The sequence below is a fragment of the Salvia miltiorrhiza genome, chromosome 1 (genome assembly GCF_028751815.1).
Source record: "Salvia miltiorrhiza cultivar Shanhuang (shh) chromosome 1, IMPLAD_Smil_shh, whole genome shotgun sequence".
In the NCBI taxonomy this organism is placed as follows: domain Eukaryota; kingdom Viridiplantae; phylum Streptophyta; class Magnoliopsida; order Lamiales; family Lamiaceae; genus Salvia; species Salvia miltiorrhiza.
In genome coordinates this window covers 9,626,187-9,698,275 of record NC_080387.1, presented here as the reverse complement: position 1 = coordinate 9,698,275, position 72,089 = coordinate 9,626,187, and the positions used below count along the sequence as shown (strand labels likewise).

The 72,089-nt window shown below is 39.7% G+C and overlaps 3 long non-coding RNA genes and 1 pseudogene across 3 annotated transcripts; 3 read left to right on the top strand and 1 right to left on the bottom strand.

Moving 5' to 3' along the window:
• Positions 1–39,213: 39,213 nt before the first annotated feature.
• On the bottom strand, positions 39,214–40,565 carry LOC131006547 (uncharacterized). Its single transcript, XR_009095578.1, has 4 exons — positions 40,464–40,565; positions 40,175–40,370; positions 39,996–40,077; positions 39,214–39,740 (listed from the first exon to the last, which is right to left on the bottom strand). It is a non-coding gene; the product is annotated as an uncharacterized LOC131006547 (long non-coding RNA).
• Positions 40,566–43,633: 3,068 nt separating this feature from the next.
• Positions 43,634–47,546, top strand: LOC131006549 (uncharacterized). The gene is made up of 4 exons (XR_009095580.1): positions 43,634–43,863; positions 45,816–45,879; positions 46,396–47,198; positions 47,274–47,546. It is a non-coding gene; the product is annotated as an uncharacterized LOC131006549 (long non-coding RNA).
• A 7,160-nt stretch (positions 47,547–54,706) lies between these two features.
• Positions 54,707–57,689, top strand: LOC131006551 (uncharacterized). Its single transcript, XR_009095581.1, has 3 exons — positions 54,707–54,930; positions 56,883–56,946; positions 57,463–57,689. It is a non-coding gene; the product is annotated as an uncharacterized LOC131006551 (long non-coding RNA).
• A 9,428-nt stretch (positions 57,690–67,117) lies between these two features.
• On the top strand, positions 67,118–69,073 carry LOC131006542 (60S ribosomal protein L28-1-like; annotated as a pseudogene).
• Positions 69,074–72,089: the final 3,016 nt, after the last annotated feature.

The window sequence follows — 72,089 nt, the reverse complement described above, 5'->3', positions numbered from 1 at the left end:
TTTCCCTGTTTCGGTTTCTCCTCTCCCCCCGCCGGTCGTTCCCCTTCCTCTTCTTGCCCTTCCTGTCGCTAGGTTTAACCAGGTACCTCTTCTTGCCCTTCCTGTCGCTAGGTTTAACCAGGTACCTCTTCTCTCCCTCCTTTAGTTTTGCGATATTTTACTTTTTTACTTTTTTTTTCTTTTAGCGGTTTCTTCATCCCCCTTTCTTCCCCTTTCTCGCCCCGTGCTGTTTTCTTGTTCGCAACTTTGCATTATCCATGGCCGCTTTGTCTGCACTCCCCCAATCCACTCTGTCTGCCCGGTCCATGAAGATGATAAGGGATGCCCTTCGTATCGATGTTGGTGATTCAGATTACAAGATCCGGATCCAGAATCTCGCTAACCCTGATTCCGATATGCCTAATACTTTCCGAGGCATTAATCCTGATGTTATTCCAATCTAGGTCGATCAAGTTGATGCTGGACTGCGCATCCCTTCTTCCCCTTTTTTAATTGAACTATGTAATTTGTATGGCATTCCCTTTTTTCAACTTTCTCCTTCTTCTATTCGTCGAGCCCATGTGCTACACATAGTCTGCGCCGCTAACAATTATCCTTACAGCGCTGCCTTATTCCATAAGACCCATGTTCTGAAACGAACAGGGTCCCATTATAACTTCACCTCCAAGGCTAGGGGTTATATGGCTTTTATGAAAAAAATGACCTCTTTAAACAAAGATTTTCAAGATAAATATTTCTTTGTCCAAACCCGAAATGGCACTTGGCCAGACATCATCGGCGCCGATGCCCAACTTCAATGGCATCAAACTAAACATCTCACCCCTTCTAGTTCTGCGCGTGTCACTGATATTGAACATATTCTTCTGACGCACTTGGCCGAAGCCCGGGTCAAGGAAGTTTTGGATGTGAAGGTGATGGTGACTAGACCCTCTGTCTTGGCCGGTGCGGGCTTATTCTCCCGCTATCCCCTGTCTCCCGAGGGTATTAAATGTGTTTTAACATTAATACTTGTCCCGTTTTGCTTTTACGTCCGCTCCTCTTTCTTGTGAATGTCTGATTTGTTCTTTGGATTATGTTTCTGATGTGTGTTCCATTTTGTTTGCTCTGTGTTAGGTATGGATACGTGGAAAACACCGTCGGTCGGTGTCATTGATAGTTTCAACTTCTCTCAGAGGGGTGCTGTTGAACCATCTCCAGCTGCGCAGACTGTAGGCAGCACCGCGCAAGCCATTGTCGCAGGGTCTTCCGGTTCTCGGCGCCCCCTAGTTAATCCCCTCCAGCTTCGTGATGAGGATACCGAAAATGTGGAAGAGGATGATCCTCCAGTTCTGAAGAAACGAAAAGGTGCTTCGACTAAGAAGCAATCTCAGCAGAAGAAAAAGAAAGCCACGACGCCTGCGGCGCAGCCGGAAACCGTCGTACTATATTCAGAGGATGCTACCTCCTCTGCTCAGATACCTGTTTCTCCTCACCGTCCCCGCGATGTTGGAGTGCCCTTTGGAATGGGGATCGCCCCTCGTGTCCTTGGAGATCTAACTGGTGAAGAGTGTCGGTCTCAAATGATCGCCCAGATTGCTCCGGCTGATCTTCAAGCTCGGGAGCCCTTGAGCCGCCAGCAAATGGCAGATGGCCTTGTGATGACAATTGAGACGGTGGGCTTATTTTTGTTTATTCTATTTTCGCTTTTTTTAGATGTGTGTTCCCTAAGTTTCTTTGTTATATCGTTTGCGCAGGCTAGGGTTGAATGTTTGGCCGTTGCTCGGAGTCTTCTCCGTGCAGAAGGCGAGGTCCAGGCCAAAGATAAGGAGTTCCTAGCAGCGCTGGCCCGATGTACTACTGCTGAGGAGGAAGCTCGCCGTTTGCGAGAGGAAAATGAGAAGCTGAAGGCTGAGAGGTTGTCAGTTGATACGGAGCTGGCTCGGGTTCAGGGAGAATTAGCGCGTGTGAAGCATGAGAAGGAAAAAGAGCTCGCAGTAGCCGCTCAGGATCATGCGGAGAAGTTGGCTGCCCTCAAGCAGGAGATCGTGGCGAAAGAGAACGTGGCTTTCCAGAATGGCATCAAGCAACACCGGCTGCGGTATTTTCTTTCCCCGGAGGGTCATGCGTTCTTGCGTATCATGTTGCAAGAGACCATCATCGCATTCACCTGTACCCCCGAATTGCTGACTGCTGCAGCCCCAGCGTTGCAATGGCTTGTCAAGGAGTCTACCCAGATTACTCTTAACTTGACCCAAGCTTCTCTTGAGCAGAGAGCCTTGTGCGAGAATGATGCGGTGCTGAACACCATCGATTCTAATGCTCTTGGAAAAATTTTGGGTATCCGTGCTGACTCGCCACCAACTCCTGAGTGGTGGTTCCCTGTTGTAGACAAGGCCATCAACTTGTTTGTGATGGGCCGCGGTGCTAACCCTCCGCCTACTCTGCCTGCTCGGCCCTTTATTAGGACGCCTTATATGGACGAGATCCGCTCTCGTATCCGATCAGTTCGGGGTAACTACCCGGGTGGTGGAGTGTTCTATGAGCCAGCTCCCGTGGTCGTGGCGGCGCCGACCTCTTCCGCACATGAATCTCCGCAGCCCGAACCTTCCGGTAGGGACAGCGGCGGCAACACGGATGAGGAGATACAGATGGAGAAACCCCCAACTCCGCCTTCCAAACCTTAGATGCTAGGACACTTCTGCTTCTGGACTTGAAAAACTTTGCATATTTGTACTGGGATTTTTAACTGACGAGAATTGGTGTAATTTGTTTGGCTCTCGTATGAATATTTCCTTTTTGGTATCTTCTTCTTCTTTGTAGCTATTCTTTATTTCGCGTTTTGTTTTTGTAAATGTCGTGTGTTACTCATAAATTCTCTGTTGCTATTGTGCAATGATATTTCTCGAATCGGATTACTCTCCGAATGATAGCTAGGGCCGTAATCTCGATTGATGCTCTACACCCCCATGCTCATCAAAATGTTCGGACTCGTGGTTTAACCATGGAAATTTTGGCTGATTCTTTGGACAAAACGTTTGTCTGCGCTGACTCGGGACCTCGGTCTGCGCGGACTGGGGACCTGAACCATCGTCTTTCAAGCTTTGCAGTTAGTACCTCAATCGCTACCATTGGTATCCTCATAATGCCTTAGACTTTGCAATTCACACATTGTATCGTGCAGTTAATGTCTTAGACATCGCAATTTATGGCTTAGCTTATGCAATTAATGCCCTCTATGAACCAGCTCACATATGTCGCTTGTTATCTTTTCATCATTCATTCGCAAACGCTGGTCAACATTTATTTCACATTTTTCCCGTTGTTGCCCTAGGCAAATGTGTTGAGATTGGACTTGGTAAAACTATGGTTGCATTCTTTATTAATGCTTCATGTGTTGGAGCGTATTTGTGCCTTCTATTTTGATTAAGGAGGCCTCGACTGAGCAATCGCTTTATCGCGTCAATCGGCGCCAACTTGAGGTTATCATCTGCGTCTCTTAGATCGTTATAATTCTTTGTTTTCGCAATTTATGCCCTTATTCTGCGATCAATGCTTTTGTGGTCGTGTCCTATATTCTTGCTTGTGATCAATCGCCTTGAATCTTAGGGGTGATGTTTTGAGTGAAATCGGCAGCAGCGGCACAGATGAGCTCTTGCCAATAATGACTTCCTCGTGCGATCCATGCTTGGAACTTGTATGATTAGTGCCCTCGTCGTGTAATTTATGCCGTGAATTTGTGCAATTAATGCCTCGAATTTTGCAATTTAATGCCTTGAATTTGTGCAATTAATGCCCTCGTCGTGCAGTTTATGCCTTGAATTGTGCAATTAATGCCTCGAATTTTGCAATTTAATGCCTTGAATTTGTGCAATTAATGCCCTCGTCGTGCAGTTTATGCCTTGAATTGTGCAATTTATGCCTTGAATTTGTGCAATTAATGCCCTCGTCGTGCAGTTTATGCCTTGAATTGTGCAATTTATGCCTTGAATTTGTGCAATTAATGCCCTCGTTGTGCAATTTATGCCTTGAATTGTGCCTGCGCCGTCTTCTTAACCTGTGTTGTAAATTATGTTGAAGAAAACATAAGAGGCGAATTTCCCCTAAAACCATAGATCTTTATTGATGACGACCATGGCCCCAGACCTCATTAAAACCCCTGTGGGGAAAAAGAGTATCTGGTCTACATAATGATGGGACATGAATGAGATTCACACATAGAATTTCTTGAGGTGGTTGATGTTCCACGGCCTCACGAGAGCTCTCCCCTCTTGATCAGACAAATGATAGGCTCCGCCTCTTAAGACTTCGGTGATGATATATGGTCCTTCCCAGTTAGCTTCGAACTTCCCGGTAGCTCTCAGAGCATCCGCGCGCTTGAGTACTAGATCGCCTTTCTGGAATCGGCGCTGCTTGACCTTCTTATCATACCCCGCTTTAATAATGATTTTGTACTTGGCAGCCTTGACTTGGGCTTCTTCTCGCTTTAGATCTATGAGGTCAAGCTCAAGCCTGCGCAGTTCTTCATTCTGTGCCGGATCATATGTACAAATTCGATGTGATTCTAACCTTACCTCTGCTGGAATGACCGCATTTGAACCATAGACCAAAGTGAACGGGGCTTCTCCTATGGCTGTTTTGGGACTGGTACGCAGCGCCCACAGGACCGTGTCCAATTCCTCTGCCCATCGCCCTCTGCTTCTTTCCAATCTTTTCTTGATCCCTTCACAGATAGTGCGGTTAGCCAGCTCGACTTGACCATTGGCTTGGGGATGGGCTACTAAGACGAATCTTTGCTCGATGTCCATCCTTGAACAAAAATCCTCGATTCTTTGACTAGTGAACTGTGCTCCATTATCTGATATTAGAACTCTGGGCACCCCGTATCTGCAACAGATGTTTTTCCAGATGAACTTTTCGACGGTGGCCTCATCCACCCTTGTTATAGCCTCTGCCTCCATCCATTTCGAGAAATAGTCTACTGCCACTATCAAGAAACATTTTCCTCCCGGTGCCGTTGGCAGTTTACCCACGATATCAATTCCCCATTTGTCGAAAGGATATGCCGAGTACATCACCCCCATTTCTTCCCCTGGGACGTTAATTCTTGGTGCATGTTTTTGGCAAGATTCACACTTCTTTACATAAGCTTTGGTATCCCTGTCGATGCCAGGCCAGTAAAAACCTGCTCTGATGATTTTTCTGGTCAGGTCTTTGTATCCTGCGTGGTTTCCGCAGCATCCCTGATGGATTTCCTTTAGAGCGAATTCTGCCTCCTCCGATGATATACATTTAAGGAACGGGTTTGTGAAAGATCTCTTATAAAGCTGGTTACTGATCAAACAAAAATTCTCATATCTAGCGTATTTTGCTGTGTCTCCCTCCATTCTTTCTCCTGTACGTAAGAAATGAATAATTGGGGCTCGCCAATCATCCCCCACTTCGACTGCGCAGACTTGAATCTCTGGGCTCTTCTTTGGCTCAAATAAGAGCGTGATTTCGTCATTCCATGATTGTTCAACGGCGCTGGCCATTCTTGCTAGTAAATCAGCCCTTCGATTTTCCTCTCGGGGTACTTGTACTATTTCCAATTCTTCAAATTTTTCCTTGAGTTGTTGCATCTGATCATAATAAGCTCTCATTCTGTCATCGCGAACCTCACATTCACCTCTCAGCTGCTGGGCTACTAGTTGTGAATCAGTCTTGATTATTGCTGTGTCGGCTCTAAGCTCTCTCAAAATATGGGCGGCCCTTATCACTGCCTCATATTCTGTCTCATTATTCGACAACTTGTCCTCGAACTTGATTGCAAACTGGTAGGCTCCATCCTCCGGTGATTCAATGTATATTCCGACTCCGCACCCTTCCTTAGTGACGGAGCCGTCGACCTGCGCCGTCCATGGTCCTCTCAACGGCCATCTCGTGGTCTCTTGAATGAAGTCAGCCAGGGCCTGTGCTTTGATGGTTTTGTGAGGTTCGAACGTCACGTCATATTCGCCCAGTTCAATGGCCCATTTTACCATTCTTCCTGCGAGGTCTGGCCTCCCCAGAATTTGTTGAAAAGGCAGTGCTGTTCTGACGATAACTTTATGTGATAAAAAATATGGGCGCAACTTTCTTGCCGTGATCATGATAGCGTAAGCTGTCTTCTCCGCTGCGGTATATCTGATCTTTGCTCCTTGGATGATTTTGCTCACAAAGTAGACTGGCTTCTGCATGCCCCCTTCCTCCCGCACTAGCACAGCGCTCAGAGATTCTACCCCCACCGAAGTGTATAGATATAGTGGCTCCCCCGGTATCGGCTTGGTCAGGACGGGTAATCCTTTGAGATATTCCTTGAGGTCCTCGAAGGCTTGCTGGCACTCGTTACTCCACTCGAATCGACTTCCCTTTCTCAAAATTTTGAAGAAAGGCAGACTTCTTTCTGCCGACCTTGATATGAACCGACTTAGTGCAGTTATTCGTCCGTTTAGTGTTTGTATTTCTTTGATGTTCCGCGGCGCCGTCATGTCGATAATAGCTCGAACCTTGTCTGCATTCACTTCTATCCCTTCAGGTGTAACCTTGTATCCCAGGAATTTTCCCGACTGAACCCCGAAAGTACATTTGGCCGGATTGAGCATGAGTTTGTGTCTTCGTATTACCGAGAAAATTTCCTCCAAGTCATCCGCATGAGTGCGTGCTTCAGCGCTGCGTACCAGCATGTCATCTACATAGACCGACACATTCTCTTTCAATTGGTCTTTGAAGATTTTGTCCATCATCTTCTGGTATGTAGCCCCCGCATTTTTTAGTCCGAACGGCATACTCACATATGCGAAGATCCCTGCGCAGACTGCGAATGCTGTTTTAATAACATCCTTCCTGTACATCTTAACTTGATGATACCCTTGGTAAGCGTCCATCATCGATAAGAGTTCACACCCTGACGTTGCGTCCACTAATTGATCAATCCGTGGCAATGGGTAACAATCCTTTGGACAGGCTGCATTGAGGTGTCGCAGCCCGATTCCCGACATTAGTGATAGTGGGGTACGAGTATCGATACGACTATTTTTAAAAGAATAAAAGATAAGAAGAATAGGTCGAACATCAAGCAGAAGCTCGCATCAAAAGGTGTTAAGGAAATCATCATAAAGGAACCCAAGGGTAAAATCGTCAACGGCGTTATAACTTTTTATTTATCAGGAATTTCACGAACAAAAACAAAACGGGTATCGCTCATTTTTCGTAAGGAAGCATAATATGCAGAGTATTGCAGCAAAAGGCGAATCGATTATATGTATGAAGACATATAACCGTGAGTACATTGCTTAAATTCAAAAGAAAATCAAAGTATATATATATATATATATATATCAATCATCAAGACTTTATCGTCAAAATGGAAATGCGATAAAGTAAATACATCCTCTAACAATTCCCCACCAGCACCAGTCCAATCTCGCTCCTCGCTTAGTCTGCACATTTAGAAATACATGCAGGGCGTGAGTACATAATACTCAGTGGGCAAACGCCGAAAAAAAGAAAGGCGCTCTTAGAGCTATATGTTTGAAGCTTGCCACATCTCAGCAATACACAGAAATAAGTTAGCATAAATGAATCTGTGCATGCAGTTTTCATAATCAACATCATAATTAAGTGTCTGCAGACAAAGAAATCGACATGTATGTACCGCATCTACAACTCATCATCATAATTAAGGTACTGAGAAGTAGGTCTCCTTCTCAAGCACCGTGACCGGCCGACCCGAAGACGGCTCACAGTCACCTCTGTGTACACAACCCCGCTTGTAGCAAGATCCGAATTCGTCTCATCTCATCAGTAGAGGGTAACATATAAGCTCAACATCAAAAATTGGCAAGTCAAACAGTTCTCAAATATCATTTATCTCAAATCATTTGATAAGCTCATAACATCATTAAATCATTTTAGAAAGCTCATACGATATACGTATACTCAAAATATTGCCCACCTGAAGACCTTACTCAAAATCTCCCGTCAAAGCGGAGTTACTTACTTCCTTGCTCTGCTCGTGTCTTCAGGGATCATCATCATCATCGAGGGTTCATGTCATAAAATGAATCTCGATTAGAAACTCAATTTCTAAATCCAATCTCATCTTAATTATAACTCCTCACTCAACGTCTATTTACCCATTAAAACTCAATCCCTAGGTATACTTGGCTTCTAAGGATTCACACGTCCTATTATCGACTTAACTCTCAACTTGGCTCAAACTCATAGCAATCAAGCACATAAACAAGTATAAACACTTAAGCATATGAAAAACACACATAGACAAGTCAAAAACAAACTTCACTCTGCACTGACTCAACTTTAAAACCTCACCAGACTCTGTACCGAACTCCCCTGGAGTCGTAATTTATATCAAAAGAAACATCTTTGAGTCTAGTTTCATTTAAAAAAAAGTAGAGTCGAAAACGCCAAGTGGTTTGGGAGATATAACTGTTTTACTACAGTCTACCATATTCGGCAGTTTTGAGCAATCGGAAACTTTGATTTTTGAAAAATAGTAAATGTTGTCAAACTGGGCTCACATTTGGTGTATATCTAGCTAACCCAATAAGGTTAATACCATAAACATTTGGGAGGCTAGATCACACAGGAAGACACTGAAAATAATGACTCTTTCCCCTGTTCTCTGAAATTGTCTGTAGAAATGTGCAGTTTAAGTTTTTCATTTTATAAAAATAGTAAAAGAAGTCCAAATGACTTGAAATTTTACAGGGGTGCTAAAGACTCATGTGGGGACTTGGTATAAAATTGTCAAAGCTTTTCGACATCGACAAACCGTCGATCACAGTAAGTCAGTAGGCCCACGAAATCACCAAAATCTCATCTCAAACTCTTAAATGCTCAACTCAACATTCCTTCAAAGAAAACTTATCAAGACTCATTTTAAACACTTATAGCATTCCAAAAACATTCAAGTATAACATAATACTCATCATACTCAATTTAACTCTCCTCTTTTACATCTTAACTCAAATCTCAAAGAAAACGTCTCAACGAACGCATCAATACAATTCTCTTTTCATTCTCATGCTCAAAATCACTCCATCATTCATTAATGACCTCATACCTCATATAACTCATTTTACACATATAAATCTCCCTTTTTATCATGGATACTAAACTCTAATGACAACTCATATATCAACGCAAACTCTTAACAAAAGCATGACAAGCGTTCACATAATGATCATCAATCAATTAGACCTCATTTTATCATTCATTGACTTCTCAAAATATGAAAACTCAAAAACTCATTCAAACTAAACTAAGTCCAAATTTTACTTAGCTTACAATAGACTTAATCAAACATATTAAAACACTAATATCATGCTCAAAAACATATACCTTACGACAAATCACTTAATAGGCACATAGACAAGAAAGTCCTAATTTTTATTAAATTAAACTCTTTGAAATTTTATAAACACACATGGATCTTTAATCTCATCATATATCTATCAATTTTAATCATTTAAACTCACATATACTCCATCAATTTACAAATTAGAGCATAGATACACATATCCCTAATTTTTAGTAAACTAACTCATATCAAAATCATCAATTGACATCATATACTCAATTTACTCCATCAATCATCATCATATACATCTCATGGACTCATCTACATCATCAATTCATCATTTAAATCATCAACTCGAAAGATCCCAATTTTGGGTAAACTAAACTACATCAAACTTTCACATCTCTAAGCACATACTTCACAACACCCATCAATCATCAACAAACATCATATAAAACTCATTTTTCACCCCAAATCAAGAAAAGAAAAAGAAATTTTTTTGAAGGGTATGAGACCCATATTTTCGAAAATTTAGAAAAAAAATGAAGGGGGTGATTTTCTTGCTTCAAACTCTCAAGAATACTCACATACAATCTCATACAAGTTTAATCCATGAATATGGAGATCACTTACCCAAGTTTACACCAAATATCAAACTTTCTCTCTCTAGTCTTGAAGCCAATCTTCAAGGATTCTCTTGAATTCAAGTTGATAGGATGTGTTTATGTGGGATTTTGTTGGTGATTTATGTGTTTGGCATATTTTGGTGAAGCTTCGAAGGTCTCTCCAATGGTTGACAATGGAGGAAATATGAGAGAGAAGGGAGAGAGAGAGAGCTCAAAAATGGGTGGAGGGAGAGAGAGAATTATCTTGCAAGATTTGTGAGGATTTTGCTAATCTTGTAAAGATTTGTGAATCTTTAAAGGAGATTTTGATATCTTAGGGAATATTTGGCAATTAATGCATGATCTCTCTCACTCTAATCTCTACACTCTCAATAATACACTCTCAATCTCTACACTTAGCAATTTGAGGCATTTAATCATATGGTAGGGAAATTAAAATAAAGTGTGAGAAGGGTGATTAAATAATAATCACAATAACTATGGAAATATTACTCATTAATAAAATACCATAGCATAATTATTCATGTGATCAAATAAAATAATTATAGCACTAATATTAGTGGACTCACTCAATTATAATATTCCTCTTCGTAGGAAAAATAATTTAAAAATATTATGCTAGGAAAAGTTTCCATAAACCGGCATCATTCGATTTCTCGGTAAAAATAAACCGCACTTGCTTTGGAAACTTAATCAAAATTCCAAATGCTAAGGTCTCAAATAAAAAAATAAAAAAAAATCATAATAACTTGGTCATAATGACACACGTCACAGAAATCACATAATCAATCAGTCACGTAATTTCACATAACATCACATCAAAGCAGTCGGCAAATACAAACAACTAGACGTCTCTCAGACCGACTTTAATTATCAAGGTTTCTCACTCTTTCTTCCTCGACTCTATTTCCAACTCATTATTCCTATTTTCTTAATAGGACAGTCAAACTTTAATAATTCGGTATCTGGTAACTCTATTCCCGGTAGTTGGAAATAAAATAAAATCTCAGCTCAGTTCAATCAGCATCTCTATCTCAACTCATTTCTCAAATCTCATCACTCTAATTCCATCATCGGTTTATTCACTCGTATCTCTATTTAAAAGACAATCTGTCTTGTCTGCTCATAAAAAAAAAGTTTCGTATTTCGACATCTCAGTACTCTCATTAGTGTTAAGACACTATTTCTCAACATAGGGAAAAGTACGGGGTGTTACATGTGGTCCCGGTAGTCCACACACATCCTCCAAGTCTTAGACTTCTTTTCTACCATAACAGCGTTTGACACCCACTCCGGGTATTGCACTTCTACGATATGCCCAGCCTCTAACAACGCCTGTATCTGTTCTCGAATAGCAGCGTCTTTCTCAGTACCGAAGTGTCTCGTCTTTTGCTTTACTGGCTTGATCGTGGGGTCCACGTTCAACCGGTGCTCGGCTAGCTCTTTATCAATTCCTTTCAAATTCGCCGTAGTGAACGCGAATACGTCAGCGTTTCTGCGCAGGCAAGCTATTACCTTTCTTTGTAGCTCTGGTTCCATATGTGCCCCAATTTTGGTAGTAAATCCCTCCTTATCCGTGAAAAGCTCAATGACCATGCACGTATCATTGGTGGTGACGAGGGGTATCTTATCATTTCCCCCTTGCAGCTCTGCGATCTCTCTCCGCTCAGGCTCTGAAGCCGTGATCACTCCAGTTTTCCCCTTCTTGCTTGTCTCTGTTCTGTGTACTGACCTCTCCCATTTTTGTCCTGAGTATTGAGTTAATACTTGTACGTGGTATTTCTTCGACACAGCCTGGTCCCCCCACACTTCTCCAATATTGCCTCTTTCCAAGGGGAACTTCATTTTCAAGTAAAGAGTAGAGATGATTGCTTTAAAAGAGTTCAGCGCCGGTCTCCCAAAGATCATGTTGTAAGAGGGTTTCGGTGCGTCGATGACCAAGAACTTGACCATTCGGGTCTTTTTTCCCCATGGTTGCCCTATCGTCATTGACAATTCAATTATTCACACCGGTAGGACCGATTCCCCTGAAAACCCATAAAGAGGAGCCACAGCGGGCTCTAGCTTAGCCTCCAGACTCATTGCCTGCCAGCACTCTAGATATAAGATGTTGACGGCGCTGCCTGAATCGACAAAGATGCGGTGTACCAATACGTTGGCCACGTTGGCGGAAAATACCAAGGCGTCGTCATTGATCACTATTTTTATAGCAACAAATTACCGCAACTAAACGGTGCAATTGTAGTACGCAAATAGCAAGCAGAGTATCGTATCCACAGAGACTGTAAAACGAAATTACTCTATCTACTTCCTAAACAGACTCTAACAGTATGCAAGTGAAACAAATTTGAAGGTGATTTACGAACTAAGATTAACTGAATAAAAACTAAAGAGCATATAAAACTATGATAATTAACTCAAATATAAGGAAAGCTCTGACCCTAGGGATGTACTTTCACTAATCAACTACATGTATTCAACCTATTGATTCAATTACCAATTTTAATCCAACCCTGATGAAAGATCACTATATTATTCACAAGCGTCTCTAACGACCACCTATGAACGTAGATTAATTAATCCCTTTTTGCATTCAAGACTCCAAGGAATAAATTAACTCCAAATAGCACATAAAGAATAGCTTCCTATAGCTTCACCTATCGCATTCAAGACTCAAGGCTAACACTATATCATGCATTCCTGAATCGGCTGAACAATTATCGCATTCAAGACTCAAACTGAACAGCTAGACATGTAAATCATTGATCAGATAATTCACAAGAGAACAGGCACCAGGAATCATGAATCACAAGTTGGAAGGCAAATTGATATCAATAAATCAAAAACACATAATCAATCAGCTATGTACAAACCCTAGGTTCAGATAAAAAAAACTAGCCAGACATAATAAAATCAAACATAAACATAATTAAATTGAACGCAATTGTAAAAACAAATTGTATAAAAAAACCGAATTAAAACGATTGTAGCGGCTTGAATCTTCAATCTTGATCCAAGCCTTGAAAACTGGAAAGCTAAAAAGTTCTAAAGCTATAAAACTGAAATATGAATATTGGGAACTGAAAAACTAAAGCTGGGAACCCCAGATAGGTCAAAAGAGGACCTATTTATAGTCTTAGGGTGAAAAACCAAGTTCTAAACCGAAAATAACTTGAAAAATCGTAAAAACGCGGAAGTAAAATAAAACACGCCTAAAAACGGCGACCCGTTCGGCGGTCGCCGAACTGGTCGCCGAATTCAGGGCTTTTTCTTCATGAAAACGGCGACCGCCGTTTTTTCCACCATAGGCCAATTTTCAGTCAGGGTTTTCGGCGACCTGGCCGGCGATCGCCGTTCGGGTCGCCGAATTCACCCTTTAAAACTCCAAAATTTGGCGGTCAACTCCCTTTGACCGCCGAACTGCTCCTTTTCCGTCCCGACTCCAGAATCTTCGTCTTTTCTCGATTTTTGGGCTCGATTCTCTCAAAACTCTTCTCTTCAACATGTTCCTTACACTCCATGCTCCAATATCATTCAATTCTGCATCCAAACAGTCAAAACTACACCCAAACGTGAAATCACGAAATAATAGTCAATAAACTCTAAACGATTATGAAACGGGTGTAAAATCGACTTAAACTACAGAATATAAACCATAAAAACTATGCAAAATGAGTGTTTATCAACTCCCCCAAACTTAAGATGTTGGTCGTCCTCGAACAACGAGAAGAACAAAACAATAAACACGAATGGGTAAGATGATTGGATCATCGATGCCTCAGAAAAATAAAACCTTTCGAATTCCCTCAAATTCTCAACACATGAACACAATAATCACCAACAAGCATAATCAATGGCAAATTCAACCTCGACATTCCAACAATTGACTCTCAAGATAAAAGTGTTTCGCTCAACTCTCAATTGATGGAAAAAAGACGTGTATCACTCATCGAAACTCATGAAATGCAGATTACTTACCATATGCTTGCCAATTGTCTCAAAATCTCCATCGCTAAAAGTGTGTCCAGGGTAAGATCAAATAGGTCTTAAATTTGGGTTCTAATGTAGGGACATTGGATTAGGTAGGGAAATTTGGCTAAGTGACTCAAATTAAATTGCTCTCACCAACCTTATGACTTCACCATTCAAGCATGGAATAAATTCCAATGCTACAAACAACATCTCCATAATCATCACAAACCAAGGGATATAATCATCATAAATCAAACTAGACATTCTTTTATGCTCTCGTTTTTCTCATAACAACAAAGTCGACTATCCATGAATTTTTCAATTATCACTCGACTTTCTCAATCAACTTTCATCAAAATTTCCTTCTTTTTACAATCATTTTTTTTTCTTTTTCTTTTTCTAGAGCTTATAAGAATGACTAGAATCATGTTTCACCCTTATTTCAATCAACCCACAGTCAATATCACACGACGATCCCCATATACTCCATCACCCCCTATCATCCGGTTAATGAATCAAAGCTTAAAAAGGCTCAAACACGGCTCAAACACGGTTAACAAGGGAATAATATTTTCAGGACAGTGTTTGGGATATAACGTGGATTACGAAAAATGGCCTAAGATCATCTCAAACTCTTGAACACAACAAGCAACCTCGACCAAGACTCATGGCAAGTTCTAGAAGCACACTACATGCATGACAACACTCAAAAACAAAGAACAAACTGCAAATATGGGCAGTTAAGGCTCAATTCCTCACTAGCTTGTTCAACGTCAAAAGTCAAGGTAAAATAAACTCATCAATCACACATATCAATTCAAATCATGTCAACATGTCAAGAAAAATTGGGAATTACCTTCTTTTTCGCAGAAATCGTCATAAGCACCTTACCAATCAACTAAATGGAGCAACAAACATTCAAATAGCAAAGAAGCTATGGAATATGTCTGAGAGAATATATCAATTTAATTACATGCCCACGAATGAAAAACTAAGAAAAACTCCTCAAAACATCAAAATTAACACATGAATTCGGCGACCGCCGTTTTTCAGCCTCAAGTGTAAAAATCCATCCAGGGAATTCGGCGACCTGGCCGGCGATCGTCGTCTTGGTCGCCGAATTCAGAGCTGGGTCGCCGAATCCGGAGTTTGGTCGCCGTTTTTGATTTTCGACCCTTTTTTTTACTGCAAAAACGAAACACACTAGCACAAACATGAAAAACGAACATAAACTAACAAGATAAAAACTAACAAAAACGAGAGAAAAAACAACGACAAACGAAAAGCAATAAAAACAAGCAAGAACTAACAAAGCAATAAAAATTGGGTTACCTCCCAACAAGTGCTAAAATTAACGTCTATAGCTTGACGATACCTCCAATCATGGATCAATGAAATTGACCACTTCCACGTCGTGGTCCAACTCTGCTTTGAAGTACGGTTTGAGGCGATGTCCATTAACAGTGAAAGTGGACCCATTCGATGCAAGCAACTCATAAGTCCCATTCCAATTGCTCTTGTGAACCACATATGGACCTCTCCATCTAGACTGCAGCTTGCCAGGAAAAAGTCGAAGCTTGGAATCATACAAGAGTACCTCATGTCCCGGCTTGAATTCCTTTGTGCGAATGCTCAAATCATGAAACTTCTTCGCCCTTTCTTTGTAAATACGGGAACTCTCATACGCTTCATTCCTCCACTCATCCAACTCTGTCAACATATCTCGCCTTGTATGACCGGCCTCCTTGAATTCCAAATTGATTCTCCTCGTCGCCCAATATGCCTTGTGCTCTATCTCAACAGGTAAATGACAGGATTTGCCAAAAACAAGTTGATAAGGAGACATACCAATTGGAGTCTTGTAGGCGGTGCGATACGCCCAAAGAGCATCATCCAAGTGCTTTGCCCAATCTTTCTTGTTGGCGACGCTCTTCTCCAAAATCTGCTTGATTTCTCGATTTGCCAACTCTGCCTGCCCATTAGCTTGAGGATGATATGGAGTCGTCACCTTGTGCTTTACTCCATACTTCGCCAAAACGCTTGCTAGCAGCTTGTTGTTGAAGTGCGAACCCCCATCACTAAGCAACGCTCTCGGTGCTCCGAATCGAGTCAAAATATTCTTTTGCAAGAATTTAATGACTACTTTTGAATCATTGGTGACAGTCGGGATCGCCTCCACCCATCTAGACACATACTCCACCGCAAGCAATATATAGGAAAAACCACAAGAAGGAGGGAAAGGACCCATGAAGTCAATTCCCCACACATCAAATAGCTCCACCTCGACAATGATGTTTTGTGGCATCTCATCCCTCTTGGTAATGTTGCCCATGCGTTGACATCGATCACAAGACTTTACAAAAGCATGACAATCTGCAAAAATTGAAGGCCAATAGAAACCACTATGATTTACCTTCATGGCAGTGCGGTTGGCTGCAAAGTGACCTCCACTAGGTGAGCTATGGCACTCCTCAATGATCTTCGGCCATTCATGCTCCCTAACACATCGCCGAATAAAGCCATCGGCGCATCTCCAGTATAGGTAAGGATCCTCCCAATAATAGAACTTGACATCATGGAGGAACTTCTTCTTTTGATAGTGCGACAACCCCTCGGAAAGAGCTCCAATAACCAAGTAGTTGCTATAATCGGCATACCATGGATCTTTAAATAGCACCGCCCAAATCTGCTCATCGGGAAAAGACTCATTGATGGCCATGTTCGGATCATCCCCCTCAATCGGATTCTCCAATCGAGACAAGTGGTCAGCTACCACATTCTCACATCCCTTGCGATCTCGGATCTTCATATCAAACTCTTGCAGCAATAAGATCCAACGAATCAAGCGGGGCTTAGAGTCCTTCTTCGTAAACAAGTAGCGGATGGCGGCACGATCAGTGTAGACAATTGAATGAGTTCCAATCAAATAAGAACGGAACTTATCAAAGGCATACACCACAGCTAGCAGCTCCTTCTCCGTGGTAGTGTAGTTCATCTGCGCAGAATCCAAAGTTTTACTAGTGTAGTAAATTACCTTGAACAACTTATCTCTCTTTTGCCCCAACACAGCTCCCACGGCCCAATCGCTAGCATCGCACATCAACTCAAACGGGGCACTCCAATCCGGTGTGATCAAAACTGGCGTAGTGGTCAGTGCAGCTTTCAACTTCTCAAATGAGACGAGGCACTCATCGGTGAAGACAAACTTCACATCCTTCTCTAGCAAAGCACAAAGTGGCTTGGACAGCTTGGAGAAGTCTTTGATGAAGCGCCTATAAAATCCTGCATGCCCAAGAAAACTCCGCACCGATTTCACAGAAGTAGGAGGCGGCAACTTCTCTATAGCCACGATCTTCGCACGATCCACCTCCAAACCTTGGGCAGAAACCTTATGCCCCAAAACAATGCCTTCACGAACCATGAAGTGGCACTTTTCCCAATTTAGCACTAGTGTCGTCTCCTCACAACGCTGCAACACTTGAGCAAGATTGTCCAAACAATTATCAAAGGAGGAACCAAAAACAGAAAAGTCATCCATGAATACCTCCATAATGTTCTCAATCAACCCATGGAAAATCGCCATCATGCAGCGTTGAAAAGTGGCAGGAGCATTGCAGAGACCAAAAGATATCCTCCTAAAAGCAAAAACGCCATAGGGACAAGTAAAAGCGGTCTTATGCTGATCCTCCGGGGCTATCATAATTTGATTGTAGCCCGAGTACCCATCCAAGAAACAATAGTACTCATATCCTGCCAAGCGGTCAAGCATCTGATCAATAAATGGCAAAGGAAAGTGATCTTTCCGTGTGGCTGCATTCAAAGCTCGATAGTCAATGCACACGCGCCATCCTGTGACTAGCCTCGTAGCTATAAGCTCATCTCTCTCATCCTTAACCACAGTCATGCCTCCCTTCTTAGAGACAACTTGAGTGGGGCTCACCCACTCACTATCAGAGATGGCATATATGATTCCTGCATCCAACCACTTGAGCACCTCCTTTCTCACAACTTCTTGCATCGCCGGATTCAAACGTCGCTGCGGCTGCACCTTAGGCTTGTATTCCTGCTCTAATAAAATACGATGCATGCAAATAGAAGGACTAATTCCTTTGATGTCAGAAATAGACCATCCTATGGCAGACTTGTATTTCCTCAAAACTCGCATCAGCTTCTCCAACTCCAACGGAGATAAATAAGCAGACACAATTACAGGAAACGTTTCATTCTCACCCAAAAATTGGTACCTCAAGTGCTCAGGAAGCGGCTTCAGCTCAAGTTTGGGTGCAGCTGCAGCTGCAGCTGGCGCAGGAAAATCAGCTCCCTTTTCCGTGGAATTGCTTCCCCCATCAACAGGTTTGTGAATATCCATGTAAGGCACAGGATCGATGGGATGGCTTTCTACAGCCTCCAACTCTGCAATATAATCTAAAATCTCATCACACGCCTCATCAAGATCGGAATAAGGATATAAGGACTGTGTGATGCACTCCTCCAAAGGATCCTCTACAGCTGCAGGAAAGTCCACCAGAGTATCAATTAAATTGCAATCCTCAACTTGTGGCTCAGCTGGCTTCTTCATCGCATCGTAGATAGACAACGTCATCTTCTCATCATTGACATGGAAAGTCAGATCTCCCTCCTGAACATCTATCAACGCACGGCCCGTAGCTAGAAACGGACGCCCCAAGATCAATGGAGTATTCTTGTCCTCCGGCATGTCCAATACTACGAAATCTGCAGGAAAGATAAACTGCTCCACCTGCATTAGAACATCCTCCACAACTCCCTTGGGATAAGTAAGGGAACGATCTGCCATTTGCAAAGCAATAGATGTAGGCTTGATTTCTCCAATCTCCAACCGGTTGAAAATAGAGAGAGGCATCAAATTGATGCTTGCCCCTAAATCACACAGAACACGTGAGAAATTCTGCCCTCCAATCACACAAGCTATAGTAGAGCTGCCAGGATCCTTCTGCTTCAATGGTAGCTTTCTTTGTAGCACAGCACTGCATTCCTCGGAAAGATTAATCGTCTCATATTTCCCCAACTTCTTCTTGTTGGAGACTGCATCCTTGAGGAACTTGGCATATCCTGGCATATCTCTCAAAGCGTCAAGTAAAGGAATATTGATGTGAAGCTTTGAGAATACCTCCATAAACTTGGCTAACTTCTCATCCATCTTTGGCTTTGCCAGGCGACGCGGGAAAGGCACTACAGGCTTGTACTCTGGCCTGGGAAATGTAGGAGTAGGATTGGGCTCCTTCACAGCAGCAGAACTCGATGCCTTAGAAGTAGGCGGCGAATCGCAAACAATCGTCTCCAAATCATCCTCCTCAATGATCTCTACACCTTTTTCATTTCCATCCTGCAGCTCTGGATAATTCTGATACTGAGTCCCGCTCCTTAGATGAATCGCATTACACTGATTTTTAGGATTGATCTCAGTGTTGCTAGGAAACTTTCCTGGTGTGTGCTGCGCAGCTGCTTGGTTGGCAATTTGACCAACTTGAGTCTCCAAAATCTGCACTTGTTTGGACAGTGATGAAACATGATTTCCTATTTGACTCACTTGGTTCTCCATGTTGGTCTTCCACGCACCTACATTCGTTTCCAAACCACCTATCTTTCCCAACACCTGCTTCATCATGTCTTCCATCGAATCTTTCTTTTGCTCATTGATAACTCCTCCGCTAGACACAGAAAATCCAGGTGGAGGCTGCAAAGCATTGTTCGGATTGCCGTAAGAAAGGTTAGGATGCGGGCGTGCTCCTGGCTGGAATTGCTGATGACTCTGCTGAAATTGTTGATTTCTGCCATACATTCCTGGCTGTCCTCGCTGGAAATTTCCATAATTTCTGCCATTCACATAATTGACATCTTCCATAACTGACGGATCTATCACAGCTTGCTCAGGACGTCCAACATTCAACTCACCAAGTTTTGTAGTCAACTCTGCCAACTGTGTAGCCATTGCTGTCTGCTGTGTAGCCATCGCTGCTTGTTGAGTAACCATTGCTGCAATAGGATCAGAACTGGAAGCAGCTGCAATCTTCTTCAATTGTATTCGCTCAGATGGCCATTGGTAGCTTGTGGAAGCCATACTGTCAATAATGTTCCATGCGTCAGAACTACTTTTCTGGAGTAGAGAGCCACCTGCAGCTGTATCCATGTGCATCCTTGTACGCTCCCCGCAGGCATTGTAGAACATGATCACAAGCGTGCCCTCATCAAATCCATGGCCTGGGCACTTTCTGAGCTTCTCCTGATATCGCTCCCAGGTTTCCGCTAGCTTTTCTCCATCGTACTGTTGAAACTGCACAATGTCCATCTTCAACTTCAATGTAAGGCCAGGCGGATGGAACTTGCGTAGGAATGCATGAGCCAAATCTTCCCACACGATATTATTTCCCAGCTGTAGCGTATGATACCACGACTTCGCCTTATCCCGCAGTGAAAATGAAAAAAGACGAAGACGGATAATGTCATCAGGGACACCATTCATCTTCACCGTGCTACACAGCTCCAGGAAATGCGCCAGGTGCGCATTAGGGTCTTCAATCGCTTGTCCACCATATTGGCTCTGTTGGACCATCGTGATCAAACCCGTTTTCAGCTCAAAGTTGTTAACATTCACTCGTGGGGGCTCCTGGTACACATACTGTGGTATGAACGCTTCATTGATGGCTGGTTGTTTCTGAGCCTCTCTCGTCTCCTGTGCATCAAGCCGCTTCTTCAACTGCTTTTGCAGAGCTCGAATTTGGATTTGCTCTGGAGTAGCCATCGTTTCTGTCTCAACTTGATCGATCTGCTTCTTTAGATTGCGCAAGGTCTTGTTGATTTCAGGGTCAAACTCAAAGAGAGGATTCCTGTGAGATCTTGTGTTCATATGCAACCTACAGAAACACAACTTATAAAAGTTAGAAAAGAAAAATAAAAACAAAAAAAACTTGCAGTACTATAAAGTCCTATTGGAAATATTAAAGCAAAATCTAAACAGTCCCCGGCAACGGCACCAAAAAGTTGATCACTATTTTTATAGCAACAAATTACCGCAACTAAACGGTGCAATTGTAGTACGCAAATAGCAAGCAGAGTATCGTATCCACAGAGACTGTAAAACGAAATTACTCTATCTACTTCCTAAACAGACTCTAACAGTATGCAAGTGAAACAAATTTGAAGGTGATTTACGAACTAAGATTAACTAAATAAAAACTAAAGAGCATATAAAACTATGATAATTAACTCAAATATAAGGAAAGCTCTGACCCTAGGGATGTACTTTCACTAATCAACTACATGTATTCAACCTATTGATTCAATTACCAATTTTAATCCAACCCTGATGAAAGATCACTATATTATTCACAAGCGTCTCTAACGACCACCTATGAACGTAGATTAATTAATCCCTTTTCACATTCAAGACTCCAAGGAATAAATTAACTCCAAATAGCACATAAAGAATAGCTTCCTATAGCTTCACCTATCGCATTCAAGACTCAAGGCTAACACTATATCATGCATTCCTGAATCGGCTGAACAATTATCGCATTCAAGACTCAAACTGAACAGCTAGACATGTAAATCATTGATCAGATAATTCACAAGAGAACAGGCACCAGGAATCACGAATCACAAGTTGGAAGGCAAATTGATATCAATAAATCAAAAACACATAATCAATCAGCTATGTACAAACCCTAGGTTCAGATAAAAAAAACTAGCCAGACATAATAAAATCAAACATAAACATAATTAAATTGAACGCAATTGTAAAAACAAATTGTATAAAAAAACCGAATTAAAACGATTGTAGCGGCTTGAATCTTCAATCTTGATCCAAGCCTTGAAAACTGGAAAGCTAAAAAGTTCTAAAGCTATAAAACTGAAATATGAATATTGGGAACTGAAAAACTAAAGCTGGGAACTCCAGATAGGTCAAAAGAGGACCTATTTATAGTCTTAGGGTGAAAAACCAAGTTCTAAACCGAAAATAACTTGAAAAATCGTAAAAACGCGGAAGTAAAATAAAACACGCCTAAAAACGGCGACCCGTTCGGCGGTCGCCAAACTGGTCGCCGAATTCAGGGCTTTTTCTTCATGAAAACGGCGACCGCCGTTTTTTCCACCATAGGCCAATTTTCAGTCAGGGTTTTCGGCGACCTGGCCGGCGATCGCCGTTCGGGTCGCCGAATTCACCCTTTAAAACTCCAAAATTCGGCGGTCAACTCCCTTTGACCGCCGAACTGCTCCTTTTCCGTCCCGACTCCAGAATCTTCGTCTTTTCTCGATTTTTGGGCTCGATTCTCTCAAAACTCTTCTCTTCAACATGTTCCTTACACTCCATGCTCCAATATCATTCAATTCTGCATCCAAACAGTCAAAACTACACCCAAACGTGAAATCACGAAATAATAGTCAATAAACTCTAAACGATAATGAAACGGGTGTAAAATCGACTTAAACTACAGAATATAAACCATAAAAACTATGCAAAATGAGTGTTTATCAGTCATGAGGATAGAATAGAGACCTAGCATCCTTTGGTCCAAAAGATATTATCGGTTCATCGGGCGCGGTGTTGATTGTCATGACAGCTTTGTCATAGTATCCAGATCTGACCGTGCGGGCTAATTGCTTTTTGGCCCTGTTAGATGTTGGTATATTATTTTCTCCTGTAATCATGTGCACCTCTCTGTCGTACTGGGCGTGATTTGCGGGGTTGTGTCTATCCTGGCTATCTCGTCTATGATTTCTTTTTTCCCTTCTCTCCTCATGTCTGTGTCTTCTCTCCCTGTCATCATGGTCGCGGCGGGTGTCATTGTCGCAGCCCGCAGACCCGACACTAGTAATAGTGGGGTACGAGTATCGATACGACTATTTTTAAAGAATAAAAGATAAGAAGAACTAGGTGAACGTCCTGCGGAAGCTCACGTCAAAACATGCTAAGGAAAATCTTATAAAATTAGCCCAAGGGTAAAATCGTCAACATTGTCATAACTTTTTAATTATCAGGAATTTCACGAACAAAAACAAAACGCGTATAGTTCATTTTTCATAAGGAAGCATAATTTGCAGAGTATCGCAGCAAAAGGCGAACCGATTATATGTATGAAGACACATAACCGTGAGTGTATTGCTTGATCTCAAAAGAAACTAAGTAATTCAAACATCCAAACTCTGTTATTATAGAGGCAAAATAGTAATTTAATTTACATCATTTGAAACTCTCCCCCATCAGCACCAGTCCAATCTCACTCCCAGCTTAGCCTGCACATTTAGAAATATATGCAGGGCGTGAGTACATAATACTCAGTGGGCAAATGCCGAAAAACAAGAAAGATGCTCTTAGAGCTATAGGTTTGAAACTTGCCCCATCTCAGCAATACACAGGAATAAATTTAGCGTAAATTAACCTGTGTAAGCAGTTTTAATAATCATGATATCATAAAGAAACGACTGCAGTCAAAGATCTCAACATGTATGCACCACATCTACAACTCGTTATTATCAAAGGTACTGAGAAGTAGGCCTCCCTCTCAAGTACCGTGACCGGCCGACCCGAAGACGGCTCACAGTCACCTCCGTGCACAAAATCCCGCTTGTGGCAGGACCGAATTCGTCTCAGTAGAGGGTAACACACAAGTCATTATCAACAAAAATCGGCAAGTCAAACAGTTCTCAAATATCATTTATCTCAAAGCATTTGATAAATTCATAACATCATCAAAACAGTTTCGAAAGCTCGTATGATATATGTATACTCAAAATATTGCCCACCTGAAGTCCTTCGCTTATTCTGGAAAGAAATCAGGCAACTTACTTCTTCGTCTCGCTCGGGCCTTCATATGTCATCATCACATCGTCATCGTCATCGAAGGTTCATGTGATAAAACAAACCTTAGTCAGAAACTCAAATTCTAAATCCAAACTCTTCTTTACTCTAACTTCTCACTCAACGTCTATTTACCCGTTAAAACTCAATCCCTAGGTATACTCGGCTTCTAAGGATTCACACATCCAAATATCGACTTAACTCTCAACTCGGCTCAAACTTATAGCAAACAAGCACATAAACAAGTATAAACACTTAGGCATATTAAAAACACACATAGACAAGTCGAAAACAAGCTTTACTCTGCACTGACTCAACTTTAAAACCTCACCAGACTCTGTACAGACCTCTCCTGGGGTCGTAACTCATACCAAAAGAAACCTCTTCGAGTCTAGTTTCTTTTAAAAAAACGTAGGATCAAAAACTCCAAGTATTTTAGGAGATATGACTGTTTTACTACAGTCTACCATATTCGGCAGTTTTTAGCAACCGAAAAGTTTGATTTTTGAAAAATAGTAAACGTTGTCAAAACGGTCTGAAATTTTGTGGGTACTTAGCTAAGACACTCAGATCTCAACCATAAAAATTTGGGTTCCAGAATGCTAAGGAAAGCTACTGGAAACGATGACTCTATTGGCTACTCACCGAACAATTCGGCAGAATGTAGCAGTTTTTGTTTTACATTTTATAAAAATATCAAACGAAGTCCAAATGACTTGAAATTTTACCGGTGTGCTCAAAACTCTCAAATATACCTACCATAAAATTTTCAGGGCGTTTGGATATCAAGAACCCCTCGAAAACAGTAGGTCAGTGGGTCGTGAAAAACGACTCCGAAACATACACACAAGCAAACATGCTCAACTCAACATTTAAACAAAGCAAACACATCAAAACTCATTTTAAGCACTTGAAGCACTTAAAAACATTCAAAAACATCAAAATACTCGTAATACTCAATCTCGACTCTTTTCTTTCATCATCCACTCAAATCTCATAGAAAACACTTCAACGAACATATCTAACAAATTCCTTCTCAATTTCATGCTCGAAATTTTCTCAAATACTCAAATATGATCATTTACATCATATAACTCATTATTCTCATATTTACTCTCTTTTTATCATAAAAACTATATTTATTACATTTTTATGAAAATCCATGTATCAACATAAAACTCTTAGCAAAACATGGATAAAATTTCTCATAATGATCATAGAGCAGATAAACCTCATTTTATCAAACATCAAACTCACATCATATAAAACTCAAAAATCATACAAACTAAACTTAGTCAAAATTTTATTTAGCCTACAATAGACTTAATCAAAAATACAAAGACACTACAATCATGCTTAAAAACATATATTCCAAGCAAAAACACTTAAATAACACATAGACTAAAAAGTCCTAATTTTTACTAACTAACTCTTTGAAATTTTTACAAACACATACAAATCTTTAATCTACTCATAGATCTTTCATTTTTAACCACTTAATCTCACATCAAAACCATCAATTCACAAATAAGGGCATATATACACATAACCCTAAATTTTAACAAACTAACTTTCATCAAAAACTCCAATTGACATCATATACTTAAATTAATCCATCAATCATCATCATCTACACCTCATAGACTCATTTATATCATCAATTCATCATTTAACTCATTAACTCAAAAGTTACCATTTTTGGGGTAAACTAACTTCCATCAAAGATTTCACATCTCATGACACATATTTCACAACTTATATCAAACATCAATATACATCACATAACTCTCATTTTTCACCTCCAAACAAGAAAAGAAAAAGAAAAATTTTTGAAAGGGGTGAGGACCCTTTTTTTCGAAAATTTGGAAAAGAAAAGGGAAGGGTGATTTTCTTGCTCATCCTTCAAGAATACACTTACACAATCATCTTTCAAACAAGATTTTAAGGAAAACATGGTTACTTACCCAAGTTCTTACCAAAAATTCTCACTTTCTCACTCTACTTTGGAGCTTCTTCCTCAAGGATTTTCTTGATCAATTGAAGGTAGATAGTGTTTAGGGAAAGTTTTAGAGTGATGTGAGGTGTTTGGTAGTATTTTAGGAAGCTTCGAAGGTTTGCTCTAATGGAGGAAAATGGTGGAAGTGTGAGGTGAAGAAGATGAGTGTATGTATGTGTGTGTTGGGCGAAATTGTAGTGAGGGAGAGAGGGGTGATGGCCGAAAATTTAGTGAGGGAGAGAGAGGTTTGGCTCTTGCAAGATTGAGTTTGATCTTGCATATCTTATGCAATATTTGGTAATTAATGGTCTTCTCTCTCTAATCTTTTCTCTTCTCTCTCTAATCTTTTCTCTCTCTCTCTCTAATCTCTCTCTAATCTCTACACTCTCATCTCCACTCTCTCATCCTCTATACTCTCAATCCCTACTCTCTTAATTCCATACTTAGCAAAATTGAGACATATAACATATGGTATGGGAAATTAAAATAAAGTGTGAAGGGTGATTAAATAAAAATCACAAAACTATGGTAAAGTCACTCATTAATAAAATACCATAGTATAAATATTCATGTGACCAAAATAAGGATCGTAGCACTATTATTAGTGCACTCACTCAATTATAATATTCCTCTTCGTAGGAAAAATAATTTAAAAATATTATGCCCGGAAAAATTTTCATAAACCGGCATCATTCGATTTCTCGATAAAAATAACCCATACTTGCTTTGGAAACTCAATCAAAATTCCAAATGCTTAGGTCTCGAATAAAAATCATAATAACTCGGTCACAGTGACACACATCACGAAAATCACATAATCGATCAGTCACGTAATTTCACATAATGTCACATCAAAGCAGTCGGCAAACACAAACACACTAGACCTCTCTCGGACCGACTCTTTTCATCAAGGTTCTCACTCTTTCTTCCTCGACTCTAGGTCAGACTCATTATACCTATTCTCTTTAATAGGTCAATCAAATTCTGATAACTCAGTATCTGGTAAATTTATTCCCGGTAATCGGAAATAAAATAAAATCTCAACTCAATTCAATCAGCATCTCTATCTCAGCTCATTTCTCGAATCTCATCATTCTAACTCTATCCTCGGTTTAGTCACTCGTATCTCTGTTTAAAAGACAAACTGTCTTATCTAATCATAAAAAAAAAAGAAAGTCTCGCATCTCGACATCTCAGTTCTCTCAGTAGTGTTAAGACACTATCTCACATCATAGGAAAAGTACGGGGTGTTACATCCTACCCCCCTTAAAAAAAATTTCGTCCCGAAATTTGAGTTATTCACCTTCGGGAAAAAGCTCTGGATACTTCTCTTTCATCTTCTCTTCAAGTTCCCATGTTGATTCTTCTTGACCGTGATGTCTCCATTGGATTTTCACCAAAGGAATCGACTTGTTCCTCAATTGTTGGATCTTCCGGTCCAGAATAGCATCAGGTCTCTCTTCATAGCTCAAATCTGATTCCAGGGATACTTCTTCTTGATGGATGACGTGTTTCGAGACAAACACGTACCTGCTTAGTTAAGACTCATGGAAAAACGTTATAGACGTTCGCGAAGCTCGGAGGCATCGCTAGTTTATAGGCTACAGGGCCTACTTTCTCTAGTACATCATAAGGTCCTATATATCTCGGTTTGAACTTTCCTTTAATAAAAATGATACACTCCCCAAGATAGGGAGAACTTAAAGAAACATTGTCTCTAACGTCAAAAGAATCTATCAACGATTACTCAATTGTTGGGTTTCCTTCTCTCGTTTTTGCCAATCAATGCTATAATTCATGGCTATGTGGTCCCACTTCTATTGTGGAAGTCTCTAATAGGTGTAATTTGTATAAGGTTGCCAAAGTGGCGCCTTCACGTGTTAACACGTCAAACATCTTTCTACGAAAGATGCCATCTCTTGCTTCATTCCTTCCCACCAAAACTTTATTTTCGAGTCTTGGTACATCTTCGTACTTCCTGGATGTGCGGTATAAGGGGTGTCATGAGCTTCACTTATGATTTCATTCTTCAGCTCTTCTTTATCAGGCACACACAGTCTCCTTTCAAACAAAATGGCATTACTATAAACTCATAGTGTCTTTATCTCGTATGAAATGTCATCTTCGGAATATCTTTCGATCGTATCTTCAGCTGATGGTATCCCGTTCTCAAGTCAATCTTCGAAAAAGTGCTCGCTCCTTATAGTTGATCGAACAGATCATCGATTCGAAGTAACGGATACTTATTCTTTAACGTCACTTTGTTCAACTCTCGATAGTCGATACACAACCTCAAGCTTCCATCCTTCTTCTTAACAAAAAGAACTGGTGCTCCCCACGGGAAAACACTAGGTCGAGTGAAATCCATGTCTAGAAGTTCTTGGAGTTGCAGCTTTAACTCTTGCAACTCTGTGAAGGCCATTCTGTACGGCGCTTTCGACGTCGGTGCGGCGCCAGGCTCTAAATCGATCGTAAACTCAAGCTGTCGATCTGGTGGTAATCCTGGTAAAGTTTCAGGAAAAACATCTTTGTACTCTCGCACGACGGGCATGTCATCAACGTTTGTCTTGGATCTCTCTCTCTGGTTCAGATATACAACGTACGCGGTTGTATCTTTTCTCTACAAAAGCTTTCTTGCTTGCAGTGCTGAGATGATCTGCGTCTTCTTCCATTTCCCTCAATACCAATGAAGGAAGTAGGTTCTTGGCCAGGTGGCTGAAAAGATATCCGTCTCTCCTTGCAATGTATCTTCGCATGGTTCTCCTCTAACCAGTCAATTCCCAAAATTATATCCAAGTGCCACATAGGCATCAATCTCAGGTTTCTAGCCTCGAGCTTAATCGATTCTAACTTAAATTCTAAGTTAGGTCACATGGATGAAACCGTAGTAGTTCTGCCTATGGGTGTGGTTAGTCTTTAGAGGTTGTGGAGCAGGCTCCACGTTCAGTATCGAACAAAAATACTATGGGCGCACCTTTCATCTCGCCTATACCTGTCAAATTTCCTCGATTCTTGTCCGGTGCTTTCTGCTCAAGCGCGAACAGTCTCTGGTGATGCGGTTGATTCGCCTGCCGGGCTGGTGGTTGCCTTCTTGACTGACGTGGTCGATAGGCTGGCTATTGTCGCTGTGGTGGCGGTAGCGGTAGATTTCCCTCCATCGCCTTGATTGCGGATGAAAATGACTCGATCTTCCTCCGCTTCCTCCTTGTTGACGATTTGGGCATTGATTCGAAAAAAATGTCCAACCCATATGCAGGTGTAACAGCTATTCTATCTCATCTTGCATTCTCTCAGATGTAATATATTGCACTTCTGGCAGGATGGTATTCCTCTTGATCCTTAAGAAACTGTTGCGGGCAGTTGGGCCAACGTAAGGCCGTTTATCTATATTTTGATAATAAGGTGGTGCATTTTTACTCTGCCACGACTTCTTGGGACCTTGGCTTCGAACGTCCCATTTTCTCTCTCCTTCTTGCCCTCGTCCAGAAAAAGGTGGATTTCACGTTTGAGTGCTCTAATTCGATTGGGGTGCTAAAGCTTGAATCACTTTCTCTGGCTGCATTGTTAGTTCCATATCTAGCGCTCTATTTAATGCTTCAGTACACATAAATGCACTCTAATTCGTTAAATCAACTCGAATCTCTTGTCTTAATCCCGATCGAAACAATTCTGACATCTTCTCGTTCCTCTACTCGATATGTGGCATACCGAACCAAGTCGCGAAACTGACGTTCGTATTCAGCTACGGTTTTATTGCCTTATCTCATATTAGCAACTCTATTTCTTTCTTCATTCGGTTTTTCTTTCTCGGCGGTGGTCTAAGGGAACATATATCAACCTTAGAACTAATTCTCATAACTCACAAATCATAAGACTCTTACTCAACATCATACTATTTTCTCAATTTTCATAACTCAATGTCAAAGACATGGTTCATGTCTATCATCACAACATCAGATCAAAGTTCTACTCAAGCATAGAGACTCTCTGGTCATCGTCATATAGATATATAAGAAAATTTTCTCTTTCGAGAACTCTTACTAATTGCGGGGCATAACGAAAATAAAACATCCCCTAATATACGACGATGCTACATCTATACTAGTCGTCATCTCAGTCTGCTATCGTGGAATACATTATCTGCTCTAACCTGTCATCTCGATCTCCTTGAATCTGCTATTGCCTACTCTGGCTTAGCATCACTTCTTCTCATCCTCGAAATGGTTAGCTTTCTGCATAACTGGCTAATAAAAGAAAATTCATGGTCGAAAAGTTGTGCTCGTCCCGTAATAATTATATCCTACGACTGCTCTCATAAATCGTGGTTCTCCCAATCACTCTTCTTGTTATGCCATCCTAGTTACCTAGACATTCCTAACTCTTGTCAGATGTGGTAGGGAATAGGATGTGATGAATAAAAATGTTTGATCTTTGTACAAGACGAGCTCAAGTAATGGAATGATTCCATAACAGCCAGTGCTATCTCAAGGATAATGAAGAAGTTACAATCAAAGGAAGATTAAAAGCTAGAACAGAAACTAGAATAAAAACTGAGATATGGTATGATGGAAGTGAATCAATACTGGAAATAGAAGCAACCCATTAAGTGGAAAATGATGGAAAATGAATAAATTGTCCACTGTTAAAGCAAGGGGTAAGGATTTCCAATACAAACGGCTCAGGCTCAAACACAGTGGATCTGGAAAAAATTTCTCAATAGTAAATAGTTCATCTCCCATAGGAGTTCAAATGGATGCAGAAAAATTCAAATACGACCAAGCGGAATAGGGACTTAATAAGTCTACTCTCATGACTACTCTAGCGATGAAAAACGCGGTCCCGGTGGAAGTACCTCTATTTCAAAGTACAATTGGTCAATAGTATCTATGCATCCCATAAGGTCTCCATAATACGTTCATCCTATTAGGGTCGTGTCTATAATTTGCGATGAAATCTCTAACTCTCTCCGTATCGTCTCAACGGTTGGTTTCTCTGCTCCTCTTCTTCATCTTCTTCTCGGTTTATGTTCTTTCAGTTCCCTCTTCTTCTCGGAGGTATACTATAAAGAAAAAAAAAATATATATATATATATATAACTATCGGCCTCAGAACTAGCCGTTCATCATAAAAAAAACAAACAAACGATTTCTGTTTTTCTCACTTCGTTTCTATATCTCGTTTGAAAAACTCAAAACTCTCAAAAATTCTCGTCTACTCAATTTCTCGTCTATCATCGATCATTATTCTCATCAACCTCTATTTCTCGTTTATCACTATGCATCAGCATCATCATCATTCTCAAAACTCTGATAAGAAAGGTAAAACTCACTAATCATCAACATCTCAGTATATATATATATATAGGGAAAATTGCCTCTTCCTCGAGGGCTTTTACAAAAGTAGGATCCTATATACAACGGTCCTAATACTAAAATGATGCTCTAGCTATACAAGCATCATAGGTACTAAGCACCTATAGATATATGCTATCTACATATACACACTATACTATGCCTCTCTACATATATATATATATATCAACTATGCATCTATACAAATATGCGCGTCTACTAAAAACACGATCACCAGTCGTCATCTCCTGCAATCCTGCTCGTCGCCTCGTCATAATCCATGTCCTCACTCGGCTCCGTCTCCTCATTCTGCTCTGCCTCCTGACTCCCGTACTCGTCAATCAGTCGATAGACGCTGTCATCACTCGGCTCATCCTCAACGTCCGTGTCCATCATCGGTCCAAAAACCGGCACCTCGGAAACAGGTACCCATGTCTCAACTCCGTCGGCTGTAGTGTGACGCTGCAACGGCTGAGTCCGTCCGTATCCGACCGTCATCTCTGGAGTCTCCTCATTCGGGTCCTCCTCATCACTGTCAAGGAGTATGGGCCGAGAACTTCCCTCCTGGGCGTCTCGGGACGGTGGGTATAAAATCGAATGCATGTATGTCTGAAAGGCCAAAGTGCCAGGCTCAGGTAGCGGGGCAACCCTCGGATATGGATCGAAGGGGACATACTGCATCTCAGGCTCTGTGGAAACAATCGGCTGTGCCGACTCAACAGGTGGCAGTGGCGAAGATGCCGTCGCCGGTGTCCAATCCCAAGACGGTAACTCGGCACTGGAAAAAGGAATGAGTGATAGAAACGCAAACGGGTCATGCTCTACCACTGGAGAATACGTCTCAAAGATAGTCGGCTCGGAAACAACAGGCTCAGATAGAACTGGCATCGGATCAACTGGAGGTGGAGGTGCAGTCGGAAATGGCTCATCGGGAAGTGGGGGCACAACAAGTAGCTCATATCAGAATCCATCACCTCAAACGTTTTCGCCATCAAAACAATACATAACTCGTTAGTAAACCAAACTCAACTCTCAACAGGAAAGCAACAAGAAACAACATCAACCTCTTACCTCGTTAAGCCAGAGGAGATGGGGTGCTGGGGTTTCGTTTCAACTAACTCTCTCAAATTAGTCTAAGAATTCAAATTAGACTAATACTCAATTTTAAAAGAGTAGAAGCAATCAAGGGTTCGACTTAGTCAAGCAATAGACTCAGAGCAGATGACCTGCTCTGATACCACCCTGTCGCAGCCCGCAGACCCGACACTAGTAATAGTGGGGTACGAGTATCGATACGACTATTTTTAAAGAATAAAAGATAAGAAGAACTAGGTGAACGTCCTGCGGAAGCTCACGTCAAAACATGCTAAGGAAAATCTTATAAAATTAGCCCAAGGGTAAAATCGTCAACATTGTCATAACTTTTTAATTATCAGGAATTTCACGAACAAAAACAAAACGCGTATAGTTCATTTTTCATAAGGAAGCATAATTTGCAGAGTATCGCAGCAAAAGGCGAACCGATTATATGTATGAAGACACATAACCGTGAGTGTATTGCTTGATCTCAAAAGAAACTAAGTAATTCAAACATCCAAACTCTGTTATTATAGAGGCAAAATAGTAATTTAATTTACATCATTTGAAACTCTCCCCCATCAGCACCAGTCCAATCTCACTCCCAGCTTAGCCTGCACATTTAGAAATATATGCAGGGCGTGAGTACATAATACTCAGTGGGCAAATGCCGAAAAACAAGAAAGATGCTCTTAGAGCTATAGGTTTGAAACTTGCCCCATCTCAGCAATACACAGGAATAAATTTAGCGTAAATTAACCTGTGTAAGCAGTTTTAATAATCATGATATCATAAAGAAACGACTGCAGTCAAAGATCTCAACATGTATGCACCACATCTACAACTCGTTATTATCAAAGGTACTGAGAAGTAGGCCTCCCTCTCAAGTACCGTGACCGGCCGACCCGAAGACGGCTCACAGTCACCTCCGTGCACAAAATCCCGCTTGTGGCAGGACCGAATTCGTCTCAGTAGAGGGTAACACACAAGTCATTATCAACAAAAATCGGCAAGTCAAACAGTTCTCAAATATCATTTATCTCAAAGCATTTGATAAATTCATAACATCATCAAAACAGTTTCGAAAGCTCGTATGATATATGTATACTCAAAATATTGCCCACCTGAAGTCCTTCGCTTATTCTGGAAAGAAATCAGGCAACTTACTTCTTCGTCTCGCTCGGGCCTTCATATGTCATCATCACATCGTCATCGTCATCGAAGGTTCATGTGATAAAACAAACCTTAGTCAGAAACTCAAATTCTAAATCCAAACTCTTCTTTACTCTAACTTCTCACTCAACGTCTATTTACCCGTTAAAACTCAATCCCTAGGTATACTCGGCTTCTAAGGATTCACACATCCAAATATCGACTTAACTCTCAACTCGGCTCAAACTTATAGCAAACAAGCACATAAACAAGTATAAACACTTAGGCATATTAAAAACACACATAGACAAGTCGAAAACAAGCTTTACTCTGCACTGACTCAACTTTAAAACCTCACCAGACTCTGTACAGACCTCTCCTGGGGTCGTAACTCATACCAAAAGAAACCTCTTCGAGTCTAGTTTCTTTTAAAAAAAAGTAGGATCAAAAACTCCAAGTATTTTAGGAGATATGACTGTTTTACTACAGTCTACCATATTCGGCAGTTTTTAGCAACCGAAAAGTTTGATTTTTTAAAAATAGTAAACGTTGTCAAAACGGTCTGAAATTTTGTGGGTACTTAGCTAAGACACTCAGATCTCAACCATAAAAATTTGGGTTCCAGAATGCTAAGGAAAGCTACTGGAAACGATGACTCTATTGGCTACTCACCGAACAATTCGGCAGAATGTAGCAGTTTTTGTTTTACATTTTATAAAAATATCAAACGAAGTCCAAATGACTTGAAATTTTACCGGTGTGCTCAAAACTCTCAAATATACCTACCATAAAATTTTCAGGGCGTTTGGATATCAAGAACCCCTCGAAAACAGTAGGTCAGTGGGTCGTGAAAAACGACTCCGAAACATACACACAAGCAAACATGCTCAACTCAACATTTAAACAAAGCAAACACATCAAAACTCATTTTAAGCACTTGAAGCACTTAAAAACATTCAAAAACATCAAAATACTCGTAATACTCAATCTCGACTCTTTTCTTTCATCATCCACTCAAATCTCATAGAAAACACTTCAACGAACATATCTAACAAATTCCTTCTCAATTTCATGCTCGAAATTTTCTCAAATACTCAAATATGATCATTTACATCATATAACTCATTATTCTCATATTTACTCTCTTTTTATCATAAAAACTATATTTATTACATTTTTATGAAAATCCATGTATCAACATAAAACTCTTAGCAAAACATGGATAAAATTTCTCATAATGATCATAGAGCAGATAAACCTCATTTTATCAAACATCAAACTCACATCATATAAAACTCAAAAATCATACAAACTAAACTTAGTCAAAATTTTATTTAGCCTACAATAGACTTAATCAAAAATACAAAGACACTACAATCATGCTTAAAAACATATATTCCAAGCAAAAACACTTAAATAACACATAGACTAAAAAGTCCTAATTTTTACTAACTAACTCTTTGAAATTTTTACAAACACATACAAATCTTTAATCTACTCATAGATCTTTCATTTTTAACCACTTAATCTCACATCAAAACCATCAATTCACAAATAAGGGCATATATACACATAACCCTAAATTTTAACAAACTAACTTTCATCAAAAACTCCAATTGACATCATATACTTAAATTAATCCATCAATCATCATCATCTACACCTCATAGACTCATTTATATCATCAATTCATCATTTAACTCATTAACTCAAAAGTTACCATTTTTGGGGTAAACTAACTTCCATCAAAGATTTCACATCTCATGACACATATTTCACAACTTATATCAAACATCAATATACATCACATAACTCTCATTTTTCACCTCCAAACAAGAAAAGAAAAAGAAAAATTTTTGAAAGGGGTGAGGACCCTTTTTTTCGAAAATTTGGAAAAGAAAAGGGAAGGGTGATTTTCTTGCTCATCCTTCAAGAATACACTTACACAATCATCTTTCAAACAAGATTTTAAGGAAAACATGGTTACTTACCCAAGTTCTTACCAAAAATTCTCACTTTCTCACTCTACTTTGGAGCTTCTTCCTCAAGGATTTTCTTGATCAATTGAAGGTAGATAGTGTTTAGGGAAAGTTTTAGAGTGATGTGAGGTGTTTGGTAGTATTTTAGGAAGCTTCGAAGGTTTGCTCTAATGGAGGAAAATGGTGGAAGTGTGAGGTGAAGAAGATGAGTGTATGTATGTGTGTGTTGGGCGAAATTGTAGTGAGGGAGAGAGGGGTGATGGCCGAAAATTTAGTGAGGGAGAGAGAGGTTTGGCTCTTGCAAGATTGAGTTTGATCTTGCATATCTTATGCAATATTTGGTAATTAATGGTCTTCTCTCTCTAATCTTTTCTCTTCTCTCTCTAATCTTTTCTCTCTCTCTCTCTAATCTCTCTCTAATCTCTACACTCTCATCTCCACTCTCTCATCCTCTATACTCTCAATCCCTACTCTCTTAATTCCATACTTAGCAAAATTGAGACATATAACATATGGTATGGGAAATTAAAATAAAGTGTGAAGGGTGATTAAATAAAAATCACAAAACTATGGTAAAGTCACTCATTAATAAAATACCATAGTATAAATATTCATGTGACCAAAATAAGGATCGTAGCACTATTATTAGTGCACTCACTCAATTATAATATTCCTCTTCGTAGGAAAAATAATTTAAAAATATTATGCCCGGAAAAATTTTCATAAACCGGCATCATTCGATTTCTCGATAAAAATAACCCATACTTGCTTTGGAAACTCAATCAAAATTCCAAATGCTTAGGTCTCGAATAAAAATCATAATAACTCGGTCACAGTGACACACATCACGAAAATCACATAATCGATCAGTCACGTAATTTCACATAATGTCACATCAAAGCAGTCGGCAAACACAAACACACTAGACCTCTCTCGGACCGACTCTTTTCATCAAGGTTCTCACTCTTTCTTCCTCGACTCTAGGTCAGACTCATTATACCTATTCTCTTTAATAGGTCAATCAAATTCTGATAACTCAGTATCTGGTAAATTTATTCCCGGTAATCGGAAATAAAATAAAATCTCAACTCAATTCAATCAGCATCTCTATCTCAGCTCATTTCTCGAATCTCATCATTCTAACTCTATCCTCGGTTTAGTCACTCGTATCTCTGTTTAAAAGACAAACTGTCTTATCTAATCATAAAAAAAAAAAGAAAGTCTCGCATCTCGACATCTCAGTTCTCTCAGTAGTGTTAAGACACTATCTCACATCATAGGAAAAGTACGGGGTGTTACAGTCATCCCGCCGGCGCCGCTCATCATCCCTGCGTTCATCGTAACGGTTCTCTCTATATGAGCCTCGTGGTCTTTCTATGTATTGATCCAGGAACCCCTTCCTGACCAAAATTTCCAACTGATGCTTCAAATGTCTGCAGTCACGGGTGAGATGACCATAGCGGTTGTGATATTCACATAGCAAATTGTTCCTGCCTGGGGCTGGGGCTCCGGGTTGGTAATCTTTTGGGGCTCTGAAATAATTCTCTTCCTTGATCTGATGGAAAATCTCGTCGATGTGACGATTCCATTGAGTCAGATTTTGTAAGTCATCTCGGTAGCCACTGCGTTCCTCCCTCCTCTCTGCCTGCGCCGTGATCAGTGGACCAGCTCCAGTCTCAATGGCCATTGTTGGAACTCTTGGAGGTAATCCCCGATATGGGTTCCTTGTGATGTACTTATCCCCAGTGTCTGCAATGTCTTGCTTTTTGGGTTTGAGTTTGTCGGCCTCTGCCTTTCTTGCCATTTTAGCGTCTTCCAACTGAAGATATCCTGGTATTATTGTCATGATGTCTTCAAAACTAGTGGGCGGTTTGATTTGGAGTGCCTCAAAGAGTGGACCTTGTTTTAACCCTCTAGCGAAAGCGTACCACTTAATCTGAGATTCTGCGTCTGGTATGTCTAGCGCGATTGTGTTGAATCGTGCTACATATTTACGGAGCGTTTCTTGTGGTTCCTGCCTGATGTCCATCAAGGAAATGGGCGTTTTCCCAACCCGCTTTGCGCTGGCAAACTGTCGCATGAACATGAGGTGAAGATCATCGTATGAGTGTACAGAATTATTTCTCAGGTTGTGGAACCATCGCTGGGCCATGCCCGACAGAGTTGTGGCGAAGATCCTGCATTTGATTCCCTCCCCATATTGATGTAGCGCGGCCAACCCCTCGAAACGGGCTATATGCACCTCCGGATCGGTGGTGCCATCATAATCCAGTGAGATAGGGCGGTAATTTGCTGGTAGGGGTTCCAACAATATTTCCTCCGAGAAAGGGCTCTTGTGGGTGGGGGTCGATATGGGAATGTCCGAGTGGTGTCCCTCTCGATCTCTTGTGAATATTGTATCATTCGACCTGCGCCGACTTCTTTTAAGGAGCTCCCTCCGGGGCTCTTCAAGTCTTGGCCCATGTCGATCGGGGGATTTGTTCACCTCCGTGTTATGGTCGTGCTCCCTGAGTTCTGTCTCCAAACTTTTCAACTGGTCTCGGAGGAAAGATACTTTTTCCTTCAACCTATCATTGTCCTTGTGTGCTCCCAAGCTGCGCTGTGGAGTAGTCCCGCTGGTTGAATCAGTCACATCTTCGATCTGGACACTGTTCGTAATAAATTTCCGCTTGTTCTTTCCTCCTTCTTCTCCTCTGTCTATCCCTGTCTGAGCGGCCATCGCTGTCTCTCCCCCCTCTCCCGGCCTGCGCAGGCGCAGTTGCTGCTTTCTGAGCGGTTATGATTCCCTCTGGTGAGGCAGCTGGCTGAGTAATACCCATTAAAGAGCGAATAGTCGCGTAGTTGAGCATAGCCAAAACTTGATCAGTGATAGGGGCATTGGTTGGCCCTGGTGCTGTAGTGATAGTAGCCGCGGCGGGCATAGCTGTTCCCATATTAGATTGTACAGAGCCAGGGATCATGTTGTTGATTGTAGTGAAGCCCGGCGGAGTAAGCCCAGTCAAATCGATTCCCTTAGTCGACGTGTTGTCAGTAGGTTTGCCAGATGTGTTCCCTGCAGCGGCCTCGAAGTCCTTGTTTAGATCCTTGCAGTGTTCATGAGTTGACATTGTGAAGTACCTGTTCACTGTATTGCAGTAAAATAAGAAATAATGAGTTAAGGTTGGGGAAGTATACCGGCGCAGGCGGGCTGCGCAGATGTCGCTGTGTTATATCGGCGGTGTTTGGGCCTATAAGTGTTCCAATAATGAAAGATAAGCCCCAGAAAAACCCACGAACTTCGGCCCATGGAACAATTCTCGATTAAATGTACGGAAATCCATAGATAGAAAGGAATTTATAGAAATCTTCTTTGAAGTTCTTCTGAGATGAACATCCTCCTCTTCTAGGAAATAAACCCAGAAAAGGTGAAACAAAATTCCCGTCGTTCAGAATTATGTAAAGGACATTTTCGCAACGGGAGGTCATAGATAACGGATTTTATCCGTTATCTATGAGCAAAAAAACTGTTGTGTATAGTGGTGTTATCTATGATACGTATCATAGACAACGGTTAAAAAACCGTTATGTATGTGAGAATAGATAACGGTACGAGACGCTCATACATAACGGTATGAAACCGTTATCTATAATGATTATACATAACGGTTTATACCGTTATGTATGAGGATTTTTCCGTTATGTTTTGTATTTTTTTTGTTTTTTTCCTATCATAGTTAACAGTTTTTTTTATATACATAACGGTATGAAACCGTTATCTATAATGCTTATACATAACGATTTATTACCGTTATGTATGAGGATTTTTCCGTTATGTTTTGTATTTTTTTTGTTTTTTTCTATCATAGTTAACAGTTTTTTTTACTTTTTATAACAGTTTTTACCGTTATCTTTGATAGAAATACATAACGATTTTTTTGTACTTTTTATACTGTTATGTATTTCAACTACAACTAGCATATTTAATATTTTTTCTCGATTTTTATGTTATTTATCTCAAGAAATAAATAAATAACTTTAAAACAACAAAATGATAAAATCACCAATAACAATATTATATATCATCCAAAATATTCATACATTACCATCCAAATGAACCAAGTATCAAGTACATATGATCATTGCATATTTCGATTCAAAATTGAAAGTACCAACTATCTTATAGCTAAAACAAAAATCTATCATATTATGTGTTCTAGCACCAAGTCCTCAAGAACTAGTTGAGATTGCACTGGAGGGTGAAAGCCAACAAAAAACCCAGAAAACAGCTTACTTCCTATCACTGAGCAGATCGAAGAGTTTCCCCCCATATATCTCAAAGAAGCTGACAAACAACTGCAAGCCTTGGTTCCTGTAGGTATGATGAATGAGCCTCAAGATGTCTCTCACTGCTCTAAGGGGCAGTGGCTTCATTGTATATGTTTTGCCACTTCCTGATAAATTAGAGATTGATGAAATTTTGAATAGGAGAAAGTAAACACAAAAAAGGGATGTAGAAATTAATGATGACATCAAAGAAAAAGAAAAAGGTTTTATCAAGACTTTTCTTTTTGGGTTCTGGTTGAGTTTAGATACTAAAATCATTTCAAGATTGATACTCTACATAGAGGAAATTAAAACAAGTCAGACAACAAATAGAAAGTATACAGCACACAATTCCACCTGATTATAGGATAGCAAGTTATTACCTGTTTGCCCATAAGCAAAGCAAGTAGCTTTCGTACGTTGGAAAATTATGGGAATGATAGGCTCTACAGTTTCATGATATACCTAAAGAAATTAAATGTGAGCCAGAATTAAGTAAATACTATTACAGTACAAGATCCACTTCAGGTTAATATAGATTCATTTCATGGGATATAATTACCTCATCATTTGACACTTCTTCGTTTAGTACAGCATCAAGAATCCATAAAACACCATCTGATCAAGACTAGTGAGAATAATCAGACATCTGAATTCACAAAGTTCTTTCTATCATCGTCTAACCTGTTAAAACCAGCTCTTTTTCAGAATTTTGTGGTCTTGAACTGTTTTTCTTGAGGTTTTTGCCTCAGTCTCATCTGGAAAATTCATAAAGGAATCAAACAATGAACATCGTCCAATAAACTGGTGCTTTGAGAGTATTACAGGGACTAGTTTTAGAAGTCACTTACCTAAAGGAGCATCAATAAAGTATGGGTCAGAATCATCAAAGCTTCTTCCTCTTGAGAAATTATTCATTGGATGGGCATCATACAGACTGGGAACTGACATCTATTTGCAACAATCACACCCCAAACAGCCGAAAGGGAAAATAATACGAAAATGAGTTAGGCAAACTCAAACAAAGTAAAATGATATCTTAAATTAAAGCAAAGATGGAATATAATAAAATTCAAGAGACATAACTAGTAACCCATACTTGTCTAGGGCATACTCATAGCTACAAAGCGCAACCATGAACCTTGCCCAGGGCATACTTATAGCAGCAAAGTGCAACCTCGAACCTTTTATATTTTCCCTTTCTTGACAATTTTTTAGGATAAAAGTGATTGATGATGTCGAAGGAAATAAGTTTTTATATCTCAATTGTTAGGATTAACATGAAAATGGGCATCCCCCCCCGGGCTGCTACTCTCTTTGAATTTGCAGCTTAGTGCACTCCAAGAAGTTATATTAAAAAACTCTTATTTACATGTCCATAACCTAAATAAACCCTACTCCAGGAGTAAATTAGATCTCAAAAAAGTACATTAGGATCACAATCGGAGACTGAGTACATGAATCTTTTTAGCTTATATAAATTTCAAATGTATATTAACATATCAGGCGTACTCTGAATTTTAATTAAACCCCTCGAGAAAAACAGCAGCAGGTTATAACTTAACAGAACCTAAACCCACCCGGCCACCCGTGGCACAAAATTCTCATACATAAGAAATCAACCAAAGCGTCCAAAATTATAGTAAAACAGCATCAAAAATCCGTAAAGCATCAATGAAGCAACACCACCTCATCAAATACACAAGATACAAAGCATAAAATTGCATTGCTAGACATGAGTCATCTGACAACAACCCCTATTTCTATCAAAACCATCGAACATGACGGCTAAAGCTACTACTTTATCCACAATGTAAGATATAGTTCATTTCCTACCACATAAACTACTACCACATAAACTACAACCACAACCCATAAAACCGACGCCCACAAACTATCATATACTGATTAACGAAAAATAACTACTCCACTTCTCAAATCAAGAAATCTATCTCCGGAAGTAGCTCAGTGTCAAACGAATGCAGATCCGATAGCCCCGGGCTACTCTCATTTGGCGAAACCAGCTCCTCGCCATTCTTCCCGTGAATGCCCTGGCGGCGTCAACGGCTCCGCAAACAAATCGCCTCCACTGTACGTCCTCTGCGCCTGCACACTCCTGTACATTCTCGAACCCTGACCGCCTCCATTGTAATATCCAAAATCCTAATTTGAATAAAGCAAAAAATAAACAAAAGAAAAATCAGAAAAATCAAATATCTGAGTTCCAGCTCGTGGAATCAGATCTGCGCAAGTTCAAACCCACCAAAATCGTAAAATCGCCCAAACTTACCTGAGCTGGAGGAACCGCATTGTTCGATGACTGTAGATGCTGCAGGCCAGCTGAAAGAGAGGGATTACTGTGTGCGGTGTGCGTGAGTTGCCAGTGGACAGACGGACGGCGGTCTGAAAAGGAAGCAGCGCGGCAGATCGTGGAGGCGCGCGAAGACTGGAGTCTGGAAAACCCTAGCCCATCTTTTTGACCCGTTTCTTCTCTTCATCACAGCTAGGGTTTGAAAACCCTAGCCCGCCGCCGCCGCACACTCGGCCAATAAAACACGCCGGAGCAAGAACGAAGGCGCGACGGAGGCAGACGGAGCTAGATGAAGGCGCGACTGGGGGAGCTGGCTGAAGGCGCGACTGGGGGAGCTTGATGAAGGCGCGGCGGACTCAGGGAAGGCGCGGCAAATTGGGATTTGGGGGGAGGCGAAATAGAGAGAGAAGTGTTAGGGCTGATAATATTTTCAAATTTTAGAAACGAAAATCTTTTTCTTTTTTCTTTTGTTTAATTTTTATTATTCAATTTTGGTATTTAGGTTTCTAATAATATTTTCAGATTTTATTTAAGTGTTATTTAATAAAAAAAATGTTATGAGTTTTTTTTTCTCAAAGTCTATATATAGGAATAAATTCAGATTTTAGGATAAACAATTTATTTGTTATTTTTAATATAATATAATATAATATTATTTTAAAAAAATTAACAAAAAAAATTATACATAACAGTTTTTAGAGACGTTCATACATAACGTGTAACACCCCGTACTTTTCCTCATGTTGTGAGATAGTGTCTTAACACTAATAAGAGTACCGAGATGTCGAAATACGAGACTACTTTTTTTATGAGTAGATAAGACGGATTGTCTTTTAAATAGAGATACGAATGAATAAACCGATGATGGAATTAGAGTGATGAGATTTGAGAAATGAGTTGAGATAGAGATGCTGATTGATATCGAGTTGAGATTTTATTTTATTTCCAACTACCGGGAATAGAGTTACCGGATACTGAATTGTTAGAGATTGACTGTCCTATTAAGAAAAATAGGAATACTGAGTTGGAAATAGAGTCGAGGAAGAAAGAGTGAGAAACCTAGATATATAGAGTCGGTCAGAGAGACGTCTAACTTATCTGAGTCTGCCGACTGTTTTGATGTGATGTTATGTGAATTTACGTGACTGAGTAATTATGTGATTTTGTGACGTGTGTCATTGTGACCGAGTTATTATGATTTTTATTTGAGACCTTAGCATTTGGAATTTTGTTTAAGTTTCCAAAGCAAGTATGGTTTATTTTTATCGAGAAATCGAATGAGGCCGGTTTATGAAAATTTTTCCGAGCATAATATTTTTTTTTAAATTATTTTTCTTCCTACGAAGAGGAATATTATATATATGTGAGTGCACTAATATGAGTGCTATAATTATTATTTTGGTCACATGAATATTTATGATGTGGTATTTTATTAATGAGTGACATTACCATAGTTTTGTGATTTTATTTGATCACCTTTCACACACTTTATTTAATCACCCATACCATATGTTATATGCCTAAATTTTGCTAAGTATGGATTTGAGAGAGTAGAGAATTGAGAGTATGAGATGGAGAGTGTAGAGATTAGAGAGAGATTAGAGTGAGAGATAGATCATCCATTAATTACTAAATATTCCCTAAGATTTACAAATCTCTTTAAAGATACACAAGATCATCCAAATCAAATACAATCTTGCAAAAGTTTCCTCTCTCTTCTCCACCCCATTTTCGGTCATCTCTCTCTCCCCTTCATCTCTCTACTTTCCTCCATTGTTAGCCATTGATGAAACCTCCGAAGCTCTACCAAGTATGCCAAACACATAAATCACTACTTAAATCCTCCATAAACACATCCTATTAACTTAAATCCAAGAGAATCCTTGAAGATTGGTTTCAAGAATAGTGAGAGAAAATTTGGATAATTGGTGAAAACTTGGGTAAGTGATCTCCATTTTCATAGATATAATTTGTATGAGTGTGTATATGAGTTTATTTGAAGGATTGGAGCAAGAAATCACCCCCTCCCTTTTTCCTTCAAATTTTCGAAAAAATGGGTATCTTACCCTTCAAAAATTTTTCTTCTTCTTTCCTTGAATTGAGGTGAGAAAAATGATCTATGTGATGTTTGGTAATGATTTGTGTATGTTTTGAAAAGCTATGCTTTGTGATGTAAAAATTCGGTTGAGTTAGTTTACCCCAAATTGGGAATTTTTGACTTGATGATCAAGGTGATGAATTGATGATGAAAATGAGTTTATGAGGTGTATATGATGATGATTGATGGAGTAAATTGAGTATATGATGTCAATTGGAGTTTTGATATGAGATTAGTTTACTAGAATTAGGGATATGTGTATATATGCCCTTATTTGTGAATTGATGGTTTTGATGTGAGTTTAAATGACTAAAATTGATAGATATATGATGAGATTAAAGATCCATGTGAGTTTATAAAATTTCTTAGAGTTTAGTTTAATAAAAATTAGGATCTTCTTGTCTATGTGTCTATTAAGTGATTTAACTTAAGATATGTGTAATTGAGCATGATAGTAGTGTTTTAATATGTTTGATTAAGTCTAATGTAAGCTAAGTAAAATTTGGACTTAGTTTAGTTTGAAGGAGTTTTTGAGTTCTCATATGATGTGGGGTTAACGAATGATAAAATGAGGTCAAATTGATTTATGATCATTTTGTGAAGTTGTCATGCTTTTGTTGAGAATTTTATGATGATATATGAGTTTTTCACTAGAGTTAGTTTACATGATAAAAAGGGAAATATATGTGTAAAATGAGTTACATGATGTATGAGGTCAATAATGAATGATTGAGAAATTTTGAGCATGAGATTGAAAGGAATTTGATTGATACGTTGTAGAAACGTTTTCCTTGAGATTTGAGTGGATGATGAAAGAAAAGAGTCAAGATTGAGTATTATGAGTATTTTGATGTATTTGAATGTTTTTAAGTGCTTTAAGTGCTTAAAATGAGTTTTGATGTGTTTGCTTTGTATAAATGTTAAATTGAGCATTTAAGAGTTGGGAATGAATTTTTGGTGATTTTTCGTAGGCTACTGACCTACTGTGATCGACGGTTTGTCGATATCAAAAAGCTTTGAAAATTTTACAGAATGTCCCTACATGAGTCTTGAGCACCTCTGTAAAATTTCAAGTCATTTGGACTTGATTTACTATTTTTATAAAATGCAAAACCAAATCTGCACATTTCTGCCGGGAATTTCAGAGAACAGGGGACAAAGTCATTCATTTCAGTGACTTCCTGTGTGAATTAGATTTCCAAATTTTTATGGTATCAACCTTACTGTATGGGCTAGATATCCACCAAATTTGAGCTCAATTGGACAACGTTTACTATTTTAAAAAAATCAATGTTTCCGATTGCTCAAAACTGCCGAATATGGTAGACCTTGGTAAAAACGCCATATCTCCCAAACCACTTGGAGTTTCTGACTCTACTTTTTTTTAAATGAAACTAGACTCAAATACCTTTCGTTTGGTATGAGTCTGGAGTCCAGGGGATGTCGGAGTCAGAACGTGTTAAAGTTTGAAGTCGAGTCTGTGTAAAAACAGAACATGTCTTGATGACGTTTGATGGTATTTTCTTATGTGCCTTATGTGATTGTGTTGCCTAAGTGTTTGAATGATATTAGACGAGCCATATATGAGTGATAAATCGAGACTTAGAACCATGATTTTCTTGAAACCTATCCTTGGACTTAAGGTTTTGAAATGAGTAAAGAGTTTATGTAGAGTTGATTAAGAGATAGAATATAATATAGAGCATGAGTTGAGGCATGAGTTTTTGTCGTTGAGTTTCTAATCGGGATTCATTTTATGACATGAACCTTCGATGATGACGATGATCCCTGAAGACACGAGCAGAGCAAGGAAGTAAGTAACTCCACTTTGACGGGAGTTTTTGAGTAAGGTCTTCAGGTGGGCAATATTTTGAGTATAAATATATTATCCGAGTTTTCTAAAATGATTTGATGATATAATGATGTTATGAGATTAACAAATGTTTTGAGATAAATGATATTTGAGAACTGTTTGACTTGCCAATTTTTGATGTTGAGCTTGTGTGTTACCCTCTACTGATGAGACGAATTCGGTCCTGCCACAAGCGGGATTTTGTGCACAGAGGTGACTGTGAGCCGTCTTCGGGTCGGCCGGTCACGGTACTTGAGAGGGAGGCCTACTTCTCAGTACCTTTGATGATGAGTAGTGGAAGTGGTACATACATGATGAATGTTTAAACTGCGCAGTTACTTATTTATGATGTTGATTATGAAAACTGCATGCACAGATTCATTTACGCTAACTTTATTTCTGTGTATTGCTGAGATGTGGCAAGTTTCAAACTTATAGCTCTAAGAGCGCCTTTCTTGTTTTTCGGCGTTTGCCCACTGAGTATTATATACTCACGCCCTGCATGTATTTCTAAATGTGCAGGCTAAGCGAGGAGTGAGATTGGTCTGGTGCTGGTGGGGAATCGTTAGATGACGTATTTACTTTATCGTATTTCCTTTTTATCGATAAAGTCTTGATGTGAAGTTACTTTGAATATGAATCAAGTAATATACTCACGGTTATGTGTCTCCATACATGTAACTGGTTCGCCTTTTGCTGCGATACTCTGCATATTATGTTTCCTTATGAAAAATAAGCTATACCTGTTTTATTTTTATTCGTGAAATTCCTGATAATTAAAAAGTTACAACGACGTTGACGATTTTACCCTTGGGTTCAATTGATAATATTTTCCTTAGCATGCTTTGATGTGAGCTTCCGCTTGATGTTCGACCTATTCTTCTTATCTTTTATTCTTTAAAAATAGTCGTATCGACACTCGTACCCCACTATCACTAGTGTCGGGATTTCGGGCTGCGACAGGGTGGTATCAGAGCAGGTCATCTGCTCTGAGTCTATTGCTTGACTGAGTTGAACCTTTGATTACTGGTATCTTTTTAACTTGAGTACTAGTCTAATTTGAATTCTTAGGCTAGTTTGAGAGAGTCAGTTTGAAACGAAACCCCAGCACCCCATCTCCTCCGGCTTAACGAGGTAAGAGGTTGATGTTGTTTCTTATTGCTTTTCTGTTAAAAGCTGAGTTTGGGTTACTAATGAGTTATGAATTGTTTTGATGACGGAATTATTTGAGATGATGGAATCTGATATGAGGCAGTTGATGTGGAATATGAGGAGGAATGTTGAGGCTAGTATAGCCGATGCCCCACCGTACCAAACGAGGACGAGTATGTTGTTGATTGAGATGTACCAAGTAAGTTTCGTCATCCATTTTCTAATGGATATGATGTTTTATATTACAGGATGCCGAGTCATATCGAGACAGCGATGCAGCGATGGTTCAGGGAGTATATCCCGGACGAGGATGACACCTTGGGTGAACTTCTGGCACACTATCACCGACGATGGAGGAGGGCTATTCCCTATGGGATCGATGGCGCGGAGGCCATTACGCTTTTGATTCCACTACTGCCACCTTTGTGGCGAGACTGGGCGACATCTTTAGTGCCCCAGTACGTAGATACTACCTGGTTGGAGGGCATCAGGTACGGAGACCTTAGTGGCTTCATCGCGACGCTGAGCCACCGTTATCTTGCTCATGGCGATCCGCCTTCACCGCCGTATGGAGAGCTTGAGGGACCAGCCCAGGGAAGGGAGCTAGTTGTTGTGCCTCCACCTCTCGAGGAGCCGATTCTGATGGCACCTCTACCCCCAGCTGATCCGATTTCAGTTTCTCTCGAGTCCGATGATCCAGAGCCGATGGTTTTCGAGCCGTACTCACCTGGGATTGAGCGTGATCCGTTTGCGTTTGTATCACTTATTCCTTCTCCCAGTGCTGTTTTCCCGCCTTGGGATTTGACACCGGCGACGATACCGTTGCCATTGCCACCTGTTGAGTCGACACAGCCGATTGATTCTACTGAGTCTGAGACGCAGCATGTTCCTTCAGATCCATATCCGAGGGTTGCCCCGCTGCCTGAGCTTGGCACTTTGGCCTTCCAGACGTACATGCACCCGATTCTATATTCACCGTACCGAGACGCTCAGGAGGGAGGATCTCGGCCGGCACGCTCCGATAGTGATGAGGAGGACCCCGAGGAGGAGACTCCAGAGATGACGGTCGGCTATGGTTGGACCCAGCCACTGCAGCGACAGACTACTGCCGATGGAGTTGATACGTGGATACCTATTCCTGAGACACCTGTCTATACTCCGATAGTGGATGAGTCAGATTATGACAGCCCGTATTGATTGAGGCGACGAGCTGGATCTCGAGATATGATGTCTAGTGATCACGTATGTCTAGTAGACGCGTATATATGTATAGATGCATAGTTGATATATATAGGTAGAGAAGCATAGTATAGTGTGTATGTATGTATAGCCTAGATCTATATATGCTTAGTATGTATGATGCTTGTATAGTTAGAGCATCATTTTGGAGTTAGGGCTTTTGTACATAAGACTTTACTTTTGTAAAAGACCTCGAGAAAGAGGCAATTTTCCATATATATATATACAAGAGATGTTTATGATTAGTGAGTTTCACTATCTTTAGCAGAGCTTTGAGAATGATGATGATGCTGATGCATGATGAAAAAAAAAAAAAATGAGAAATAGAGATTGATGAGAATTTCGAACGATGATAGACGAGAAATAGACTGGATGAGAGTTTTGAGAACTTTGAGATCACAAATGAGATATAGAAGTGAAATGAGAAACGAGGATTTGTATTTTGTAAAGACGAACGGTTAGTTTAGAGATCGATAGTTATATAACTCTTTTTCCTTTTGTAGTATACCTCCGAAAAGAAGAGGGAACCAAGCATAAACCAAGAAGAAGATGAAGAAAAGGAACAGAGAAACCAACCGTTGAGATAATACGACGAGAGTTAGAGTTTTTAGCGCGATTTAGGGACACGACCCTAATAGGACGAACGTGTTATGGAGACTTCATGGGATGCATAGATACTATCGACCAATAGTACTTTGAAATAGAGGTACTTTCACCGGGACCGCGCGTTTCATCGCTAGAGTAGTCATGAGAGTAGACTTATTGAGTCCCTATCCCGCTGGGTCGTATTTAAATTTTTCTGCATCCATTTGAACTCCAACAGGAGATGAACTATTTCCTATTGAGAAAATTTTTCCAGATCCACTGTGTTTGAGCCTGAGCCGTTTGTGTTGGAAATCCTTGCCCCTTGCTTAACAGTGGACAATTTATTCATTTTCCACTTAGTGGATTGTTTCTACCTCCAGTATTGATTTATTTCTATCATATCATATCTCAGTTTTTGTTCTAGATTTTGTTCTAGCTTTTGATCTTGCCTTAATTGTAACTTCTTCATTATCCTTGAAACAGCACTGGCTATTATGGAATCATTCCATTACTTGAGCTCGTCTTGTTCAAAATCAAGCATTTTTATTCATCACATCCTATTACCCTACCACATCCGACAAGAATTAGGAATGTCTAGGTAACTAGGATGGTATAACAAGAAGAGTGTTTGGAAGAAACACGATATATGGGAGCAGCCATAGAATATAATTATTACGGGACGAGCACAACTTTTCGATTATGGATTTTATTATATTAGCCAAGTATGCAACAAGCTAACAAATTCGAGGACGAGAAGAAGTGATGCTAAGCCAGAATAGGCAATAGCAGATTCAAGGGGATCGAGATGACAGATTAGAGCAGATAATGTTTTCCACGATAGTAGACTGAGATGACAACTAGTATAGATGTAGCATCGTCGTAGTATTAGAGGATGTTTTATTTTCGTTACGCCCCGCAATTAGTAAGAGTTCTCGAAAGAGAAAATTTTCTTATATGTCTATATGACGATGACCAGAGAGTCTCTATGCTTGAGTAGAGTTTTGAGCTAATGTTGCATTGATAGACATGAAATATGTCTTTGACGATGAGTTATGAGAATTGAGAAAATAGTATGATGTTGAGTAAGAGTCTTATGATTCGTGAGTTATGAGAATTAGTTCTAAGGTTGATATATGTTCCCTTAGACTTTTACCGAGAAAGAAAAACCGATCGAAGAAAGAAATAGAGTTGATGATATGAGATAAGGCAATAAAACCGTAGCTGAATACGAACGTCAGTTTCGCGACTAGGTCCGGTGTGCCACATATCGAGAAGAGATGATTGAGAAGATGTCAGTTTTGTTTCGATCAGGTTTGAGACAAGAGGTACGAGACGATGTAACGAGTCAGAATGCGGTTATGTGTACTGAAGCATTAAATAGAGCATTTGATATAAGACTGGCAATGCAGCCAGAGAACGTGATTTGAGCTTCAGCACCCAAACGAGTTAGAGCACTCAGATGTGCAATCCATCCTTTCCTGGATGCGGGCAAGAAGAAAAGAGAAAATGGGACGACCGAAGTCAATACCCCAAGAAGCCGTGGCAGAGTCATGATGCGCCACCACAATATCAGAACCGAGACGAACGGCTTTTAATTGGCCCAGCTGCCCCAGCAGCAGTTTTTCAAGGACCGCGAGGGTTATCGCTTTGTCGAAGAGCAATAAATTACGTCGGAGATAACGCAAGATGAGAAAGAATAAGCAATTATACCTGCGGAAGGATCGGGCACTATTCGAAACAGTGTCCGAATCGTCAGCAAAGTGGAAGCGAAAGACGACCGATTCAGTTTCGACCGCAACTCAAAGCAATGGAGGGAATCTACCGCTATTTCCACCACAGCGACAACAGCCAGCCTATCGACCGCGTCAATCAGGAAGGCAACTACCAACCCCGCAGGCGAATCGACTGCATCGTCGTGGGCGTATCAACCGCATCGCCAGAAACTGTTCGCGCTTGAGTAGGAAGCACCGGACAAGAATAGAGGAAATTCGTTAGATATAGGCGAGTTGAAAGATGTGCCCATAGTATGTTTGTTCGACACTGAACATAGAGCTTGATCCACAACCTCTAAAGAGTAGCCGTACCCATAGACAGAATTACTACGGTTTCATCCGTATGCCCTAACTTAGAATTTAAGTTAGAATCGATTAAGCTCGAGATTAGAAATCTGAGACTGATGCATATGTGGTACTTGGATATAAATGTGAGGAATGGACTGGTTAGAAGAAAATCGTGCAAAGAAACAATGCACGGAGAGACGAATATATTTTCAGCCATTTGGCCGAGAACCAATTTCCTTCATTGGTATTGAGAGAAAATGGAAGAAGACGCCGATTATCTCGGCACTGTAAGCAAGAAATCTCTTGCGAAGAAAAGATACAACCGCGTATGTTGTATATTTTGAACCAGAGAGATGAATTCGAGGCAAACGTTGACGACGTACCAGATGTGCGAGAGTATAAAGACGTTTTCCTGAGACTTTACCGGGTTTTCCCCAGATCGACAGCTTGAGTTTACGATCGAGTTAGAACCTAGCGCCGTACCGACGTCGAAAGCGCCGTATAGAATGACCCCCACAGAGTTGCAAGAGTTGAAGTTGCAACTCCAAGAATTTCTAGATACGATTTTCTTTTCGACCCAGTGTTTCACTATGTGGAGCACCAGTTCTTTTTGTTAAAAAAAAGAATGGAAGCTTGAGGTTGTGTATCGATTATCGAGAGCTGAATAAAGTAACGTTGAAGAATCAATATCCGTTACCCCGGATCGATGATCTATTCGATCAACTACAAGGAGCGAGCACTTTTTCAAAGTTTGACATGAGAACGGGATACCATCAGCTGAAGATATGATCGGAAGATATTTCCGAAGACGGCATCGCGTATGCATTATGGCATTACTATAAACTCAAAGATGTTTGGAAGATATGTCTTTCGGTTTGACGAACGTCCCGACAGTATTCATGGATCATATGAACTGCATTTTTCGCAAATACCTAGACAAGTTCGTGATAGTCTTCATTGACGATATCCTGATTTACTCGAAGAGTAAACGAGAACGCAAAGAGCACATGATGATCGTGCTAAAAAGATTACGAGCTGAAAAGCTTTAAGCGAGGTTAGCAAATGAAAGTTCTGGCCTGAAGAAGTCAATTTTCTCGACCATATTGTTTCCGCGAGAGGAATTGAAGTAGACCCAGCAAAAGTTCAAGCGGTACAGGAGCGGAGATCGCCAACCACACCGCACGAGATTCACAGTTTTCTGAGATTAGCAGGGTATTATCGACGTTTTATTGAGGGCTTTTCAGAAATCGCTAAGCCATTGACGCATCTGCTAAAGAAAGAAGTCAAGTCCGTCAGACGGACGAATGTGAGCGAAGTTTTCAAGAGCTGAAAAAGAGGCTCACAATAGCCCCAGTGTTAGCTATTCCAAAAGCGGATCAAGAGTATGCAGTTTATACTGATGCATCGAGAAATGGTCCAAGATGTGCACTGATGCAAGAATGAAGAGTTATAGCGTATGCTTAGCAACAACTGAGATCACACGAGATGAGTTATCCGACGCATGATTTAGAATTAGCAGCCGTAGTGCATGCTTTGAAGATCTGGAGACGCCATTCCTATAGAGCACGGTGTGAGATGTACACCGATCATAAAAGTCTCAAATATTTCTTTGAACAAAAAGATCTGAACATACGACGAAGAAGATGACTAGAGTTGATGAAAGACTACGATTGTGAAATAAATTATCACCCCGGGAAGGCTAACGTTGTAACCGACGCTTTGAGCAGAAAGAATCAGGGAGAGTTAGGATTTCTCCTTACTCGAGAAGAGAACCTAATCGAGGAATTCGAGAAGATGAATTTGGAGGTAGTAATACCACCACAAACGACAGAAATAATAATTTCTGCGCTGAACGTTACCCCTGACCTACGATCGAGATTGGTCACAGCATAGAGAGTGGATGAGAAGATGGAAAGATTGCGAATAAAGTTTCGAACCGAAAAAGTAGAGAATTATGAAGAGACGACAGATAATGCCTTTTTGTCTAAAAGAGAGTGTGTATACCCGATAAAGAAGAGTTGAGGAATGAGATTATGAGCGAAGCTCATGACACCCTTACACCACACATGTGGGCAGTATGAAGATATGCCAAGACTGAAACGACGCTTTGATAGGAGAATAAGAAGCGAGAGGGGGCATCTTTCGTAGAAGGATGTTTAACGTGTTAACACGTGAAGGCGCCACTTTGACAACCTTATACAATTATACCTATTAGAGACTTCCACAATAGAAGTGAGACCACTTAGCCATGAATTATGGCATCGATTAGCAAAATCGAGAAAAGAAAACTCAACAATTGAGTAATTGTGAATAGATTCTGTTGATGATAGAAACGATGATTATGTGAGTTTTTCCCTATCTCGGGGAGCATGTTATTTTCGAGTTAACAAGAACTCAAACCGAGATATATAGGACCTTATGATATGTATTAGAGTAAATAGGCCATGTAGCCTATAAACTAGCGTTGCCTCTGAGCTTCGCGAACGTCCATGACGTTTTCCATGTTTCTCAATTGAGAAAGTTCGTGTTTAATCCAAAACACGTCATCTATCAAGAAGAGGTGTCCCTGGAACCAGTTTTGAGCTACGATGAGATAGACCTGATGCTATACTGGACTGGAAGATCCAATAATTGAGGGACGAATCGATTCCTTTGATGAAAATCCAATGGAGATATTATAGTCAAGAAGAATCAACATGGGAAGTTGAAGAGAAGATGAAAGAGAAGTACCCAGAGCTTTTTCCCGAAGAAGAATAACTCAAATTTCGGGACGAAATTTTTTTTTAAGGGGGGTAGGATGTAACACCCCGTACTTTTCCTCATGTTGTGAGATAGTGTCTTAACACTAATAAGAGTACCGAGATGTCGAAATACGAGACTACTTTTTTTATGAGTAGATAAGACGGATTGTCTTTTAAATAGAGATACGAATGAATAAACCGATGATGGAATTAGAGTGATGAGATTTGAGAAATGAGTTGAGATAGAGATGCTGATTGATATCGAGTTGAGATTTTATTTTATTTCCAACTACCGGGAATAGAGTTACCGGATACTGAATTGTTAGAGATTGACTGTCCTATTAAGAAAAATAGGAATACTGAGTTGGAAATAGAGTCGAGGAAGAAAGAGTGAGAAACCTAGATATATAGAGTCGGTCAGAGAGACGTCTAACTTATCTGAGTCTGCCGACTGTTTTGATGTGATGTTATGTGAATTTACGTGACTGAGTAATTATGTGATTTTGTGACGTGTGTCATTGTGACCGAGTTATTATGATTTTTATTTGAGACCTTAGCATTTGGAATTTTGTTTAAGTTTCCAAAGCAAGTATGGTTTATTTTTATCGAGAAATCGAATGAGGCCGGTTTATGAAAATTTTTCCGAGCATAATATTTTTTTTTAAATTATTTTTCTTCCTACGAAGAGGAATATTATATATATGTGAGTGCACTAATATGAGTGCTATAATTATTATTTTGGTCACATGAATATTTATGATGTGGTATTTTATTAATGAGTGACATTACCATAGTTTTGTGATTTTATTTGATCACCTTTCACACACTTTATTTAATCACCCATACCATATGTTATATGCCTAAATTTTGCTAAGTATGGATTTGAGAGAGTAGAGAATTGAGAGTATGAGATGGAGAGTGTAGAGATTAGAGAGAGATTAGAGTGAGAGATAGATCATCCATTAATTACTAAATATTCCCTAAGATTTACAAATCTCTTTAAAGATACACAAGATCATCCAAATCAAATACAATCTTGCAAAAGTTTCCTCTCTCTTCTCCACCCCATTTTCGGTCATCTCTCTCTCCCCTTCATCTCTCTACTTTCCTCCATTGTTAGCCATTGATGAAACCTCCGAAGCTCTACCAAGTATGCCAAACACATAAATCACTACTTAAATCCTCCATAAACACATCCTATTAACTTAAATCCAAGAGAATCCTTGAAGATTGGTTTCAAGAATAGTGAGAGAAAATTTGGATAATTGGTGAAAACTTGGGTAAGTGATCTCCATTTTCATAGATATAATTTGTATGAGTGTGTATATGAGTTTATTTGAAGGATTGGAGCAAGAAATCACCCCCTCCCTTTTTCCTTCAAATTTTCGAAAAAATGGGTATCTTACCCTTCAAAAATTTTTCTTCTTCTTTCCTTGAATTGAGGTGAGAAAAATGATCTATGTGATGTTTGGTAATGATTTGTGTATGTTTTGAAAAGCTATGCTTTGTGATGTAAAAATTCGGTTGAGTTAGTTTACCCCAAATTGGGAATTTTTGACTTGATGATCAAGGTGATGAATTGATGATGAAAATGAGTTTATGAGGTGTATATGATGATGATTGATGGAGTAAATTGAGTATATGATGTCAATTGGAGTTTTGATATGAGATTAGTTTACTAGAATTAGGGATATGTGTATATATGCCCTTATTTGTGAATTGATGGTTTTGATGTGAGTTTAAATGACTAAAATTGATAGATATATGATGAGATTAAAGATCCATGTGAGTTTATAAAATTTCTTAGAGTTTAGTTTAATAAAAATTAGGATCTTCTTGTCTATGTGTCTATTAAGTGATTTAACTTAAGATATGTGTAATTGAGCATGATAGTAGTGTTTTAATATGTTTGATTAAGTCTAATGTAAGCTAAGTAAAATTTGGACTTAGTTTAGTTTGAAGGAGTTTTTGAGTTCTCATATGATGTGGGGTTAACGAATGATAAAATGAGGTCAAATTGATTTATGATCATTTTGTGAAGTTGTCATGCTTTTGTTGAGAATTTTATGATGATATATGAGTTTTTCACTAGAGTTAGTTTACATGATAAAAAGGGAAATATATGTGTAAAATGAGTTACATGATGTATGAGGTCAATAATGAATGATTGAGAAATTTTGAGCATGAGATTGAAAGGAATTTGATTGATACGTTGTAGAAACGTTTTCCTTGAGATTTGAGTGGATGATGAAAGAAAAGAGTCAAGATTGAGTATTATGAGTATTTTGATGTATTTGAATGTTTTTAAGTGCTTTAAGTGCTTAAAATGAGTTTTGATGTGTTTGCTTTGTATAAATGTTAAATTGAGCATTTAAGAGTTGGGAATGAATTTTTGGTGATTTTTCGTAGGCTACTGACCTACTGTGATCGACGGTTTGTCGATATCAAAAAGCTTTGAAAATTTTACAGAATGTCCCTACATGAGTCTTGAGCACCTCTGTAAAATTTCAAGTCATTTGGACTTGATTTACTATTTTTATAAAATGCAAAACCAAATCTGCACATTTCTGCCGGGAATTTCAGAGAACAGGGGACAAAGTCATTCATTTCAGTGACTTCCTGTGTGAATTAGATTTCCAAATTTTTATGGTATCAACCTTACTGTATGGGCTAGATATCCACCAAATTTGAGCTCAATTGGACAACGTTTACTATTTTAAAAAAATCAATGTTTCCGATTGCTCAAAACTGCCGAATATGGTAGACCTTGGTAAAAACGCCATATCTCCCAAACCACTTGGAGTTTCTGACTCTACTTTTTTTTAAATGAAACTAGACTCAAATACCTTTCGTTTGGTATGAGTCTGGAGTCCAGGGGATGTCGGAGTCAGAACGTGTTAAAGTTTGAAGTCGAGTCTGTGTAAAAACAGAACATGTCTTGATGACGTTTGATGGTATTTTCTTATGTGCCTTATGTGATTGTGTTGCCTAAGTGTTTGAATGATATTAGACGAGCCATATATGAGTGATAAATCGAGACTTAGAACCATGATTTTCTTGAAACCTATCCTTGGACTTAAGGTTTTGAAATGAGTAAAGAGTTTATGTAGAGTTGATTAAGAGATAGAATATAATATAGAGCATGAGTTGAGGCATGAGTTTTTGTCGTTGAGTTTCTAATCGGGATTCATTTTATGACATGAACCTTCGATGATGACGATGATCCCTGAAGACACGAGCAGAGCAAGGAAGTAAGTAACTCCACTTTGACGGGAGTTTTTGAGTAAGGTCTTCAGGTGGGCAATATTTTGAGTATAAATATATTATCCGAGTTTTCTAAAATGATTTGATGATATAATGATGTTATGAGATTAACAAATGTTTTGAGATAAATGATATTTGAGAACTGTTTGACTTGCCAATTTTTGATGTTGAGCTTGTGTGTTACCCTCTACTGATGAGACGAATTCGGTCCTGCCACAAGCGGGATTTTGTGCACAGAGGTGACTGTGAGCCGTCTTCGGGTCGGCCGGTCACGGTACTTGAGAGGGAGGCCTACTTCTCAGTACCTTTGATGATGAGTAGTGGAAGTGGTACATACATGATGAATGTTTAAACTGCGCAGTTACTTATTTATGATGTTGATTATGAAAACTGCATGCACAGATTCATTTACGCTAACTTTATTTCTGTGTATTGCTGAGATGTGGCAAGTTTCAAACTTATAGCTCTAAGAGCGCCTTTCTTGTTTTTCGGCGTTTGCCCACTGAGTATTATATACTCACGCCCTGCATGTATTTCTAAATGTGCAGGCTAAGCGAGGAGTGAGATTGGTCTGGTGCTGGTGGGGAATCGTTAGATGACGTATTTACTTTATCGTATTTCCTTTTTATCGATAAAGTCTTGATGTGAAGTTACTTTGAATATGAATCAAGTAATATACTCACGGTTATGTGTCTCCATACATGTAACTGGTTCGCCTTTTGCTGCGATACTCTGCATATTATGTTTCCTTATGAAAAATAAGCTATACCTGTTTTATTTTTATTCGTGAAATTCCTGATAATTAAAAAGTTACAACGACGTTGACGATTTTACCCTTGGGTTCAATTGATAATATTTTCCTTAGCATGCTTTGATGTGAGCTTCCGCTTGATGTTCGACCTATTCTTCTTATCTTTTATTCTTTAAAAATAGTCGTATCGACACTCGTACCCCACTATCACTAGTGTCGGGATTTCGGGCTGCGACATAACGGTTCAAAAACCGTTGTAAATGACTCTTATACATAACGGTTCTTGAACGTTATAAAAATAACTGTTATAAAAGATGGTCATAGATAACGGTTTTGTAATACCGTTATGTATGCAACTAATAGATAACGCAAAAACATAACGCAATTGTTCAAACCGTTATCTATGCATTTAGACAACACATCATAGATAACGGATTTTCGCAAAACCGTTATCTATTCCTAAAAGTGCTCTCATACATAACGGTTTTTGAAAAAAACCGTTATCTATTCACTGTTATGTATGTAAACTTTTGTAGTAGTGTCCGGTAGAAAATGTTCTCGGAAAAGCACAAAAGTTAGCCAAGATGAACAGCAAAACATTAAAAACGCGGAAAGGAAATTACCTCTCTCGACCCGCAACGAGCACGCATCAAAATTAAGCAAGTAAAATCAATGCACGGCATGGATAGAAAAGTTCAAAAATTCAAAAATAGCACAGTTCCCACAGAAAAATTCAAAAATGGCACAGTTCCCAAAAAATATTTGAATAAACCATCTCCCTCCCCTGTTATCTCCCCTTTCTTCATGCAAGGTGGCAGAGGCCAACAAGATCCCGAAAATTCCAGTGGATTGCCGATACAAACGGCGAACATACATCTCATCAATTATAAGCGCGAAATAAGCCATGTTAAACATTTATGCACAAATCATTTGATTATTCCGTCCCCTTCAACGTATAACCCTCAGATGTGGTGAAAAATATAGGCATAAACACAGGCTTGGTAACGAAACCCCCCCTTCTTCCCTTTGATTTACGCAGGATGAACGGATCTAAACCAAGCGCGGATAAGAACACTCAGACACTCTCTCAAAACTCACGCCTTAGCCCAGAGTTTCCCACAGACGGCGCCAGTTGGTGAAGTCTAACTTTCGAACCTATCTAAACTAACCGGAAAAAGAGATCGGAATAACCTGTATTGCAGTGTGAAAGAGAGTTTGCTTGAAAGCTTGCAGATCAGATTTCTTAAGGTAAAAGTACGTATCTGATATATTGATTTACAAAGCGTATTTATAGGATTACATTAGGGCGAAGGGTAAAAGGGGCTTTTCATGTCGTTCACGTACTCCACATGCGGCGTACGTGAACGTTTCTCTCTCCTCTAACAAACTCTCTAACTACTTTGCAGCTTTTTGTTGAACACGTGCTCTCTTCAAGCTTTCACTGCTGGTTGTTTTCACTCCCTGGGTCTTCTCCGTATGTCGCTTTAGTGCCGCGCTGTCCTCTCTAGTCTGCGCAGACATTCGTCGGCGCCGCTATCTTTATGATATGGCCTTGCCTCTTTCGATCCGAGTGGGCTTGGAGTTTAGACCAGCTTCTTTCTTAGTCTGCGCCGACATTAATTGTCGCCGTTGTATTATTTCGACGATCGTGTGGTGTATTCACGCTTCTTAAGTCGAGTGTGCTCCAGGACTAAGTCAGCGCCGCTGTCCTTGTTTGGGGTAGGATGGCTGATGGGATCCTCACTCCTCATCAGCAAGTTCTAGAGATCAACACACATGCTCAAATGATTTACACTCAAGAACAAAATGAGATTGTAAATGTATGACAATCAAAGGCTCAATTCTCACAAGCTCATTTTCGTTTTCAAGTTCTTGAAGGTACAACATTTAACTCATTGTCACAAGTTCAAACTCTACATGCAAAATCAACAAGTGGCACACAACAATTTTTTTTTCAAAAACAACAATCATATCATAAGCCCAACACACATTTCATCCAACTCATGTTTTTCAACAATCAAGCTCAAACTCAAGAGACATGGAAAAGCTCAAGAAAAGAGACAAAATCTCATCATTCAAAAACTAAACTAACTAAATAAATAAACAACGGATAAACGATATAAGTAACCCATCTTCACCCTACCCCCAAACTTATTTCACACAAAGGAGAAATAAGTTTGGATGAAGGAGAAAATGGTTACTTGTCTCGTACTCACAAGCGAGGTGGAGGCTTAGGCAGTGGCCATTTCTCATTAAATTTGCATGCTCCATCCGTTGCCACCCAAAAATATGGTGGCTTAGCAATTTTTGAGATATCCCGGGAGTCATGATAATCTCGTTCACCATCTAGAGTACCACAACACTCAAACAATTCCTTATTAGATAAATCAAAGTGAAAATCAAAAGATGAAGATAAATAAAAGTGAAAGAAGCAAGCCTTCATAGAATCGCCCATGCGAGGTAAGGATCGACAAACTTTTTGACTTTGCATTCTTTAAAGCTTGTGAAATCTTCATCTTTTTGGAATTATAGAGGTTGTGTCGAAAAAGTTGGGTTCTCGACTTCAAGGGGTTTGGAAACTTGATCCTCATCTCTCTTTGCTTCATACTCTTCTTCCACTTCGTGAGGCTCTTCACTTAGCATTGGCATTGGTTCCTCATACAAGGTTCCATTTTGTAGGCTAATGGCTATGCACAAATCATCAATTCGCTTTTGATTTTCCATAGTGGTAGCCAAAGACCTTCTTTGCTCTTCTAGCATAACATCCGAATTTGCTACACTTTTTTCTATCCAAGCTTGTGTGGCTAAGAAGCATTGTAAGAGATCGTCTTTAGAATTTGGTTTCTCCTCTTGATAGTACCAATTTCCCCCTTGGAAGCCTTCTTGAGTGGAATAAGAATTATCATAATTCCAATTATTGAAATGATCCTCATACTCCAATGGTGATTGCCACTCCATGGCATTGCACCCCATGTCATAATACTCACCATATGAAGGTATTGATTGGAAGGCTTCTTGGATCAATGATTGCCTACAATTTCTTTTGGCTTCTAAAACACGTAACTTAAGTTGCATCAACGCTAATTGTAGTTGGAGGTGCTCAACCAACTCATTCCTTCCATCGTCCATTTTAATTTTTTTTGGTGCCGCTTCTTCGGTTGTGCGGCAATTTTCTCTAACAAAAGTAAATAACCATATAAATAAACTAATATAAAAAAATCTAAATTAGATAAAAACAACTATACATAATATCAAAAGTAGAAACTCAACCAATCCCCGGCAACGGCGCCAAAAACTTGTTCGCTATTATTTTTACCACGCCGCAAGTATACGGTGTAGTTGCAAGATAACATAATATCTTAGCATAATCAGTGTTTGCAGCGGAAAAACAACAATTTGAGTATATGTATGAAGACATATACTCCACTCTGAGGTTCTCGTCCTAGATTGACAAAAGCTCCGCTTGCACACTACATCCCCGATCACGGCTCAACCTGCACATTTATAAATACATACAGGGCTAAGTACGGGAGTACTTAGTGGACACTTGCCGAAATTTACATTCATGCATAATATTTTATTGTCAAGCCTTTCAACAGTAGTAAGATACGAGGGTTTTCCTTTAAAGACTCGTATTTACCAAAAATAATATCATTTCTTTCATCAATAACCCGCGCAGGCATTTTATATCATTAATCACCATATCAGTAACTCGTGCCGAGAGGGAGGCCTCCCTCTATGGACAATATGATCGGCCAACCCGCTAGATGACTCACGATCACAAGGGTGTACACTAATTCCGAAGGGATTTGCGGTCCCATCCAGAATCCGAATTCGATTAACATCAGATATGCAATTAATAATAAAACATAAAGCATTTAGGCATTGACAATATCATTCAAATTCATAAGCATAAAGTCTTAATAATTCTAATATATGGTTTTAGTTTATACGTAAGAAAGCCCACCTGGTAGTAAAGGCTCGTGGCTAAGCTTTAACTCTTGTGTTCAACCTTGATTCGAAAAAGAATAACGTAAGGTTTTAATTCGAGGAAAGTCTCCAAGTAAAGGGATGCCTGAAGAAATCATGCATGACTCATATTCCCTCTAATAAATCATGCTTAGAAAATAACTAGGGAAACTTCTATTATTACTCCCGCTATCAGATTTAAACCATAGGTTTCGTTCCAGAAGGTCAAGTAATTAACTATAATGATTCGCTCTCATTAGGGTGATCTAAACTGTCAATTTAAAAAATATAAATCCCCCTTCGTGTGGGCAAAGGGAAAAGAAATAATTATTCGATTCATTCACCCTATGTTCTTCTCTCTCTCTCGCGATCTGCTCTGCTACGCACTTTCTGCTCTGCTTCTTCGCTCTCTGCTCTGGAAAGTCAGCTCTGGCCTCCAAGGTCAGCTCTGGCGAGTTAGCTCTGGAAATTCAGCTCTGGCTTCCAAAGTCAGCTCTGGCGAGTTAGCTCTGGAAAGTCAGCTCTGGCCTGCAAGGTCAGCTCTGGCGAGTTAGCTCTGGAAATTCAGCTCTGGCTTCCAAAGTCAGCTCTGGTGAGTTAGCTCTGGAAAGTCAGCTCTGGCTTCCAAAGTCAGCTTTGGCGAGTTAGCTCTGGATAGTCAACTATGGCTTCCAAAGTCAGCTCTGGCGAGTTAGCTCTGGAAAATCAGCTCTGCTCTGGCTTTTCCAGCTCTGGGAAGACGACGAGGACTCCAGTTTCCAAAACTAAAACTCTCCGTCCTTATCTCGCCTCGATTCTCACTTAGCGATACGGTGAAAAACCTACGGACCTCTTCGTGTAAAACACAGACCTTAATACTCTACCTAAGTGAGCATGATGTGTTATTCACGTTCGTCTATGTTATGAGTTAAAGGTTCTCGTAGTTTATGAAGGTTACAAGTTGTTGGTTCTACAAGGACGTGACTAACCATGCATTCATTCACTCGTGTACAGCATGTAAAACATGATTTCTGCGAGCGTGATTCATGTCGACAAGAGTAGCAACTGAGGTCGAAGGTTACCTTGGTATATAGCGTGCTTTGGTCGGGTAAAGAACGATGGTCTTTCTCTCGCTTCTTCGAGCGTCGAGGTGCAAACTGGAGGATGATACGGATGATGTTCTTAATCAAAACAGGTGGAAAGAAACATGGCGAAGGGAGGGAATTTAAGCCGAGTCTTACCTTGTTCAAGTTGGCAGCAAGAATCTCGCTCTACTCCCCTTCGTTTATGGCGCGTCGAGAGAGATGAAGCTTGACAATGGGCAGAGTAAAGGAAGGATTGCAAGTGCTGTTCCTTGGTAATTCTAGGAGAAAAATGTGAGAGTGAAATTTGGGTTTGAAGTTGACACTAGTAGAGGAAGAAGTAGTTGCTGCCACTTGAGTATACTCATGGGAAGGGTGTATCGGTAGGGTGGCTGAAAAGACAGCCTAGCTGTACTTTGGGCATGGCTGGGCTGCATGGGCGTGGAAAGGGGTAGCAGTTGGGAGGTGATGGGAGTATTTGCAGCTGCTCCAGCCGTAGAGAAGAGTTGCTGCTGCAGCACACATTTCCCCACCTTTTCTTTTTATCCTTTTTCCTCCCTTTTCCTTAATCTTTGGGTGTTGGCACATGGTAGAGTAGAAGTGTAGTAGAGGCTTAGGGTCTAAAGTTGATTGTAAGGAATTAAAAGTGTGATGTGATTTAAATAAAATCCTTCAGTGTTGGTTGCTCTGTATTTGAAATACTGATTTCGTGTTTTGCTAATATCGATAATCCGTAGTCGAACACTGGCTGCTTTAAAAATCTAATTTGTATTGTTATATCGCTAGATTGCTAAATTAAATCCATAGATTTAATTCCTTCATCGCTAATATTTAAATTAAATCCGTAGATTTAACTAGCTTCAAAGTCGGAAGTAAACCACGACTTAAGTAACAATATGAAATAAATAGAAATAAACTCCATCTTGATTAATAAATAACACAACTTCGCTAAGTTGGTTATAACTTTGAATCATAAATATTCATCGACTTAATGATTCACGTCGCGGTCTTAAACACGCGAAGATAAATAAATGCATACTGCTAGTGTAGTGACTCTGTCTCCAAAATACGTAATTCAGAAACATAGTTGAATTCATAAAGTGCTTCATTTGCTAAAAGATAGATTAATAAGCATGCAATGCTGGAATTAAATAATGATAAAAGAGCGGGTTGTTACATACTACCCCTCTTAAAAAAAATTTCGTCCCGAAATTTGCATACCTTTGTGAAAAGTTTTGGGTATTTTTCTTTCATCTGGTCCTCAAGTTCCCACGTCGCTTCTTCAGGTCCATGGTGTCTCCATAGTATTTTGACTGACGCGATCGATTTATTCCTCAGCTCTTGCACCTTTCGGTCCAAAATGGCTTCAGGTCTTTCCTCGTACGTCAAGTCTGGGTTAAGAATCATTTCCTCTTGGTGAATCACGTGTTTAGGGTCAAACACGTACCGTCTCAGCTGTGACACGTGGAACACATTGTGGACGTTTCCAAAGCTAGGTGGCAGCGCCAACCTATACGCTACGGGACCTATCCTTTCGATGATCTCATAAGGTCCTACAAAACGGGGTCTCAATTTACCCTTAACACCGAATCTAACGATCCCTTTCGAGGGTGACACTTTAAGGAAAACCTTGTCTCCAATTTGAAATTGTAGTTCGGTTCGTCGGGTATCGGCATAAGACTTCTGTCTGTCCTGGGCCTCTTTAATTCTTGCTCTAATCTGGCGGATGGTCTCGATCATCTCGCTTACTGCATCTGGCCCAAGGATTTTTCTTTCACCCACTTCGTCCCAGTAAAGTGGTGATCCACACTTCCTTCCATACAGCGCCTCATAAGGTGCCATATCAATGGTCGCCTGGTAACTGTTGTTGTAGGCGAATTCGATCAACGACAGCACTGATTCCCAACTTCCTCCTCGGTCTAGCACCACTGTCCTCAACATATCTTCAAGGGTCTGAATTGTCCTTTCCGATTGTCCATCAGTTTGAGGATGGAAGGCGGTGCTAAAGTTTAATCTTGTTCCCAACTCTTTCTGCAAGCTGATCCAAAATCTAGAAGTAAATTTTGAATCTCTATCCGGAGTAATGGATATTGGTATTCCATGTAGCCGTACAATCTCACGGATGTACAGTTGGGCTAGTTTCTCCGATCCATGGGTAATTGGAATCGGTATAAAATGAGCGCACTTCGTGAGGCGGTCTACTATTACCCAAATAGCTGTGTTGCCCCTATTTGTCTTGGGTAAACCCATCACGAAATCCATCGCTATGTGCTCCCACTTCCATTCTGGGATTTCCAATGGCTGCAATTTTCCATATGGTCGTTGATGTAAAGCTTTCACTTGCTGGCATGCAAGGCAGCGCTCTACAAACGAGGCTATATCTCGTTTCATCCCGTCCCACCAAAACTTCTGCTTCAGATCTTGGTACATTTTGGTACTCCCGGGATGAGCGGTATAGGGCGTGTCATGAGCTTCACTCATGACCTCGTTTCTGAGTTCCTCGTTATGGGGAACACACAGTCTTCCTTCAAAAAGAACGGCGTTATCCGTTGCCTCTTGGTAGCCTCCTGGCGTGCTTGTTCGGATCTTGAGACGAACTTTTTCCAAGCCCTCGTCCGCTCTCTGGGCACTGCTGATCCTTTCTCTGAGGTCTGGGGCGGCTACCAGAGTTGCAATAATTGCTCTTGTCGTTGCCGGTGGCTGAACCACTTCTATCTTCAATCTGTCAAAATCCCTTACAAGTGTGTCCTCTTGAGTGAGAAGAAGTCCTAACTCGGATTGAGTTTTACGACTTAAAGCATCAGCTACTACATTAGCTTTTCCCGGGTGGTAATTGATACCGCAATCGTAATCCTTCACGAGTCCGAGCCATCTCCTCTGTCTCATGTTCAAGTCTTTCTGCTCCAAAAAGTACTTAAGGCTTTTGTGATCAGTGAAGATTTCACATCTAACTCCGTAGAGATGGTGCCTCCAAATTTTCAAAGCATGCACAATTGCTGCCAGTTCCAGATCATGAGTGGGGTAGTTCAATTCATGTGGCCTTAGTTGTCGCGAGGCGTAGGCGATGACCTTCCCTTCTTGCATCAACACACAACCTAGCCCATTTTTGGACACGTTTGTGAAGATCACGTATTCTTTATCGGCTGCTGGAACTGCTAGCACTGGTGCAGTTGTCAATTTCCTCTTCAGCTCTTAGAAGCTGGCTTCACACTCTTCGTCCCATTTATACTTGATTCCTTTGCGAAGTAATTACGTCATTGGTCTTGCTATTTTAGAGAATCCTTCGATGAATCTCCGGTAGTATCCCGCCAAACCTAAGAAACTCCGGATTTCATTAGGTGTGGTTGGTGATTTCCACTCGCGCACTGCTTGCACCTTGGCGGGGTCCACCTTGATTCCATCTGCTGATACGATGTGCCCTAGAAACATTACTTCTTTCAGCCAAAATTCGCACTTGCTGAATTTGGCGAACAACTTCTCCGTCTTTAATGTCTCCATGATGATTCTCAAATACTTTTCATGCTCTTGGTCATTCTTAGAATAGATGAGGATATCATCTATAAATACTAAGACAAATTTGTCTAAGTATGGATGGAAAACTCGATTCATGAGGTCCATGAACACTGCCGGTGCATTGGTTAAACCAAATGGCATGACAACGAATTCATAGTGGCCATATCTTGTGCGGAAAGCGGTCTTGGGTATATCCTCTGGTCTGATCTTCAGCTGGTAATACCCAGACCTTAGATCTATTTTTGAGAATACACTGGCCCCCTTGAGTTGATCAAACAAATCATCTATCCTTGGAAGGGGTATCTATTAATTAATATATGAAAACACAGTTTTCTAGGATTTCTTTTTCCCGGCAAAATTAGCGGTTACTCTATTTCCTACTTTTCTGCCATATACCCATTTCCTCAATTTTATAATCACACGACTATAATTACTCGATTTCCTACTTTTATGCCATATACCCATTTCCTCAGTTTTGTAATCCCACGACTATAGTCCGTTGGAAAATATTTTCGCATATCACATTAAAAAAATCATTATCATCATAATCCCACGACTATAAGCTTATTTCTCTCCCCAACTATTCTTACCAACCTAATTGCAGAAGAAAATCCTCCAAGTTTGAACCCTTTCTCTCACCCGAATCTCCTCTTTTGCCAATTCCACCACCATATCAGCGAGCTGTTCTCTGGTAGAGATTCAACCGCCATTTTCTCATCAAACTCTGATGGAGACGAAACTGTCGCCCGAAACTCAGTCTGGTCTGCGGCCTCACGACGCCTCCAAGCGCAAAAGCATGTTTCCTTCTCTCTATTTCTATTTCTTTTTTCTATTTCTTATTCAGCTGATTTGAATTTGTATTTTTTCTGTTCTTATTGATTAACAGCCTGTAGCAATTCTCTCTCAGAAATGGCGATGGTTCCTAGGTAGCTGATATGGGAGATCGCCAAGAAGAACAATTCGTTTCTGGTGAAGGAGTTCAAGAATGGAACCGCCAATTTGAAATTTAGCAAAGAGCCTAACAATCTTTACAACTTGCACTCCTACAGGCACTCTGGTTTGTTTCTCAATTTTTGTCCTTATAGCGTGATTTCTCTTATCACTGGTGGAAAATTAAGTCTACAAACACGATCCATGAAATTTATTCATGTTTTTTACGATTGAGGAGTGTTTCGAATAATTTGGCTTTCGTTCTCCTTAACTTTTATAAAATTTTCTAGATTTATTATTTACCATAAAATTGTGAAATATTGTGCTTGATGATTTGATTGTTACCGGTTAAATTGCAGTTGTTGGATAAAGAAAATTAGGGATTTCGATTGTTTTTGAGATATTTAATGATTTTTATTGTTTTTGTGATACATTTGCTGACTGAAAAAGTTTTCCTAAATTAGTATCGGTTGTATATCTGTTGAGAATCGACTATGTACGCAATATGCGTCAAATTGAACTCCACTTGGCAACGTCCTATAAATCACATATATGATTGCATTATGTTAGTGTGAATGTCATTCTCATTATCCTAGACTTTTCTTCTTCTTTTTTTCTCAGGGAGAAGAAGTATATCTGATTGGAAACTGGAAAGATTCAATCAAGGCAGGGCCCAGGGGAAGTAAGTTTAGCTAATTCTATTTTTGAAAATCCTAACCGAAGGTTTTTGAGCTGTTTGTTATGAGCTTTTAGATATTGATATTTGCATTTGGCTTCAATTATGCTTGCTACAAACATCAAACACATGCATACATAGTCACATATTTATCTTTGAAAGTATTAGTTTTGCATTGACGAGTACTGAGTTCTATTCTAGCTCCACCATCTTGAAGCGACAAATATAAATTTACTAATTCTATCGTACAACAACTATAGATAGACATATATCTCATGGAGCATGTGTAGCTCTGGAATGTGGCTCATGGAAATTTCTGTTGGTTGATGCCTACAAGGTCTTGGGCTTCCATTGTGTTTAGTTTATTCAGTGGCTGAGTCACTACATATTATAGGATATAGTATGACTGCATGAAAGTGGTTGGAGCGAACTTATGTAATCTTGAAACATATTTACTTGTGGCTGCAGTCGTTGGATAGAGAGAAGTAGGGATTCTGATTATTATTTTAAAAAATTATGGATTTTGTTTATTTTTGTGGTACATTTGTTGTTTGAAAAAGTTTTCTTAAATTGTTATCGGTTGGATATCTATTGAAAGTTGACTATGCATGCAATATGCGTCAAATTGAACTCCAATATGTGTCAAATTGAACTCCACTCTGTAATGCCCTATGATTATTATTATTATTATTATTATTTTGCTCATGGATTGAATTAGTGATTTTCATAGGTTCTGATTAATGTGGCTGGCAAACAAGAAGACCGTGACCATTCTTCCGGCAAAGGATCAGACGTGATGTTTGCAACAACTAAGATCTAGAAATACAACAAGCCTGCAAATTTTCTTAACAAGTCTTTCATGAAGAAAGAATTCAACAGCATGGGGAAGGCTGGTGTCAATCAAGTGATCGGTAACTATTACATGCCTGACTTGAAGGCATCCCTTGCAAGATTGAGTGGTATTAACAAAAGCCTAAAGGTTTCCAAGTCTGGCGTGAAGAAGAGGAGCATGCAAAGGCTGCTTGCTTAGGTCCGGGTTAGAATATGCTTAGAATCAGATGGATAAGCTTGAGTTTATTTTATTGTCTTTTCGTTGCACCTATATGTCAGTTGTCGCTTTTTGCTGAAGATTTTGATAAGTGTTTGAGTGTCGAGCAATTCTTAGATTTTTTCCCAAAAATGTCTTGAGTCGTTGGTTATAATCATCAATCATATAATTGAAATGGAGATTATTAATATGCATCAGGATGTTTACCTTTTCTTTCTTATACATTGAGATATTTTTTATTTTGATGAATACAAAAAAATTGATACTTTCTCTTGCCAAGGATTTTGTGCAGAATATGCTTTAGTACATAATATGCTTTATTCTTCCTCAAATAAATGTTTGTGTGCATGGTGAAATTATTTGTATTGCTTCTTTTGATAAATTTAAAGAGGTGAAGCTGATGGAGAAGCCATAAAGCCACAGTTTACTATAAGTTGGAAGTAATTTAAGAGATGAGTTACATAAAAATATATTAATTTGTGTTCAGTTTGTTCTTCTATTGTATTAGGCTCATTGTGAATTCATGTGGATGTGTGTTGCCCAAGCAGTAAGATCTTAATGCCTAAGGTCAAAGGTCTTGGATTCAAGTCTCCTGTGACGTAGCATTTAAATTTCTTTTATTTATTTAATACTGTTAATTTATATATATAAAAAAGGCCCATTTTCTTTTAAATAATTCAATTATAATAGTATAAAAGGAATTTTTATTCTATTATTCTATTAAATTTGCAAACATTGAGTAGATAAAATCATCCAACTTTTAATTCATTTTAGTATATTTGGTTAATATTATTTTGTATGTATTTTTAAAAATAAACATATTCATGTGATCTAAATATATAACATAATATATAACTATTTACTGATAGATTACATTCACAATTTTCACTTTATATTCCAGATTACATTCACAATTTTCACTTTATACTCCATTAGATCCATAAGATAGATGACTGGTTTTCACACGATCAGAATACTCCATTACTCATAAACAAAATTCCCTTTTAAATAATGCTGTATTTGTATAATAATATTAATTTAGACGGATAATAATTTTCTCAGAGTGGTCGAATGAGCTATTGATAAATAATTACATCCATGTATGTGTATACAAGGGTTAGGCTAAAACCAACTCTTAAAATAAAAAATACGAACCAACTAAAATGTATGAATTCTATGTAAAAAACACGTATAAATTTGCTGTGTAGATGTCTGAATTGCGAAAATCAAAATTTTCACTATTAATGGACATACTAGCTCAAGACCATAAATTCATCCAAGAAGATGATGAATGAATCGTGAATCTTGATGATTTAAGGGTTAAAAATTATTCTTATTTTATATTATAAGATGTCGTTTTATTTTAGCGACTATATGTGTGTGTTACTATATTTAATTCATGCTCAAATAAAAACACAATAAAGATTATAATTAATGTTTAAAATTTTCAATTATTGTATGTATTAGTTTAAGAATATTATTACTCTCAAATTTGCATATATTGGTATAATTTTCTTAAATAATATGTGAAACGAATAAGTTATAATTAATTATTTAAAATATTATAGTATTTAATTTCGATGTTTGCCGTGCATCGCACGGGCGTACGTACGTAGTTTGTTTTTAAGCGTCAGTTTGTTCAACTCTCTATAATCAATGCACATCCTCATGGTTCCATCTTTCTTTTTGACAAAGAGTATAGGCGCTCCCCAAGGCGAGACACTGGGCCTGATGAAACCCAAGTCCAAGAGTTCCTGTAGTTGCACCTTCAATTCTTGTAGTTCCTTTGGGGCCATCCTGTACGGTGCCTTCGATACTGGGGCAGATCCAGGTTCTAGATCAATGGTGAAATCTAGTTGCCTGTCTGGAGGTAGTTCCGGCAATATTTCAGGAAAAACTTCTGGAAAGTCTCGTACTATTGCCACAACTTCCACCCTCTTGTCATCACTAGCTTCCCCGTTTAGGTAGACGACATAAGTTGTACTTCCCTCCTTCATCATCTATTTTCTGGCTTGCAATGCTGATATCACTGGTACTCTTTTCTTCATACCGATGCCGTGAAATTCGGTCTGTTCTTTTCCAGGTGGTCGAAGAGAAATTTTTCGTTCATTACAAAGGATGGTGGCGTGATTCTCGGCTAGCCAGTCCATTCCTAAGATCATATCTACGTCCCACATGAGCAGAATATTAAGATTGTTCGCTACCATCTTAAGTTCTCCCATTTCAAATTCTACGTTCGAGCAAACATGTGTGGTGGTAGATCTTCCTCCTGAGGGTGTAGTGATTCTTAAGGCACACTTAGCTTGTTCTGATTCGATTTCTAAGGTATCTACGCAAGGGGCAGAAATAAAAGAATGCGAGGCACCAGTATCAAACAGAATCATAATGGAAAAACCTTTAAGTTTGCCCATACCTGCCAGGTTTCCCTGGTTTTTCTCGGGCTGGTTTTGGGTGAGAGCAAAGGCTCTCGCCTGTTGCGGCAGTTGTTGCGGCTGTTTCTGTTGCTGTTGGCGCTGTTGGTGCTGGGAGGAGTAGTGGCCCTTCTGGCCACACGTGTAGCAACTATCAGTTCCAGCCCTACAGACACCACGATGTGGTTTGTTGCATTTTGGACAAAGGGGAACTTCATTTTGTCTTTGGCTGCCCCTAGCCGGGGCAGGACCTTGTTGCTTCCCTTGTCCTTGTTGCTGATATTGTCCAAACGGCGCACCTCCTTGCCATGGCCTCTTGTTAGTCTGGTTTTTATTTCCTCCGTGGTCGTTCCAGCTACGCTTTCCTTTAAAGTTTTGAGGGCGTGCAGGTGGGTGTTGGCTGGCGCTGAGGTCTGTGACGGAGCCAACCTTTCTACTGGCATTGCAGCTTCGATGTCCAGTGCCCTGTTCGAAGACTCAGTGTATGAGAGTCCACCATGACTAGCTAGAGTCATCCAAATTTCGTGCCTCAGACCGGCATAAAATTTCTCCGCTATTTTCTCATCAGTATCCACCTGCTGCGGAGCATAATGCGATAGATCACAGAACTCTCTGTCATATTCTGTCACCGTCTTCTTTCCTTGTTTCAGGCTATAAAACTCAGCCTCCTTCTTCTTCCTGTAACTCTTGGGAATATACTTATCGTATAATCCAGTCTTAAAGTCTTCCCAAGTATAAGCTGCCCATTGCTCGGGAGTCAGAGTCTTTCGGCGGGCTTCCCACCAAAAGTCAGCCGATCCGGCTAGTTGGAAAGAC